The sequence below is a fragment of the Ruditapes philippinarum genome, unplaced genomic scaffold (genome assembly GCF_026571515.1).
Source record: "Ruditapes philippinarum isolate M1 unplaced genomic scaffold, ASM2657151v2 ctg1081_1_1_1_1, whole genome shotgun sequence".
Lineage (NCBI taxonomy): Eukaryota > Metazoa > Mollusca > Bivalvia > Venerida > Veneridae > Ruditapes > Ruditapes philippinarum.
Genome location: NW_026858454.1, coordinates 36,125 through 95,480, shown reverse-complemented (window position 1 = coordinate 95,480; position 59,356 = coordinate 36,125). Strand labels below are relative to the sequence as shown.

General features: G+C 31.3%; 2 protein-coding genes across 3 annotated transcripts; both read left to right on the top strand.

The window, feature by feature from the left end:
- Positions 1 to 6,626: 6,626 nt before the first annotated feature.
- Positions 6,627 to 12,956, top strand: LOC132753216 (uncharacterized). Of its 2 annotated transcripts, none has more exons than XM_060743660.1 (5): positions 6,627 to 7,137; positions 9,337 to 9,437; positions 10,740 to 10,856; positions 11,262 to 11,393; positions 12,333 to 12,956. In XM_060743660.1, the coding sequence occupies exons 1-5, from the start codon at positions 6,933 to 6,935 to the stop codon at positions 12,636 to 12,638; spliced, it is 861 nt and encodes a 286-aa protein (XP_060599643.1). In that variant the 5' UTR covers positions 6,627 to 6,932; the 3' UTR covers positions 12,639 to 12,956. The 2 variants fall into 2 exon arrangements, with proteins under 2 accessions (XP_060599643.1, XP_060599644.1); XM_060743661.1 differs by lacking the exon at positions 6,627 to 7,137 and adding an exon at positions 7,964 to 8,350.
- Positions 12,957 to 16,581: 3,625 nt separating this feature from the next.
- Positions 16,582 to 27,040, top strand: LOC132753215 (copine family protein 1-like). The gene is made up of 5 exons (XM_060743659.1): positions 16,582 to 16,976; positions 18,803 to 18,903; positions 24,508 to 24,624; positions 25,563 to 25,694; positions 26,327 to 27,040. Exons 1-5 carry the CDS (start codon positions 16,793 to 16,795, stop codon positions 26,630 to 26,632), a joined length of 840 nt encoding a protein of 279 aa, XP_060599642.1. The 5' UTR covers positions 16,582 to 16,792; the 3' UTR covers positions 26,633 to 27,040.
- Positions 27,041 to 59,356: the final 32,316 nt, after the last annotated feature.

The window sequence follows — 59,356 nt, the reverse complement described above, 5'->3', positions numbered from 1 at the left end:
CAGATTTTTTACATGTGGTGTAACCTAGTAGATCTATAAAGATCTATAACTAGTTTAAATTTAACTTATGACCCTAGAGGTAAAATTGTGCTCGGGACACAATATAAAGTGAAAACTTAGAATATGTCCTGGAGCTTTGACATTTTACATGAGGCATTACCTAGTCGGTTCATTAAATCGGATCATGGTACATACGATGCGATCAAATTTGCATAGCTCCTGGTTCAACATGTCAGACTTTCATTTCAATTTATGTACAAGCTGAAACCTTCGTGTTCGGACATATGATACAAATGCGGTGTTAATCAATATTTAGACGCAGGCAAGTTAAAGATCATGGCGGATAATATTGGTATTTGTTTGGTGATGCATGCAAGCAAATGGTCAACTTATGGTACCGTCTATAAATTAGTGCTATACCGTTCGGTTGCATTGCAGCTATCACATACAAACATGTAATATTGATTACTCTGAATATTTTAATTCGTTTTAGCTTGTAATGACTTTTCGAAAAATAAAAGGGTTATCCTACTCATCCGGGCGTCAGCGTTGCACTTTGGTTAAAGTATTGCATGCAACATCGTTTCTCACCAACCGCGAAAGACTTAAGATATTTCACGCTTATTTTGGAGCATAATAGGTTACTTAGTTCCAAAACTCAAACAGATTTTGACAGAATCATGTCCCTCTTTGATTTTTGGTAAAAGTTTTACATGTAACATCAATCTTCAAAACTGTGATAAAGGTTTTCTCTATTTTTCGGGATCATAATTGGAGGGTGACTATTTAAAGCTCAAGCTCTAATATGTATTCTGACTGAATTATGTCCCTTTTCGAACTTACAAAATTCTTAGTATATGTTTTTCGTGCAACACCTATCATTAAAACTAATAAAGGTTTTCACATTTATCTGATTGCATGTCTTTGGGAACATTACAGGGGGTCGCTATGAACGACCTATAATTCTGACATGAATTTTGGCCGGAATAAAACCTTTTGAACTAGAAAATTATTGGTGCAACACCAATCTTTTAAAATACTGAAGGTATACACATGAAACTTAATTGGACGTCCATTTCGAAGGCATGGAATTTGACTGAATTATAGCCCTTTTGAACTAATATATGCCTACAGGGTCATGTCTGAAGGTCACTATCCAAATCCCATAAGAACGGTTTTGATAATCTAAACTTAACTTTTAAATGTATTCACATGAAACTTAGTACATATTTTCGGGTCAAAATTGGAGGTCACTTTCCAAGGCCCATAACTCTGACATGAATTTAGGAACTGTTTGGTTTAGGTACTTCCTTTTAAAAAGTAATAATTGTATTCCTCTGAAGCTTTATTCATGCCATTAACAAACACTGAACTTTTCTACTGAAAAATCTTGTCTATTATTATTATTGTCGTTGTTTGAATAAAAATGAACCTTGTGCAAAGCACTGAGATAAAAATACGAATAAATGCAAGTAAAAAATTTATTTTTAGTATCTTTCCTTAAATCATTACTTACCCGATGGACAGATCCAGATGAAAAACGGACAGCAAAGGCAATCCCATCCGAGGCTTCTGGAATAACCACTTTCCCATCATGTTGTCGGCGTCGGGCGATGGACATGGGACACTATTTAACGGGGTTTGACGAATCAATTTTCCTGCAAGAAATTTTGATAACTTTCAGTTCGTAAACTTCCACGAAGTAATGGATGATCGAACAAATCCAGAGGCTGCTTTTGCGCTTCATGCTTTAATGGAAATACCAAAGCAGTATCAATATTTGAAAAGAGAAGGTCTTATTGAATAAACTGTTGTGAATTAATCTGCATACTTCTCAAGATACCTCCGACGTTTTAAAAACAATAATTTTTAGTTTCCCAAGGAGAATCTATTGTGCATTGATAACCCTCTAACAGGCTACAATCAAACATTTAAAGCAAAACATTATATACATTTTTGTGTTGAACAGAGTAAACACATAGGAGAAAGTGTAATTGATGTTGCAATGTATAATTGCCATTGAATGATTTTATCATTCATCGACTCTTGGACGACTTTGTACATGTATTTGTTTTCTATGAATCCGCTATGTTTAATTTTTTGGATGCATTAATAATAAATAATAGTAACTGATATATTCATACAATGCTCTTTTCATCTTTTTAATTATGATTATACAGTTATACTTATAGCGAACACGGTTATAGCGAACTTCCGGTTATAAGAAACAATTTATTTTTGCCCGAATTTTGTCCTTCTTTATTGAATATAAAAATATACGGTTAAAGCGAACTCGGTTATAACGAATTATCGCTTATAAGGAACTCATTTCGTAGTCCCAATTTAGTTAAAAGTACAGAAAAATTTTACTTTTATAACGCACTCCAAAATATCCCGTATTTTTAACTTTCGATTTCATTGGCACGGGTTAAATCTCGGCCGAAAACTGTGAAAATGAATTGGTTAGCAGTTCGTAAAGTTTTTATTTAGGATTGTTTTAGCATGAGTTCTTGTCACCAAGATAAAACGGTTATTTCTTTTATTCTATAATTTCTTTTCTTTAATAGTGTTGCTCGAGTAAATTAATTATGATCATATAGGTTTTCAACATAATCACGCATGCTTGCTAATCCATTGAAAAACAACAAAGTGCGCTTGATTGAAATGAAAAGAAATCTATATCTTTCATAAATAAAAGTCACCCTTAAAATTTAATAGAATAGGAAGAAAAAATCGGAAATCTTGTTTAAAAGAAAGCGAAAAGCACTGAGTTAAGAAACAAAATATGATATTTTATGTGAAATTTAGAAAGGGGGTAAAACAAAAACTGAAAAAGCAAAGGATTTTCAAATTCCAAAAAGTACGTTTTCGGGTATTGTGTCTAAAAAGAAATAAATGACTAATTTTTCTTAATCAAATGATCTTCAAAATGGCGGACGATGGTAAACAATCAGTTCGTTATATGTAAATCTGTTCGCTACAAAAACTCCTGATACAAGGAACAAATTCGCTATATGCTTACAAGGAACATCGAATATAAGGAGCAGATTTTGAATGTCCCAATTAGATCGTTATTAGCGGAGTTTACTGTAGATATAAAAAATATGCAGTATATATTTCAGTATAGTCTTTTGCTACGACAAGTGCAAAGTCAGAAGCCTTTGAAAGATAAACCGTGCATTATTATATAAGATATAAAAAATATATATTTATATTCTAACATGCTAATAAAAAGATAATTGATAAAATTATATTGCACTACATTGAGTTGAGAATTAACTTTCCTGGCGTCATATGGTTTATTGACGTCATATTTGATGTCATGTCACGTGTTAGCATTCCTTCTTGCATATATCTTGTAATAATGCATTTGATTTATAGGGGAAAAGTGTGAAGCGTGTGAGAAGCGTGTTAGTATCTTCGATAGATCTTCGGTTATGCCCGTTAGATGTACGGACATTAACGAGCAAATTATGATTTTGTAATTTCTGTGTTTTCAAAATAACGTATTGTAGGATCGTTACTGCGGAGCTCCTTGTACTTTTTATTTATTTCTTTTTTACATTTCTAACATTATTGAAGTATTTGACTATTCTGTAAGCTGTACGATGATGTTGTTTTTTTATTGTGACAGTTTCTATTTTTGAGTCTTATGCTCTTATGCTCTTAATTTTGGTAAAGTCTTTAATCTTTTTCAACAACATCGTTCAATTATTAATAAATATTTTAAATTTGAAACAAAGAGAAATCAATTTATCTTTGTTCAGATAAGTTTAATACAAAACAAAAAGACAAAATAGCGGATCGAAGTTGGATCGAATATTCAAACAAGTGCTTTAATGTAATCATTATTGACAATAAATTATAATGATAAAATCAAACACATCTAAGGGCAATGTTCGCAAATATTTTGACATTAAAGTTTATCAGGAGAAAACACAACTGTAAATAGTTTAACAAACATTGTTCTATCAATTTTACAAAAGTACAATAAAGAAGAGCAAGTTTATAGACCATAGAAAGAAATACACTAAATGCTCTTCCTTACATGAACATAAAAGGTAAATAAGAAGACATTATTAAGATTATTTTGGGTTATTCTTAATTCAATGAGAATGTCATTCTCGCAAATGCTTTATTTTACTTCAAAAAAATTGGAGCTAGATTAATCAGCCATTCCATGTTCCCTCCACTCATCTGTGCATTTCATAATTTTAACTAAACAAAATAAGAAATGGTTTGACAAAATATTTCTCAGTCTTTATTAAGATAAGAAATGACTATCTCTCTTGTTTATATCTGCTCTTTATATACATTTAATTTCTATGGTTTAATTTGATCGTATGAAATATAAGGTTTTTGAGTATCTAAGTATGGGCGACAGACATTTGAATAAGGCATGTCCCTATATGATCAAATATTGCAGTTCAATGCAGCATATACTTCCAAATTGGTAGGTAAATATTAGTCGCTGTATAGTTCAACAACAACAACAACAATTATAATAATAAGAATAACAACAATAAAATCCAGCCAAAATAAACGCACTAGAAGCGCAATTGATATAAATGTGAAAGAAAAAATTAATTTAACATTCCTCATGTGCTCAACTGCTAATCTAAAAAAACAATAAAAAACCAAATTTGTATGCGTCATTTTCAACAGTTTCTCGGAGTTTAAGAATATAAGATTTAAATAAAAAATAAGTACTACCTGTCCAAGTAAAAATTGTTTCAACCATTTGACTTATTTTTGTTTTTTCATTAAGAAACATATTAAAAATACATAACGGCCAGTATGACTTGATGTCAGGCATTTGTTTTAATTCTTTTATTTGCAGCCAACACTCCCATTCCAATGATGGCTTGAATATCTAAATTTAAACAAGAGATATATTCTAGAGGGCATAAACATTACTAAGATCAGTCCCCCCCCCTTTTTTTTTTAAAGATTTCCAATATTGTTCACTGTCAATTTAGATTAATGATTTCGTTTATGTTGGAGTTAAAAAAATTGCCTTTTATCAAAAAAAAATCAACTATTATGTTTATTCAATACAGGTACTATCTAAGCACTAGGTTATTACTATGTCTGTACAATAACAGACTTTATTCTTTACACGAATTTCTTAAATTTACAAAGAATATAATTCTTTAAAGAGAGTCCGATGGAATTTTCTTTGTAATACATTTTGTCTTCCACGCTTCGAAGTTATTTTGAAAAAGTCTTGTGATTTAATAGACCATAATATTTAAAATATCAATGCATTCAGATGTGAAATAGATTACGTGTACACTGCTGGGCAAATAGGTAATCTAACTGCGAACATATAGCATGTAACATGCCCGGTATTATACGTTAGCAAGTAACATGCCCGGTATCATACGTTAGCATGTTACATGCCCGGTATCATACGTTAGCATGTAACATGCCCGGTATTATACGTTAGCATGTAACATGCTAGGTATCATACGTTAGCATGTAACATGCCCGGTATTATACGTTAGCATGTAACATGCCCGGTATTATACGTTAGCATGTAACATGCCCGGTATCATACGTTAGCATGTAACATGCCCGGTATTATACGTTAGCATGTAACATGCCCGGTATCATACGTTAGCATGTAACATGCCCGGTATTATACGTTAGCATGTAACATGCCCGGTATCATACGTTAGCATGTAACATGCCCGGTATCATACATTAGCATGTAACATTCCCGGTATTATACGTTAGCATGTAACATTCCCGGTATCATACGTTAGCATGTAACATGCCCGGTATTATACGTTAGCATGTAACATGCCCGGTATTATACGTTAGCATGTAACATTCCCGGTATCATACGTTAGCATGTAACATTCCCGGTATTATACGTTAGCATGTAACATGCCCGGTATCATACGTTAGCATGTAACATGCCCGGTATCATACGTTAGCATGTAACATGCCCGGTATCATACGTTAGCATGTAACATGCCCGGTATTATACCTTATACTTTCCAAAATTATGTTGTATATCAACCGCGATCAAAAAAAGAAAATTCACCAAAAACGAAAGGTGAATAACCTTTCTTTCACTGCAGGTTGTTCATTCCGAAGAGGGTTAATCCCGACCTTTATTATTATATTATATTCAGAGGCCGATATTTGACGAATTCCCATGAAACTTGACACGTAAAAAGTAAGCGGTGTTTAACTTTAAAATACACAATACAAATAGGTTAGTAGTTGTTCCGCTTCCATGATTTAAATATACATGCATGCAAATACTATATATAGAACAAGATGGTATGGTGTTTTTTTATATATATTTAACTCGTTCTTAAAGTCACAACTATGATATATCGCTTACCTAGAGTTTAAATAGACTCTCTATCAGAATTAATAAAGCATAAAGATTGTGACCTTTATAAAAAATACCCCCAAAAACAAAAGGACAAAAATATCCTGTGTACTAATAAATATACAGTTTGCCTTTGTATAGATATGAAAGGATTTTATATAGGTTATAAGATCATTTTTATAAGATTTCATTGAAGCATTTAAGTGTTTTATAACTCCTGTCACCATTAATACTGATAATGTACATTCTTCTTTAAGCTTGTATACTACATTGAACAGTGATAACGTACGCATTCGAACAGCAATGGAACGTGAACCTGGTTTTCTTACGACCTGTATGTAAACACTTTGAAAACGGATATAACGTAAACATCGGTATACTTGCGAAACATTCTAACGTTTTTAGGGGATTAACTCGTCATTAAAGTATAGATTTTGTTTTATTGTGTCATACATAGTTTCAGTTTGACTCAATAGGTAAATGATCATCTGCATCAGAGAACAAGACTGCGGAAGTGAAATAAAGTTCATAATTAAAGTTTGTATACTTTGAACAGCACTTGTGAAGTATTTTAACAAATTTCATGGCGGAGTCAAGACATAGCGGAATGTCTGAGTCTGGCTTTATGTCAGTGGATGGTAGACGATCTATAGATACTGTGCATGTTTTCACATCACATGATCCTGTGGATAACCACGATAATGTAATACTGGATGAGTTTGATACACTGGAAGAAGTAAGAGAGGCAATCAGAAAGCAAGGTCTTGAAACATGCAACTTAATATTCGGTATGTTCATTAATTTTTTTCTAGCATCTATTGCTTAATCTACTGCTTAAATTGTTAAAGTAGCATCAAAACAAGAACACAGTTTCACATAGTGAAGGTCGATTCCTTTAAGTCACTTCCACTTTACAGATGTGCGTTGGAGCCCTGCTAGGCACTTTGGATTCTTAGATGTTAAGAAGCCTTGCGCACGGAAGGTCAGTGATATATACTGGAATTTCCGCTCATCTCTCATATATTGGAGGTAGGACGTTCTCCAGAACAGCTTTAATGCCTCAATTTGACCTTTATAGTGTTTGTGAGAGGAAAATCAAACAAACTATGTACGCTAATTGTTTTTAAAAGGAAGATATGCAACACTTGTATAAAACATCGTTTTGTAACTAACACTGTCAAAATGTAACAAAATAAGTAAATATCAAATAGTAATTGTACATTTTAATTTCATTACTGGATAATTGGGTGATACATGACCCTCACAACGTGATAATGTGGTTTAAACTGTTGATATAATTTTGCAGTCATATGCTTAAAATGTTTGAATTTTGATATACTTATATGATATAACACTATTTGAAAATGTAAGATACAAGAAATAAACCTTCACATTAAAACTGATTTTGAAATAATATATACAAAATACATTATTTTCAAAATCCCATTGATTGTAATTGAATTACAATGAAATTATAACAGGATAGATTAATGTTTATTTCAAAATACATGCATGTATCTAAACTCTTATTGAAAGGGCAGGTTTTTAAAAGTTGTAGATATTACAAAAAATTGTTTACAATATATAAACATAGCATGAGATAACACACGTTATCCTTTCCAATCAAGTCCGTGTAAATACATCTAGGTATATAATAGACGACAACGCAGGTATGTTATAAATACAAGTTTGTCAATACTCCGTGTGTCAGAGGGATTATTAGAACGTGAAGTTTTATATTTCATGCGTAGTGTTTAGTTTTGAAATAGTTTAATGATTTTAAAACGAGTCAAAAACCTTTAGAAACAATCATGGATGGACAGGTTGATGCGGGATATGCTTTAGGAAGTGATGACATTGAATCAGAACAAGAAATAGATCCGCGTCTAAAGGATAAATATGACAAATTTGACAAATTAAAACCAGAACTATATTCTTCCTTTGAGCAAATAAGGAAAGCGTTAAAAAAACAAGGATTAGAAACATGTAGTTTAATATTTGGTAAGATTTTTATTTCTTAAATTTATATGATTTAAGTCTGATCTCAATAAAAATGGTAGTAAAACCTTTCCATATATAAACACGGTATTAAAAAAACGCTACTCAATATAAACCTATAAACATTAAACACCTGTAATTGTTTAGTCAAGTAGAGAAAATGTGTACTTAATGTTCGACGTTCACTTCAAGTAAACAGTATTAAGTATTTTAATGACGAAACCTTGAATATATGCCGCAAAATTATTTTAAAAACCATATGTCGAAGAAATTTTGAATATTAAACTCAACAAATATATAAACATATATTATTTTCTACTTGCAACTTGTATAATCCTTATAAAGGAAGTTGTTTGAAGTTTGTAATACCACAACACTCATAAAGCTTGCCAAAATAAATCTATATATTCTTTAGAATAAGAAGATTTTAAAATGACTTATGTGCCCTTACTATTTGTTCGTGTCATCTTATACTAGTATTTTGATCACATGCTTGTCACTAAATAAATCTATTCTCTGTCCGTGCGATCATCAGTCGATCAATCGATGACATGTTACGACTTGATTTAAACATACATTATATTATTTTTGATCTTTTTTAATGCTAACATTTTGAGTTCTTCTAAAACCGGTGCTGGGGGGGGGGCTTGGTAGGTTGCTTACATTAACCACTGTCGTCGATATACATACTCTGTATAATCGAGCCTTTAATGTGTTTTATTTGCCGTATTGATTGGCCTTAATGGTTGCTTTTTTCAATATTTTAACCGATTTGTAAGGAAATTGGTTTCTCGACATAATATGTAAATGTCTCGATGTCCTGTATATGTAACGCACTCTCAATTTAACTGATAAGAAGGTATTACGTTCATGAGTATTTAATTATACGCCGCAGATAACATTTATAATGATACATGTATAGTTGGTTGATAAAATCTAGCTATATTAGTTTGGTTTTCAGATAAACGAATCATGTAGATTTATTGCAGGTATTGACTACACGATGAGTAATAAAAGCCAAGGTCAGAAAACCTTCGAGGGAAGAAATTTACATTCTATATCAGACTCTTTCCTGAATCCATACCAAAGAGTAAGTATATAAAACATGAAAATTATTAGAAATATGATATCTATTTAAGTTTGAGAATTGTTTAGAATTTTAAGAAGCATTATTACTGATAAGTGAGTCACTCTTGACAAGCTAAGTGTGTCAGTCTGACAATGAATTATTAACCATTTTAAAATTGATTTATAGCACTGTTTCATGTGATTTTGAACATTCAGCAAATATATTTTAGAAATTTGGTTTAAACATGTTTATTTCAGCTCGATTGCGAAACAAGTTCTTGCAACTTATATAAATCACTTTCGAGTCCGCATTCTGGAACGAACCAGTACTGGTATTATATGAAGAAACATGGTCGTGACCCGAGTAGGGCTCGCAACCATGATCTCTGGGTTGAGAGTCAGACACCTTAACCATTAGGCCACCCCTCCCCTTTTAGAAATTTATTGCCTAAAATATTGAAAGTTAATGATTTCAACGTAGATCTATTGAAAGATAAAGGCATAGTTTCTTCTCTAGTTTTTAAAGGAACTCAACTGAGGTTTATAAGCGTAAAAACATAAAATTTTAATTTCTCACATAGATCAACATTAGCACTTAAAACAGAAATATAAATAAAATATAATTAAGAAATATACAAGAAATACATTGAAAATCATAAGTTTGTGCTATTCTCAGTCCGATTTGTGTGAAAAGCGTTTAAACGCTTTTCAATTTTGGGTCATTTTTCACTATTATAATAATTAGTCTGGAAAAACAGAGCAAGCTAATAATATGAAGTTCTGCACATGAGTTATAAGTATAGATCTACATCAAATGGAGTAATAATCTCAAAAAATTATTTCCAGTCCCGTCATGTCAAAAAACCTCAGTGGAGTCCCTTTAAGCGAAAGATAAATGCGAAAAAGTTAAACTTGATTTACTGCTTTTCTGCCTGTTTTGTATTATAACTATAAAAGTTATACGTATTTAAAAACTTAAATATATATTTTGCTCACCATTGGGTAAAATACTTTTATTGCAGAAATTTATTGAAATCTAGTAAATTTTTCCTGAGTATGTCTATTTTAAATAAATGAATGTATAAACTATGTTTGGGAAGCTGCGTTTCCTATAACTTGTCGAATTAATTTGGTCTATACTTATAAAAACTTCTGTTTTTTTTAATCACACAGTGTAATATTACTATGATAACATATCTTCTCCCAGTGTTTACTAGTATTTTAGTTATAATCAGTTTTTTTTTCAAATATCAAATTTGAGCTTAAGATATGATCTTAAAAAAGTTAAATTTCCGTTGTATATGATAATTTAAAACTATTTCAGGTTATTTGTATATTAGGAGAGACATTAGAACCGTTTGATGAAGACGGGATTATCCCTGTATTCGGGTTCGGTGATTTCAAATGTAAAGACAAAACTATTTTTGAGCTCAGACCAGAGGTAAATACATGTAGTTATTAGATTGCTTTAAAATCAATAAGACATACCTTCAGATATAACCAATACTGTGTCAATTATTTAACACGTTTTTTTTGTATACAATATAACTGATTGATATCCATCTTTAAGTTAGATGAATGTCAGCGAAATGTATATGAATATAGATTAATATTAATGACATATATATTGTCATATTCGTAGATATCGGCAACCTTTTAAAGTCATACAAATGCTACTAAACACAGTGACTTCCGCCATATCAAGACAAAACACAATATCAAACATCGACTATTTTCTTTCCTCTTGTAGGTTCTCATGTTTTTTATATAAATGCTCTAATACCCTATTGTAACATGCAGAAACAATAAAGTAAATATACATATATTCTCTATGATTGTATCCTAGGAACATTGTGAAGGATTTAGTGATGTACTGGATGCCTATAACGAGGTCACACCAACAATTAAGCTAGGTGGACCAACAAACTTTGCACCGTTGATACACAAAGCCATTGAGATAGTGAAGGAGACAAATGAGGTAATTAAAAACACGGTTTTACACAAAGCTATTTAAATAAGACTGTAATGGCCATTTTGTCGTTCTTCTGCCAAAAATATATGTTAACCATTCATTTCATGTAATAATGGTTTGATTTACTTCTCCAACTATAGCAATGATTCAACTACGTTTAAAGGGAGACACAGGCAAAATTTTCATTTCTTCCTTTTGAATTTTTCATTCATTATTCTGTAATCGTCCTCAAAATGAATACACTAGGCAGTCACAGAAACAAAACTTTTCTCCTTATAAATAATAAAATGGTTGTTTCCTAAATTGACCCACGTGGGTCAGGTTACAGCGTTCGAATTTCACAATAGTTGTCACACTGATTACTCTGGAAACGTTAAAGAACATGTCAAATGAATTACTTAGACTTGTTTCAATAATATAATATCAACAATATCTGTTATTGTAACTTCCAGGGTTTGTTCAAGTCAAATGGCTTGTTTTAAAATTACTCGGTAATTCTATCGGTGTCTAAATTTCGTTCAACAATTATGGATATATTTAAGCTTCAAACCCAAAATATATAGAATTTATACAGAGTTTTATGCTGGGACTTTACAAAATGTCATTTTAGCGTGATTTGAGTACATAAGATAATTTTTATATCTTTGTCATTAATTTGCATATACTATTCTTATACTTTTGTTTCTTTATGATTATGAAGGAGGTAGAAAAAGTGGACTGCCTGACAGGCACTCGAACCTTTGATCTTGTGAAAAGCGATCTACGGCTGTTTATTGACTAAGTTACTCAGTCGCATATACACTTTCTACCAAATAAGTGAACAGTTTTGTTCCGTGATGTTCACTTGAAGTTCAGATATTTTAGAAAGCGTTTATTCAATAACATGACCATGCCTTTGAAATGAAGAAAACTAATATCTTATGTGTAATTTGTTGTCTATTCTAGTATCACATCCTGGTCATTGTTGCCGACGGTCAAGTTTCATCAGAAAATCCGACCAAAGAAGCACTTATAGAGGCATCACATTATCCATTATCTATAATTGTTGTTGGGGTTGGCGATGGACCATGGGGATCTATGAAAACTTTTGATGACGGACTCACGGACCGTCAGTTTGATAATTTTCAATTTGTTAACTTTCACGAGGTGACGAAAGACGCGGAAAATCCTGAAGCTGCTTTCGCACTTCATGCATTGATGGAAATACCAGAACAATATAGATACTTAAAACAGAAAGGCCTTGTTCGTTAGCATAGCTGTATTGTAACATTTTTCACGCGACTCATTCCCTTCACAATCAATATTGCATGGTACATTAATTCCAGTTATATCTATGCATATCATGAGATGTTTTCATAAGTTGTATATAGTGCAGACATTTTGTTTAGCATCAGAAAAAAGTGTTCCTATAGTTATATTATGCTAGTCGTAATCAGAATTAAAAATGCCTCCTCCATTTTATTTTTATATTTGATAACAATAACAAGGGTTTACACTAGACAAGTTCGAAAGATGTTTTCGAAAAGAAAAAAATGTTATTAACTTTGATTATTAAAAGTGTCATACACATTTGTCTTACAATTATTCTATTTATGTAAATTTCACCTTTGTTTGAAAATACAAAATACTCCACGAGCTTCTAAAAACGTTATACTTATATTTCATACGCCGTTGCTTTGAGTACATGCAAAGATCCAGCACGATATTATTTAATGCGATTTACACGGAACAACATTTACGTTATGCGACTTTGTGTCAATCTCACTCCTTTTCAAACAGTCAACTCTGTGCAGCATACACTTGAACCACCTACTTATACGAGACATACACAAATTTTCTGTGAAATTTTCAGCACACACAGGACTTTGCAGCCTAAAATTTCTGAGATATTGTAAACTGTCTGTCTTGTATTGTAATGTCTGTCTTTTATTAAAATGCTTTTAACTTTCTCAACTGGTTATGATAGATTGACTACAGATATTCCATTTGTATTTTTTACGTCAGCTGTTACATATTTCTTATAACGATTTATACAAAGGACCACAAATCATTCTGGTTCTTTTTCACGAGTTTAATTTTTTTTTCACAGGACAGTTCCGTGCTCGAGGGGTTAGAGTCGATGACTTCTAATCCAGTTACCTCTCTGGCATGGGTTCGATCACCGGGAGATGCTTTGGTAATTTAGCGCGGAGGAAGGTAGGTTACTGGTGTAACTCTCCAGGAACGATGGTTAGGAAACTACCGCCTTTATGACTGAAATACTGTCGGGAAAAGGCGTAAAATGAAGCGAACAAACAAATAGCTGTTACCATGCAGCATTTATTGTAGAAAGTGATAACGTTTGCTGGGGCGCGTCAGCGTTCAAACAACCATATTTTATTATGCTTATATGAGCACTGTATGAAGAATGAAGAAAAAGAAGCAATGTAAACACGCATGACTTGCGATGTCCTTGAAACTATGTCCAATAGCGTCAGTCATATGGTTAATATCAACGTCATAATATTAGGCAGATTTGGAACGCCATTGACAGCTAACTCTGTTTTGAAGATTATAGTTAGGATTGTAAAATGACGATGTTTGGCATGGGCCACATACGCACATCTTAGGTCTTATATTAAGTGTATGTACACATTCATGAAATAATGTTTATTATTTTTACTTCAATTTGATGATAATACAATTTTCTTAAGCTGTGTGTTAGGCTAGCGCGTTATATTTTGGTTTTACAGTGATTGTCCACGATTTTGTGGGACAGTTTTCGTTATGCATTACTTTTTACGATCATACATCGACAATGAGGATCTGTTTCACACTGTTTTTTATATAAAGAATAAAGAAAATGTAAATTATGTAAATTTTACATTTTTATTTTAATCGAAATATCATCTATGTAACACGCTGCTTAAGTTATTTATATGGCGCTGATAACCACTGGTTTATTAAGCTGAATGTTAGCGGTTTACTTAGCTCAATAGAGAGAAAGAGATCAAATGTCCCTCACCGTTGACAGGACGAATAGTCAATTGTGGAGAAATTAAAATCGACGTATACACCAGAAAAAAACAAAAACAACAACAACAACAACAAAACCCTTTGGTTACAGCGACTTAAAACAAATTTTCAGGATCAATTTAAAACAAGTAAACGAGTAAAACTTCATTAAAACATTAATAACACTTTGTAAACATTTTCATTCTGAGAGAAAAGTACATTATATAGTCTTACAGTTCCGCTTCAGACTTTTCATGTTAACGAGTCAAATCCCTTGTGAATGTCACGCTCCATGATACTGTTAATTAAATTGAAAGTAATACATTTATTGATGTCGGAAATGATATTGCTACATTATTTACATTCTAAATATACATGGTTACAAAGTAGTACGCTTAACAATTTATATACATGTGTACTTTTACTCTATCAAACGTTGTGTTTAGCATGTTAAATTTCAATAAATGCTTAAAAAATTTATTCATGAGAAATGATTTGAAATAGTATTATAACCATTTCGATTATGGACGAGAAAGTTAACATATTCAAATCAAGACAATTTATACCTTTCGCATCCATAACATATTAATAAAAATGACATGCCGGTATTGTTTTTGTCATTTCAAATGCAAGAGCTTCTTCGTTTGAAATTGGTTTTTACTAACAAGTACAGCTTGGCCGTAAATGTTTTCCCGTCATTGTGTTTTTGTCTATGCTATATAATGTTCAAAAACTTACAATATTACAACAGTTTTGTAACCTATGTATGTAAAAACATTCTACAGCCATAAAGAATATAGTAAAATAGAATAAAATAGAATAAATACATGTAAAAAGCGGACTCGATTTTACTGAGTCTGTTCATGACAGATTATGAAAAGGCAGACATTTCTAACATAACAGCACTGGCTAAAAGTATGAATAATTTTCCACATCAAAATATTGAAATCGATGCTCCCGAAGGAACAAAACGGTATTAATGTACCAGAAACATATATATTATTCATAAAATAACACTTTTCAAATGTATTCAAATGATAGATAAATACGTCCTGAAGTGAGTGTTCCATTGTGGAATAGATATTTTACACAGAATTGGAAAATTCATCTTCAACACATGATCAACAAACTTTTTTTTTCATCGTTATTGTATTGCAATATCAGTAAATGTCCGACCTTTGACGCTTTCGAATAGTCTTCTGTTTACATATATATCTATTTCTTTGAATCATTTGTCAGTTTCTCAACGAATCCATTATCAATGCATTATTACAAAATATACAAATTAATAGTTGAAGAAAAGAAAATACAGTCAATTTTATGTTTGTTATTTTTCCATTATATCTTTATAACGACTCATATCATTGTTGCACAGAAATACTGCAACGGACTATTAATTAATAAATTAAGTCGGGAACACCAAACATAAAAAGGCTTTTAACAGCATACATTTTAAGAGGTGATAGACAAAACTAGGAAATCTATCAAGACGAGGCAGATTTTATTAAACTTTTAAAATGGAGGAAAAATCCGAAACCGTTAAATAAGCTTAATACTATAGCACTCAATTAAATATTAAAAGGGAAACCAGAGACTAACATTGCTAGGAACGGATCAAACGATTTCACTAACGGAGCAAACTTGGACATCGTTCAAGGAACATTGTAATCTATCATTAGCTTTTAAAATGAATGATATTGTTGAGCGGGAAAGATGTTTTTTACCCCGATAATGACCTTAGTATAATTATCTTATTTACACTTATTTTTACGTTAAGGATGACTTTTCAGACACATATTTTACTAATATTGGTATCAGTCAAATTTACTTTTAACATTATTTGCCTAATCTAAGTTTTTTTTTAAAGTTTTTCAATGTATAGCGAATTCAATAATTATAAACTTACTTTCAAAATGATTTATGTTTAAATTATCAGGTAACATGTCGTTTTGAAATAACAATAAACTTGATATTTTTTATTTTGTGACTTTGTAACCTCTCAAACTATTGTACCATAATTAGTGTATTCATGTTCAGTCAAACTTTTGTATCCTCTCCAACTATTATACCTCAATTAGTGTTTTCAAATTCTGAACCAATGTGCAGTCAAACAAATGAAAGTCTTACATTTATAATGAAATACCTTTAAACTTATCTTGATCTAACCATTCTACCCATCAGTAAGTTTATGTAGCTCAGTTATTTCAAAATAAAATACCATCGTGAGTGTGGTGTGTTTATATATGTAAATAAACATTGTTGATGTTTTTTTTTGCGTTGTATAAAATATTTACTGAAGGGAGTGTGAGCTCTGAAGTCAAATTGTAAATGTGTTTATATATAAAGTTTGTTGTTGTTATTTTTTCTTAATATAAATTCATACTGGATGGTGTGTGAGTTTTGAAGTAAATATGAACGATGGATTTGAAATGTGTGATAGTGTAAGTGGTAAGAGAATTGACGGAGATGTGGTACATTTTGGTTCGGAATCAGAAGAGGAGAATGATAATATAATACGCGATGAGTTTCATACCTTGGATGAGGTACAAGAAGCAATAAGGAAACAAGGACTAGAAACTTGTAACCTGATTTTCGGTAAATATGCAATATTACGTTCACTTATATTTCAATACAGTATGAAGTTGATGTATACGCAAAAGCAACAATTCTTTACAAAGACTGAACTGTCATGTTGTTAAAACTATATATGTGCAGTACTAATCTGACACATAGTGAAACATTTTATATATAGTCATAATTTTACATTTAGGCGGATATACTTTCTTTTATATAATTACTCATACAATAAATGTAAAGGCTGGCCATACAAGTTAAGCAATTAAGCAATATCTATATGGAATTTCGCAATTTTAGGCAATACTACAAAAGAATACTGAAAAGAATGATAACGAAAGTAACTTAAATGAGGGGAAATTTGCGACAATAAATTCAGAACACCGATAATAGTTAGTAATATACTCTTGTTTTGGTATAGTCATGAAGGTGTGATTGTGTGAATAAACCATAGCCAACGGGTAAATATGTGGTAAAACTTCATGATTACACTCTTCAGTGAACACTGGTTGGCTAACGATGAAATGAGAGCCTGTTTGATATTTAAATTTGATACTTAATAACAATAAAGTGGAGCACATTTAAATAAAAAATGAATTACGAAGTGTTATATTACAAGAAGAACATCTTGATTACTTTAATACGGTTTCATAAAAGTTAACATGACTAGAAACATTACTCAAGTAATAGAAAGAGCACTGAAACACGAGGTTATCTGATTTGTACGAGGGGGCGTAGCCCCCCGAGTATTAATCAGATTACCGAGTGTTTTGGTGTTCTTTCTCTTTTGTATCATAGTCAAACATAAAAACACGTTCCCTGTTGTTACAATATGAAACCCCGGCAAAAATGAACCAATGAACGAGCATCTAAATATGACATTTCTGTCGATTTCACTTTCACTGCCGTCACAATATGTAAACCCCAGCAAAAATGAGCCAATCAATGGGCATGCTCTGGAGTGCGGGTAACTAATACCCGCACTCCAGTTACCGCACGGTGCATGTATATGTATACGATTTAACCCTGACACATTTTCAACAGAAAGGTCTCCAAACTATGATACAAAAATATATATTGCAGTTAGTAAACAAGAGTAATCCCCCTTTAAATCAATAACATGTCCATGTTAATGACGCACTATGATTATCGTCAGATTAACACGTGTATCTGTTGTCAATTTGATTTTACGTAATGAAATTATTCATTTCTTTTTTGTTCAGTTGTATTTACTTATGAATTTAAGAAAAAACACAAAATGACTATTCAAAGTGAATCTATTCTTCGACTTCCTTTCCATTAAAACAACAACAATAAAATAATAATAAAAATAATAATAAAAATAATAATAATAATAATAATAATAATAATAATAATAATAAAATCATCTATTCTTTGACTTCCTTTCTATTAAAACAACAACAACAACAACAACAACAACAACAACAACAAATAATTATAATGATGATGGTGATGATAATAATAATGATAACAATGGCAATTATAATAGCAATATTTGTTTAGATGTTTTGAACTAACATTTTGTGACAATCGATTTCAGCTAAATGTTTAATATTTTTACTTTTACTGAGACATAAATTATCAGTTTAACATCCAATAATTTATATTTTCATTAATTTATAAGTCGTGTTCAGTTTACCGTACAATATTTTTTATTTTGTCTTCTTATAGGCCCTTAAACAACTGTGTTTAAGGTACAAGTCTGACTAATATAAGGCAGGGTTTGGATTGAGTATATGATATGAGTGCATTAACTTTATTAAATTATTATGTTTTTTTTAGCATGAACATCTGAACTAGTACTTCTAATTTCATTTGACAAACAGGTATAGACTATACAATGAGTAATAAAAGTCAAGGTTTGAAGACATTTGAGGGTAGGAACTTACACTCCATATCCGACACATTGATAAACCCGTATCAAAAGGTTAGCTTGACCTTTATTATCTTTTTTATTTTACTTTTGCTATCTAGTAAAAGGTCGAACTTAAATCTTATAATATATCATTATCGGTACATATGTTTAGATGCGAACACACATTTATCGCTTGAATGAACAAATATCTGGAAGAAAGTGAACTCTAGGAAGCAATTAAAACAGCAAAATCACATGAACATTGCAGACTCGGTTTGATTGAGTCCGTACATGAAGGATAATAAATAAGTGCAACATCCTTCACGCCCCTTAGCACCGACTTCAGCGGTACTCAGTTCTCAACACTTAAAAGTGCTGGACTCAACAAAATAGTCTTTATTAACACACACAACAGCCATTCCAGCAATAAAAGAGCCATCGGTGATAATAAATAACAATTTTTGCAGGTTTGAAAAAATGATTTTTAGGTTTAGTTACGGTTAAAATAACATTTCACAAATTTAATTTTAAAATACTGTACATTAATTTTATACCGTCACTAACATATTGGCTGCTAAACTATATCACCGAATTCAGACGTAACAGAGGTTAAAACCGTATACTTGCTTTGTTTGAAGACACAATAAACTATTTCAGGATGAACTTTATGTAACACGCTCAGATTCTTTCATCATATACATATTTTGCCGCATTGCAAAATAGCTTGCGAAATAAATCCTTGTCAACAAACCCAAAATAGTAAGATTGAAAAATTATTGAAAAAAGGATCAATATTTTCCCAGGAATACATATTCCTTTTGTCTCTCATAAAATCCAGATATTGGCCAAAAACAATATACTTTTAGGGTTTCTATACACCTTTTGTGTTGAACATTTAATGCTTAATAGAATTTCATATTAACTTTTATCTGCTACCTTATACGTTATGCATTTTCAAATTGGTATAAAATAACGGAAGTTAAAAAGTTTGACACTGAACTTTTATTTATTTTAAAACAATCAAAAAGAAATACATCAAACTAAAATGTAATTATAACTGTCAGTAAACTTTGATATGATCATATTTATGATATCTCAGTGTCATAACAAGCAGTTGTTTTACGTTGATAAATATTTACAATATACAACAACAACACATGTAATAATTTTTTACAGTTTCCTTTGGCAAATTTCACCATTTAAATCATCTGGAATGTAATTTTGTTTCCACTGGATATGCTATATATATTTATATTCCATTTTGAAGCTTAAATTTAACAAAACAGTAAAACATTAACATTTTCAACAAATTTACATGTAACGGAAGTTACGTCACGGATGTTAAGCATTAAGACCCATCATTTATTTCTAAGAAAACGATAATTTTCTTTCACATAACTCTTCAATTAAGTCCGTGATTTCATTTCCAAGTTTGTAAAGTCGTTTTCTTGACCCCGACGAATGTGGTTCTGGTACTTTCATTAAAATATCTCCAGCAGGGATCCACGCTATGTCTGCTTTTGATGGCCACCGAAAACTGATTTCCCTTGTCCCCACCTCTTCCATAAAATTAATCTTAAATTGATCAGCTGATGCATTGCTCTCACTAACCAGACCAATATACCATTCTTGTTCAAAAACTGCAGCACAAAAATCACCTTCTTCAACATGAACACATTTCTTTTCAGTTTCATTTATTTTGGCATCTGTATTACCAATATCTTTACTTGTACTTTCACCTGTCGAGACATTTGACTCTAATGCCTTTCGGATGCCTTTGACTTTCAGTCCAGTTTTACTATTTGTTTTTGACAATTCATGAACCGTCCAACCGCCGCATTCAGACGTAATTACATCGGATTTACAGTTGTTACAAGAGCATGACAAGTCGCGGCTCGCTATTGATGTATGGCCAATAGGAACAACAGCATGCAGCTTAAAAGTCCCTTTTACTGCTTTGATGTTTTCATTTCTATTTTTCAGGTCATCGGCTGTTGCTTCGTACAATTCTTGAGATACATAATAATATGTCACAGATGTTTCAGTATCAGACTGCTTTCTTGCCCAAGAATAGAAATCATGTGCATTCTGAATAATAACCTTGCCTTGCTTTACAGCCATGTCTGCGGAACGTTTAACACTTCCTCCAAGCCCATCACAAGGGCCTTTCCCGTGGCCACTTTCGAGGTAATCCCAGCATCCCCTGACTCCAAAAAGTGCTTCATGTCTTGTTAAGAACTCAAATATACTCTTATTACGATATTGAGAGGTTGGAGAATCCGTAAGATAGTGTATGTACTTCAAGTCTGGGTATTCGGATTTGATTATTGGAATCAAAGTTGACACCATAGAAACAACCATTGCTGCATTGTGTATATTAAGATCTGATATGCCTACGACACTTTTATGTGTTTTATTATGTGTCTTTGGAAAATACGCAACGCTGGTGTGTAAAGTCACTTGTTCGCTTGTCCAATAAGCTGATTGGACTTCATCAAGTGCTGAGCATGTAAAGTTTTCAGCAAAGTCCATCCATATAAGAACATGGCCATCTTCTAGATTTTCACGGAGATGCCGCATTTGACTATACTGATTCTTTACTCGGTGAACATGAGCCCGGAATTCTTTCACATCCTTTGTAAAAATTTCAACAAACTCCGCCTTCGTAATATAAGTCTGGACCTGCTTCCATTTCATTTTTCCAGATTCGTCAACTCGTTTCCACTCTGTATATGTGACGTGGGATTTCTGTATTTGTCCAAGTTTTTCTTGTATATCACCATCGGTGTTATTTTGAATAAAATTGTCAGGATTCTTAGTTCCTGCTATATCTTGAATTGCCTTGATTTTTAATGCAATATTCTGATGCCGCGAACACAAACACGTATTTCTGCAACAAAAGTTCACCAATAAGACGTGTTTTGGTCTCATATTACTAAAGGTTGATCTTGAAATCTTGATTTGTGGATTTTCTAATATAAATTTAGCGTGAAGATTGTGCAAGTAGTCCGTCAATATTCGCTTTTGGTGCTTCTGCTTCTGATCTCTTTTTCCTGGCATAGTGATACAATTATCCTCACGTTGAAAAAAATCATGAACTTTTGTTTTAACAACCTGACTTCTACCTGAATTTTTCTTTTTGTAACTTGCATTCATTCGCTTTCTACTAATACCAAGCATTTTCCCAAATGCCCGCACACATCTATACTTCTTTGCAATTTTAAGTTTACAGTTCTTCAAAGCATTTGTTTCCTTGATTTCTGCGTTTAATACATGAAACTGTAGAAGTTTTTTCTTTAGTTGTGTGTGTTTTTTAGGGGTTAATCCCGAATCTCTTAAATCAATATTTGCCTTTGTGTTTGGTGTTAGCATGTCAGTTGTGTCATCGAATGGGGTATTTTTCCTCGGTGTTTCACTTGTATTAGGCCTTTGAATGTCATTTGTATCATTTGAACAATTTAGCCTTTCAGCATTACTTGACATCACTTGGCTGATTTCACTTGCAGCTATTTGCAGGTCTGTGTTGCATGTGTTCTGTCTTAATTCCGGTGTTTTGTTTTTAGTTTGCCGTGCTCTCTCTAACCGTTTCTGTATTCTTTTTTTCTCTTTCTTTAGTTGTGCATTCATTAATTCAAGGTCTTTGATCTGCTTTTCAGCTTTTCCTAATTCGTTACACAGCATACTTTTTCCAGTTCTAGAGCATCTGTTTTGCTTGAAATCGAGTTTTATTGTCAGACAACCATTATTGTTATTTCTTGTTTGCACTGTTTCTGTGTTTAAAATTGCATTTCTATCATTTTGTTTCTTTTCATAGTGTTTCTTTACTCTTTTCAGCGTTTCTTTACGTCGTTTTTTTACTTCTGTCTCACTTAGAAGAGCTACTGGTATATATGCTTTTCGTTTTCTCTCCCTTTCTTTCTTGGCATAGCTTCCAGATTCTTTTTTCTTTTTCTCCCTGTACTTTTTCTGGATTTCTGCCCTTGACAAAGGCATCCTGAAATATATAATAATAGAGGCTTAGTAAATTATGAAAATATCCAGCTCAATTTAATTGATACAAGGTTATAAACAATAATGTTATAAATTAACTTCCGTTACATTTTGCGTTATTATTTTGTGTTTAAAACCCATCAATTGCTATAATCTTATACTGAAATGAAATACTAAGCAAATATTTCAGAGCTTAATGTACATTTAAAATGATAAACTGAACTCAGAAAGAAGTATTATCATTCAATATGACCATGGTTTGTTTTTGTTTTAACTTCCGTTACATGCAGATATCATCAAGGTCCAAAGATGATTCCTCGTCACGTATACAGGTTTTCAATGAATTTGTATGGGTATAAACAAACATCGTACAGTAAAATGTATATATATTTAAAAAACTAAGCACAATATACTTCTTAAAATCAAATATTATCAATTGTACGTTTTTGATTAACTTCCGTTACATGTTTGTTTACCAATAATGTTTTTGTTTTTAAAGGCTAAATAATCATCAACGGGCTGATTTAGAATATAATTTTGTTGTACAATGTGTATTACGAAACATCATAATAATACAACAATAATATTTATCAATACAAACAAGATATAGAGTATAAATAATAAATGTTTACTGACCTTCAGACAAATCTGCCGAGTCGCTGAAAAACGATAACCTTTCAATGTCAAACCGCATTTACTACGACGTCATAATTTTGTTTGTGACGTAAGCAATGTACACGCAGTCAATTTGTAATGCTATCGGCTTAATTGCACAGTACAAATTATCGATTTTATAACGGAAGTTAATAATCACGGAAGTTAAAAAACAGAACAATTACCGTGCTTTTTCTTAAAAAAAACAAAGTGAAATAAAACAAGTATGTGTTTTTGTGAAGAAGGCAAGCTATCCGTTATTTAAACTTAGAATATCAACCGGTATGTATGATAAGTAAGAATTTTTTTTGTTGTCACGGCAGTTAATTGACTTTTCAACTGTTTTCACTCTCGCCTAAAAATAACGAAATGATATTCAATATATATTGATTATCATGTTTTTACCCGTTTTATATGTTTGATTGGTAGTTTAACGCAAAATTAAAGGTCTTATTTCGTCTATACGCGAATTAGCGCATATGCTCTAGACATCTTCTTTTTTGATAACGGAAGTTAAGAGCATTTTGGCGACATTACAAACTCGCTTTACACAAAGAGAATGGTGTGAATAATTTTATTTAATGTGATGAAAAATCAAGAAGGACTCTTCAGCCAAAGTTTAAAATATTTCTTTTTTGTTGAAAGCAATTTAATTATTCTTAAACTATTCTGTTGAGATGTAACCCATTCAAGCGACATGGGAAAATGTATAAATAGATGTACTATGTAGCTCTATTATTGACTTATTTCATCTGAACTGTTCAATAAAAATGATCTGCAATTTTGAGTAATAGGCCAAAGTTTGTATCAAACAAATTAAAGTTGCATTTTCGTGCATTTTTGTTGAAATCACACATAAAGACACACAGACGTACAAATGGCGCGTAATTTTCTGGAATGGCTGACTTGTATTTTAGCTGAAAGCTTCTTAAAGACGCAGTATGACATATATCCAATTCCCATAGTTTCTTTTAATCTCAGCGATGCGGCTTTATATTTTTTCTTTGGCAAATTTGGGAATTTTCATTTCAGGTAATGTGTATACTCGGTGAGACACTAGAACCTTTCGATGAAGACGGTATAATTCCTGTTTTTGGTTTTGGAGACAAAAAATGCCGGGACAAATATGTATTTGAACTAAAACCAGGTGTTAGTATTTTCAAACCAAATAGTTTCGACAAAATAGAACTATCTAAATGTTTAATAATCTATGAATTATACACGTTTAAAAATAATCGTCAAAAACTACTTTAAACGTACTGAGAAATAATCTGGCGTGTACCTTAAATTGCCTTTATTGGTTTAAATTATATATATGCACTGCGTATATAAACAATCAAAGGGGAATAACTCTCCTTGGGATTGCTGTTTAACATTGTTACAATGCCCTCCCTTTAATATGTCGTAAATGTAGAAAATAGTAAACAAAGTAGCATTTTGAATTCCATATGAAATACTTATTCACCACAATTACACCAATTGTCAACATAGAAATATGAGCAGAGATAAATCATCTTTATGACAAATGAGTATTTTTTGAAAACTGTTACAAGATATTAAATATTTAAAGTTTTTGTGAAAGAAAAATGATAGCATTTCTGAGGCATAGTGGGCCTTTAATCACAGCGTATAGAGAAGAAATATCCACTTTGTTGTTAAGTAAGATGATATAGAATACAAAGAGGATATTCAAGTTTTTTTCTCTCTATAAATACAGGATTTATTGTCATCGAGTGGTATGAAAATGAATATTTCATGAGTGGCGGTAGCTACAGGTGAATATGATAATTTCACACCACAAGACAATTAATCCCATATTATAGAATTTTTTTTGAGTTTTCTGTTTATACTTTTATATTAAATACTTTTTTCTTTATTGACCTTAATATCTGAAATACTCCCCTTTAATTTTGTCTATTGTCTGAATTTAGAGGCAAGACACCAATGAAAATACGGAAAATATGTTTCACTGAAATAAAAAATATTTTTACAGTTAAAATACGGAAAATGAAAATACAAGTACGCATTTTATTTCATCAATATTTTTCAATATTTAATTTATCAGTATATATTTAAACAAATAACAGACCAAGTGTGAAGGATTTAGCGATGTGTTAGATGTATACAATGAAGTTACACCTACAATTAAACTTGGCGGACCAACCAATTTTGCACCATTGATTGAGAAAGCTATTGAGATCGTTAGAGAGACAAATGAAGTAAGACCTTGATCTTTGCTTAATAAAAGTTGTGTGAACGAAAACCTTTATTTTCGGTTCTTTCCATCAAACTGAAGCAAAGGATATTACAGATGCAAAATCTAAATTAGTATATGCATATCAAGATTGTCATTCGCTACAGAATTACAAGAAACTATTTATTTGTTTTGTTAAAAGGCTTTTTATAGTATTTATGTTCATCAATCTTTATTTTACCGACATTCACATTACTTTTTTTCGTATGTCCAATAAAAGTCTATAATACCGTCTTTGCCATTTGAAGCTGATTAAAGCTGCTTCAAAGTCACGTGATAATACTGCTTCCCTCTCAGTTGATTGTGAGAATTTGATATTTGAATGATTGCACCAACGCAGTGTTTCGTTCAAGACATATTTAGTTCTGGTTCATTTTTTTTAATTGAAATAAAGTCCGTCTTTTGTTTATAAATTAATTATGTTTTTAATTATGGATTATGAGCATGTAAGATGCTTAACAGTTGAAAAAAGTAGCGCTGTAGTGTGTCGTAAAGGTGGCAAAATGTAAACAAAGTGATATTTTGACTTCCATATATTGAAATTTCGTTTATATTTATTTATTGGTATTTATCGTACGATTTCCTTTATCTTTTCAGTATCACATACTTGTAATTGTTGCCGACGGTCAGGTTTCCAGTGAAGAAGCGACAAAGAAAGCTTTAATAGAAGCATCGCATTATCCCATCTCTATAGTAGTTGTTGGTGTCGGCGATGGTCCTTGGGGATCAATGAAAACTTTTGACGATGGACTTACTGAAAGAAAGTTTGATAATTTCCAGTTTGTAAATTTTCACGAAGTAATGAACAAAGCAGAAAATCCAGAAGCTGCCTTCGCACTTAATGCATTGATGGAAATACCAGAACAATATAAGTACTTAAAACAGGCAGGCCTTATACAATAATCAAAGATGATTGTTGATCCTTTTCTTCATTTTGATGTATTAACCCGTAATCTGCTTAATTTTTATAATGAATTTGTCCAGCTTTAAATTTGGAACAATTCATTCAAAGAATAAGGGAATTAGATATCAAAATAGAAAAACTGAGCAACCAAAAGTATAGAACCCGGTCAAATTGCATGGATGTACAGACTGACCTTGCTCAATACTTGTGGTCAAGGCTAGTCACTTCCGGCAAAAGCAGGCTAAGGGTTAATGAAGCTGTTGTAAATATTATATAGTATATCAATAACAAAATAGAAACTTTATTTTTTTCTGCTTTAGTGCAGATTTAATTTTGTATTATGTAATTACATTCAGAAGGTCATTATGCCTCTCCCTTTTATAAGAGGTGTTAATACAGACAAATTATTTTTCAAAAATACAATCCATGAGCCTTGATACTGTAAATGGCATAAGTATTGATGCTGTTAATGGCACTAGCATTGGTGCTGTAAATGGCATAAGCCTTGATGCTATTCATTTATATGTGTTGTTGCTGTAAATTGTATGAAATTGATGCTGTAAATGGGTTATATCTTTAGGGATACACAACATTATTCGTGTACTTTAAGAAAGTTTGAAAAGTATAGGTTTTATATACACTAGACTAGTGTCTTAGTTTATAACTATTCATATTGAAAACTACACATATAAAATTTCTACGAAACAACAGAAGGTGGACAGTTACAGAGAAAGTATTTTTGTAATGTAATTTCTCCATAATTGATACAGGATGTTTAGATATGTGTATTCATTATTTATAAGTAAATTAAATAAACCAGAGCATATATTGCCTGATTGTTGTGTTTTTTTTCTCTCCACAATCAAGTTTTCACTTTTTAAACTCGGTTTTCCAACTAAGTAAAATAATTTAAAATGGTCAGTTGTTAGAGAAATTTTTATATAATGAACCTTTCATTTACCTTTTTGAGTATTTCTTTCTGCGTTTATAAAATCGTAACATGAAAGAGGTAATTGAGAGAATCCCAGTCTTTATACATTGACAGGAATTTAATACAAATTTTGAAAAAACAAAACAAAAAAAAAAACATTTTGTATCAGTTCTTTATGGTTTGAAATTTTGAAATTGCATTGTATTTCAGGAAACTTTTCACCAATCCCTTCTTTGAAATTTACAATATTTCATTAAATTTTGTAGATTATAATTACGATAACTACGAATTTCATCCTTTATCATATTTTTCATATTGGTTGAAAATATAAGGAAAATTCAATGATCGTACCGAAAAAATCACAACGGATGCATCATAGCAAAAAAATAAAAACGGCCTTACTGCTGATAAACAATAAACATTTCATATGTATTCACCACAGCAGCTCTGTCACTAATAAAAGGTATTGTATAATTAGTATAAGTAATAGTTCACAGTGTAATGGAAACCCGTTTAGTATCGGAAAATTTTGTTTGTTTGTTTGTTTTGGGTTTTACGTCACATCGACACAGTATAGGTCATATCGCGACGTTCCAGCTTTACTGGTGGAGGAAGACCTCAGGTGCCCTTCCGTGCATTATTTCAGGCACGAACGGGCACCTGAGTAGAACCACCGACGTTCCGTAAGCTAGCTGGATAGCTTCCTCACATGAAAGAATCCAAAGTCCCTGTCGGGATTCGAACCAACAGCGGTGAGGGGCAAGTGGTTTGAAGTCAGCGACCTTAATCACTCGGCCACGGACGCCCCTGTATCGGAAAATAAACGATTAGTAATATTTATCAAAGTTCACTGAAGGGACAAAGAAAAGATGAGATCATGGACATCTCAAGCTATACAGTTTGTCCCTTGAGTTTTTGGCAATAATTAATTAATATGGATTGAGTATAATGTGGAATGCTTATTATTGAAGCAGTATAGGATCACACGTGGCTCAGATCACATTTGTCACACCGGTGTGTGACAGTTGTACTCGTGTGTTTACACGAATTCACCAAAGTTTTACAATCACTTGCTACCATAGGAAAATATGAATTCATACCAATCATGGTTTTCAAAAGGGAGGTAATAGATTTTTTTGCAACTTATAGTTTCATTTTGATTGGTGTTTGGTGCTGGGATGTTATTGCGCATGCGTCAAAATGGTAGCACTTTTTTGAAAACGGTTAAAAAATTTGTGAAAAAATGGATTTAAAGTTGTTTTTCTAGTGATTTTGGATTTGATTTATAGTTGAAAATGGATATGATTAAGTAAAGTTTATATAGTATGGGAAATAAAAAACGGAAGAATAGAAATAGCAGTGGATATGACGTTGAAGAAATCAACAATAGAAAGGTATCTAAACAAAGAGGCCCGTCTGGTGATTTAGACATAAATATTTCTGTGAGCGACATACTTAACCAGACTAATTCCGTTCTATATGATGATGATGATAATAGTGTATTTGACATAAATTCAAAAGCAAAAGTTTCCGAGAAAATGGCGTCAAATGAAAAAGAACCAACAAACAAGGATATTATGAAATGTTTAAATGGAATAAGTGACAGATTATGTGCAGTGGAGAAAAAACTTAGTGCTTTTGACCAGATTGAGAAACAAATTTCTAGTTTTGAAAAAGAGCTTAAGTCAATATGGGTGGCTATTGATGATAGGGCAAAGAAGGTAGAAGAGCGAGTGGCCAAAATGGAGGATAACATTGAAAGCACAGACATAAGTTCAGCCATATTAGCGGGTAAAGTAGATGAACTTGAAAAGGCTCGGGACAGTATGAGAGAGGAGGTGTCTTATCTTAAATCTCAATCAATGAGGAATAACCTCATTTTCACTAATGTACCGGAAGACAACTCCAGTGGTAACAAAACGACGGAAATAACCGAGCGTAAACTACGGAAACACCTCCAGGACGCCTTGAAGGTTGCCAAGGAGACTATAGTTGCCAAATTTACTTTTTTCAAAGACCGCGAGCTTATTAGAAGACAGTGGAAAAATTTGAATGACACACCTTATAAAATGTATGAACAATTTCCACAGGAAGTGATCGAAAAGCGTAGGAGACTAGTGCCAAGAATGAAGGCCGCCAGGGAGAAGGGGCAAAGGTCATGGATTGCTTATGATACGCTGTTCATCGACGGTAAGCCTGTCCGGGAGTAGGGGTGCGCCGGAGGTGAGCTAGCTATCTTGTCATGGAACGTGCATGGGTTAACATCTGACAAAAAAGCTCATAAAGACTTTGTAGATATTATTTCAAGTCACGATATATGTTTTTTATATGAATCTTGGACAAATTCTAGTAGTAATGTTTCTTTGAATGGGTATATTTCATTCAATTTCTATAGAAAATTTCAAAATAGGGGTGCGCGAAGATGCAGTGGTGGGGTTATTTTGTATTTTAAAGAGCATTTAAAAGAAGGTATACAATTAATAAAAAATCACCATGATACAATCATTTGGCTTAAACTTGATCGTAATTTTTTCAATACTAAAGAAGATATTTATGTGTGTGGTGTATATATATGGGGTGCAGACTCACCTGCGTACAATACTTTAAATGTTGATTTGTTTGATTTATTAGAAAATGATATATTTTTATACGACAATTTAGGGGCTGTGTACATTCTTGGAGATTTCAATAGTAGAGTAGGAAATAAGCATGACTTTATTATACATGCTACTTTGAATAATGTTTTTGATGATATAGATTATGACCCCGATAATAGTTCATGCAGGGCCTCAATAGACTGTAAACATAACAGCCATGGTATAAGATTATTAGATCTTTGTAAATCATCATGTTCACGAATAGTTAACGGTCGTATCGGGGACACATATCATCATACCTTTATTTCACATAACGGGGCATCTGTTATAGACTATTTATTATGAAATGAACGCATTTTTCACTGATCAATAATTTTAGAATATAATTGTCATTCAATGAATGGAGCGATCATGCTCCCTTACAATTGAAAATATCATGCAACAATACACCTGATAAAGATATTATATTTACAGAAATGAAATACAAATGGAATGATGTATATAAACAACAGTTTAGATCAGGAGTCATTGCTAATTTACCATTATTTAATAATATTGTTAATGATTTAGACAATAACAGTCGACAGTCTGTCAATAATGCACTTAATAGTTTTACAGATGTATTGCGAAATGTTAGTGACCCATTATTTTCAAAAACATGTCAGTTTAAAAATGTTCATTGTTTTGAAGAAGAAAGTTGTATTAAGCATGCTGATTGGTTTGATGTAGAATGTAGGAATGCACGTAATAAGTATTTAGAATCTTTAAGGTTGTTTAATATCTCAAAGACAGATTATTTTAGAATAAGATTGTGTGAAAATAAGTCATTTTTATAAAAGTATTGTTAGAAAAAAGAAAAGCTTACATTACAGAAAGAAAATGTCTGAGATAGAAAATTTAAAGAAAGGTAAACCTAGAGATTTTTGGAAATATTTTAAAAAGAAATCGAACAATTTTGGAAAAAATATTACAATTGAACAATTTAAAGAATATTTTTCTAATATAAGTAACGACTTATTTGCTTGTTGCAATGAGGAGGCTAATCAGTTTTGTCATAATAATGATTTTATGAAGTCAAATGATATTTTTCCAGAATTAGACCAACCAATTACAGTTTGTGAAATTTTAACTGCTGTAAAATCACTAAAGCGTAACAAAGCGTATGGTAGCGACTGCTTATTAAACGAGTATTTTATTGAAAGTATAGATATTTTATCGGCTCATATTTGTGATTTATTTAATGGTATTTTAGATTCGGGTTATTTCCCCGAGAAATGGACAGAGGGTATTATAATCCCTTTGCATAAAAAAGGTTGTCACGATGACGTAAATAATTACAGAGGTATTACTCTTGTTAGTTGTATGTCAAAATTGTTTACTACTGTTATTAATAATCGAATTGAGAAATTTTGTAACGAACATAACACTATTTCGGATGCTCAATTCGGATTCCGTAAAGGAAGGTCTACTGTAGATGCTATGTTTGTACTTATGTCATTAGTTGAAAAATATTTAAATGAAAATAAAAGATTATATGTTATATTTGTTGATATGATGAAGTGTTTTGATTCCATTGATAGAAATGGTTTATGGTTAAAAATGTATAATTTTGGAATACAGGGTAAATTATTGAGAATTGTTCGTGATATGTACCAGAAAATTAAGTCTTGTGTTAAACTTTGTTCAAGTTATTCTGAATATTTCCAATATGCTGTTGGTTTTCGTCAAGGGGAGGTAATGTCCCCTCTACTATTTTCAATTTTTGTAGAAGACATCGAATTGTATCTTCAAAACAATCCCGACTCAGGTTTAATACTAGATGATATTGTTTTAATACTTTTACTTTTTGCAGATGATATGGCAATTATAGGCAAAAGCCCTGAGGAAATACAGGAACTATTAGATCTTTTGTATTTATATTGTAACAACTGTGGCCTTAAAGTAAATACAACAAAAACTAAAATAATGGTATTTAGAAAAAGAGGTCGTATTTTACCAACTGAGCAATGGAACTATAATGGCCTAAATATTGAAGTAGTTAATGATTTTAATTATCTTGGGACAGTTTTTAATTATACGGGCAATTTTACATTAAATCAGGAATATCTGAGTGGTAAAGCTTTGAAGGCAATGAATGTACTTCTTTGTAAATTGAAAGAATTTGACCTTTCTCCCAGAACATTATGTCAGTTATTTGACTCATTTGTTTCATCGATATTAAATTATTCATGTGAAATCTGGGGATATACTAAGTCTAAAGAGCTAGAAAGAATACATTAAAAATTTTGTAAAAGGTTATTAAGAGTTCAACCTAACACCTGTAATGCTAGTGTATACGGCGAGCTGGGAAGATATCCCTTATATATTCATAGGTTTGTAAGGATAATAAAATACTGGTTAAAAATTGTAGAAACTGATAACATAATCCTTAAGACAGTATATAATCAAGCTTTGTATGATAGCAAGAATGGTCATAAAAACTGGGTTTCAAATGTAAAAAAGCTTTTGAATGATTATGGATTTTCATATGTTTTTGATAATGTTAATATTATTGACAAAAAAATATTTTTATTTGAATTTAGAAGTCGCGTTATTGATTCTTTTAAACAGGAATGGTATGCTACCTTAGATAATAGTTCTGTATTGTATATGTACAAAAATGTTAAATGTAGTTTTGAGTATGAACTTTATTTGGATATCTTGCCAAGATGTTTTAGATTTTATTTCTGTAGATTAAGAATGAGTACTTTGTCTTTGAGAATACAAACTGGCAGATATTCTAGAAATAGAATTGTTAGAGAGGAAAGGTATTGTGTATGTTGTAATGCCTCAGACATTGAAGATGAATTTCATTTTGTTTGTATGTGTCGTTGTTATGCAGAGTTAAGAAAAAAATATTTGAAAATTAAATATACCAGAAATCCATCAGTTTATAAATTTTTACAATTATTGAACTCAAATAGTAAATATGAATTAATTCAGTTATCCAAATTTGTTAAAGAAGCACTTGCTTTGAGAAACACACTGTTAAATGTTGAGCGTTAAACATCATTATTGCTCATTCTCCTGTTTGTATGTCTTTACTTTTTTAATTTGTAGTATACATATTTATTATTTCATTTTCTTGTTACTAGATAAATTAAGATTAAGAATTTTGAAAATGTCATACTTGCTATTACCATTATATTGACGCTATGCTTGTAAATATTATTGTATTATAGATGATGTACAATGTACAAATCTTAATAAAGTATCTGTTCTGTTCTGTTCTGTTCTGCTGTTATTGTCTACTGGAATAAGTGTTATTATTAAGTGAGAGAAGTTTAAAAAAATACAAGTCCTAAACTCGAATTTGCACAATGAGTATGAACAGAGCACGCAATTTTGAAATAATTTTGTTATAGCGATAACTAATTGTTTGAAAAATGTTCGTATTTCTGTGTTTTATAGAGCTCCAGTTAGGGCCAAAATCTTAATATATAAAGATTGATTTTTTTTACATATTAATATCAATTGTTCAAGAAACTCTTTATTTTTCACGTCTGCAATTTTTGTAAGCACGGAATATATTTTGAATTGTTTTTTATCAATAAATCAATGGTAACAATCTTGGTATGACGCAGAAAATATAAATAAAAGATAATTTAAAATGCATTATACCAAAACTTTGTTGGCATTCTTGACATGTCCTAAATAAAGAATTACTATTGTAAGTAAATAATTACCTTTGTATGTCTACCACTGCTTCTATATAAATATTTTATATTGTTCTGCGTTCATCAAAATGTTATGCTAATTATATGACAAAATAGAATGATAATAACTTTATTGTGCTTCGAGGAAACTAGTTATTTCGTAACAATAAATATTAAAACCATTTCTTTTTGAATTGTAGGCTTAGGCCATAATTGATGAGAACAAAACGCATTAAATTTCCACGTCTTTTGACGATTTGAATATAATAAACGCAATAACCAATATCAAATATTCACACAAAAATCGACCAAATGCTTTGGTAAATACAGCATTTTTTATTTTATCTTACATTATGTCTTTATAGTAATTTGCGATGCCAATATTTTAATTGCAGGCCATTATTTCTTGCAACAAGGTAATCGTAGAATTTATTACATGGATCATAAAATATCAATATATTATGGTAAATTTTTCCTGCAAGTATTATTCAGTCTGATACATTCTATAAACGTATTTTTACTAATTTACATCTGCTTTAAAATAGTTTGAATAATAAAATGCTCAAAAAATGACATTGTGTTGACCTCTAGTTAGAGACTACCTAACGATATAATATTTTATTTATTTAAAGTAACATATATATAGAACATCTTCACTTTTTCAACTTGTAAAACTACGTGTTCAGACAAATTAGCGTCTGTCCCAACAAACAGTTGTTTTCTTTACCGTGTACATTTGTTATCTGTTAAACTATTTGTTAAATGCAATGCAATGTAAAACACCAAAGCAAGAACAAAAAACATTACATGAGGTTTGTGTCATCAAAGAGGTGGTACTGTAAAATAATAAACTGATCAAATCATATCTATCTACACGTTGTTCAAATTTTTAATTGTTTAAAATGTTGTAAATTTGAACTTTATTGATAAAATTATTGTTCCAAGAACTAAACCGTATTGAACAAATGCAAAACTTGATTTTATGTAGGGATTTAGTTGATAAATTGGTACGAACTTGTTATCGAACACACTGTGAGTAACATGGACCTTATTTAGTATTTTACTGGTTTATTTGAAATGAAATACAACATCAATTTGAAAACATTTCATATCATAATATGATAGTACCATATATCTAGTTACTTTATAATATAATTTTTAACACTATTTTTTATCTATTTTCGTTGAAACATTATTACATAAATGCATGAGATATCTTTAAATATCAATAGAAAATTATGTTGAAATTCGTGTGTACAGGCTAAAATTTGTGCCAGTCAATTATTGAAATAATAAATACTTGTTGATAAGGTAATCAATATATCAAATAATCACCGAGAAGTACTTGAACTGGTGAACAAAATGGCTCGAGCATCGTGTGATTATCTCTCCCGGGTCTCATATAGGGTAAACATGTATCATCACTGTTATCGGTGCGTTTTAAAGGAAATTTGAAAAGCGCAAAAACTTAAATATCTCATGTTTGTATATGTTAAATGTTTTTTTTTATATATTGATTATATGCATAAACTATATCAGCCTGTAAGATTGGCTATGAACATCAATGAACATATAAAGGAATCAAAATCAGCCGTATCAGTGATATTTTCAAAACAATTAACTAAATATTCTACATGTACAATGTTTCATGCTTTACTCTTCTTTCATATTACCAAAATACTATAATATATATATATCAGTACCATATTCGAGTCATACAATAGAGAAAAACAGAATCCCTAAATAAAGCCCAAAATCGGCAATATTGAAAATGTTGCAGACTCGGTGTGATTGAGCTTTTTTTCATGGACGGTACTGGAAAGTTACCGTCATCGCCACCCTAGCACCGGCTTAAGCAGAATTCAACATTTAAACACAAAAATGGTGAAATTTTGAATTTAGAAACATCTGCAGATATGTTTATGCGGCGGTCATCATGGCACTTTCAATGTGACACCGTAGTGCCATTCCATGAAAAGCGGCATATGGTCCCCAAGTAATAGAATGCGTGTATTATATTATAATGGGTGAACAATTTGTTCTAATCATCCTCAGTGGCATTTGATATTAATTTTATTGTACCGAAATATATTCAAGAAAGACATCTCAAACATTTATGATAACTAATCGCTAAAACCCAGGACCTAATAGTATGCATGTGAACGCCGTTTGGTAATGCCAGGGCAATGCCATGTGGCATTACGAATTGTTACCGTTTGACGACGGGTATATACTAAATATATAACGTGAGGTTAGATTAATCATTTTAAAACTTTCTAAAGATATTTGTGTTTAAAAATGTCAAATTGCGTCTTTTCTTTAAAACATTACAGTAGCAATGCCTGGTTGTTTCAATATGCTGATATATTCAAAATTTCAGTAACAAATAATAATGTACAGTATTTCACTTATTATTCTTAAATCATGTTTCGCAAACAGTTATTGTCATAAATCAAATATATGCAGAAATATTTAAAAAGAAAACTAACTCTTACTTGAATTGTAATTTAATGAATTGTAAGGGTTTAACATTGCTTAGATAATAATGTGAAACCCTTACTCTACTAAATATCTTTCTGGAACTACACTGAGGTCAAAACCCGTGAAGCATAAATTTAAAGTTCTGATTGATACATAATATTACATTAACTGGGGCACATAAAATATACTCAAAAATAAATTAAAATTGTTCTTAAAGTTTATCAACATATTTTGTAAATACAATCTTATTTGTTTATTGCAGCTTGTTATGAATGATTTGGTAAATACTTAAAAAATACAGAGAACACGAAGATTTGACAAGAAAATGTACGAGATAACGTTTTTCTTATTAACCAATTTATCGATATGAAACTTTTTTTCTCATAAAACTTATCAGATAATTTCAGATATTAACTGACAAGCACCGTCTGTAAAAAACCATTAAGATTCACGCGTGTTCGAATCATGGAAGGTATATATATATATAATTATGTGTGCGTGTGTGCACGCGCGCGCGCGTGCGTGTTCGTGCGTGCGTGTGTGTGTTTTTTTTTATAAATTATAACTATTTTATCACCTAATAAGCTAGTATTTAGTGCTATAATGATATCATTTTTGTGTTGGTATAATGGAAAGACTTACTGTCAATTGCAATTGGTTCTTGAAGGGAGGAATGTAGTCCCATTTATAATCATGATAAAATTAAGTATCATATGTGTGACAGAATTACATATGTGTGGTTTTTTATAAATGCGAGATACATTATTTGATATGACATAATTATCATTATAAACCTGGTTGTTATTTGTTCTAGAACAAAAATATAACCATTCATCATATAATTGTTTATATTTAAATCACATGAATCATTTCAACATCTTTGTCAAAGAAATATTCTATAATAATATCTAAAATGAAACATTTACTCGTATCTTGCTTTTATCATTTGTATTTGAGATACTTATGGAAATTTTGTCCAGTGTAAACATATGTTACTCTCCTGTTCAAAAAAATTGTCTACGGTTATTTAAGTTCACTGTCAACGTTTATTATTATTATCTAAAATATATGCGGTCTCATTGGTTTAAAAAAATGTAGAATGAACAAATAATGAATCTTATTCACTGGCAATGTTGTATGTATACATACAGACTTTATTTATTAAAACATTTAAAACATGAGTTAAAGTTAAAATTTAGTAATATAACTAACGTATGTTACTTTTATACGAAATACTCAAGTGAATTAATCTTTCTGCATATATTGTCCTAAATTGTACCAGAAGTTATTTGGAATGTGTAACACCAACAGGGCCACTAATATAAAAGTAAAAAAATCGGTTATTCTAATGATTATGTGATTAGATTTAATACGTAAACCACATACAGTGGATGCAATAGTTTTATGATATATTCGGTCACTTAATCATAATAAATACATGTATATGAAAATTATGCCACATAATTGATCAAACTTAAAGCAGAAATAATACGTATTTCATTCAAAAAATATGTAAAGATACATTAATGCTTTAAAAAGTTACGCTGCCAAAAAAAAATTGTAATTGTTCTAAATTTTAAATGCATGTACATTTCGTTCCCCCTAGCAATGATAACTACACAAGACATAGCGAAAGCATAAACATACGATCAAGTGACCACTTTTATACTCGATAAAATTGATGATAAAGATGTTTGACGTAATCCTTCAACTAGTGATTGATACATACAGTATTCATGTGATGAAATAGTATGCTAGTGCAAATATATGTTAATAACATTTTACACTAGAATCAGTGTTATTGACATGCCATTTGATAAAAACTGTGCATCATATTATATTGAAATCATCTCATGTTATTGTAGAAAATAAACACAATAGAATGTATTCATAAAATATAAATCCCATAACCATTAAATATATACTTAATTTAGATATAGATATATAATATCTTACATGGCAAATATGATCAACATGCCGTATTAAGCTATGCTTTCTATTATTAAATAGAGCATATCAATTATAATTTTAATTGTCCTGCGAAGTTCTGTCGAATATGTTATTTTACGAACGATTCAGATTTAACATTGACTTAATCTCTTGTTTTAGCTCGACTATTCGAAAAATAGGGAGAGCTTTTGTTATTGTGAATTTTGACAGAACTATGGCCCTTTTTGAACTTAGTAAACTTTACGAGGGGCATTTATAAAGTATTTATCAGTGTGGCGCTTTAGTCGTAGACGTAATATTTCTACGGAAATTGTTAGACCAGCCCTTTAAAGTATTCCCCTTCGACTTGGATGCTTCTAAGCGCCAACTCCAATCGGAAGACCTCTTTTGGTATAGTGTTTAGATACTGGAAAAGTGCGCTGCAGACGGCGTGCCGAGATTCAAAACGGCACCTTCTCATGTAGTTCTTGATGTAAGGATTCAACCAAAAATCGCATGGAGCAAGATCTGGGCTGTATGCAGGGTGTGGTAAAGTCTTAATGCTATTGTCGCTAAGATACGACTTAACCACCACTGACTTGTGGGCAGGTGCGTTGTCATGCAGGTATTTGATTCCGCGTACGCCGGTACGAGGACGGGCTGTAGTATAATGACTAACAACAGCAGAGAAAGAACTGAATATCGATAAAAGATTCCGGTAACACTCCTGCCTTCTGGTATAGGAATTCGAGCCACCATTCCCTGGCAATAAAAAAATAATGCATACATAATCCGCTTTGAGGTGCGAGCTCTACGGGCAATTTGGGGCCGTTCGTCATTTTCACCGAACCACACCTTATTTTTTTTCTTTACCATCAGGCTCATAAAAATAGACCCATGTTTCATCACCAGTCACAATTTTATTCATATGGTTTTGGTCAGCATTTTTGTACCTATCGAGCAGCTGTGACGCAATTCGCACGCGCTTCCGTTTTTGGTCCTCAGTGAGAAGGTGGGGTGTCCAACGGCGCAAACCTTGCGTAACTTTAACACGCGAGTCAATATTTGAAAAAACCGATGACGAATTAATGCATCAAAAATTAACTATCTCCTCCACTGTACAGCGGGCATCATTTTCAACAACTTTTTTAACAGTAGCAATATTTTCGTCAGTCATTGTTGTGACTGGACGACCAGGACGGGCCACATCTTTTGTAGTCTCTCTACCGTAGGTTAAAAGTCAAACCCATCTAATACGATAGGGCACTATCCCCATAAAATATGAAAAACAAGACCAACAAGGAAAAGCGGCGTTCAATGAACGCAACCCCCATATGACCCAGCAACAAGAACCAATGGCAAGGAGCCCAGGCGGACCCCAAACATAAAAAGGACAGGGCAACGACACGTTAATCATAAAATGATAAATAATTTAAGTCTGATTTAATATAAGGTGCAGCAACACCAAGCAATGCGCGAATTTTACAATACACTCTTTGCTCGTCTTCAAAATTGTTCTCTTTTTCTGCCATTTTCAACTGCAGTGTACCTGCCCGTAGTCGATACATGTGAAGATTTCGCTCACTGCGTAGGTATTTCACGGTTTCCTCGTGCATATAATTGTAGAGGACAGTCTTACCTTTCAATACATGTATAATATGTAATTACGCTCAAATTAACGGTAAATTTCACACTGATTAATACTTTATAAAAGCTCTCGTACATTATTCAGATTCTTGTTTTACTATCAAGAGAATAGTCGACTATAGTATTTATTATTCAATATTTTTTATTAATTAAATTTTATTGACGTGTTGAAATTATTCAGCACAACAATAATTACTTATTATGATCGTCACAATAGAATTAATTAATGTTTTCGGTTTGCTTTTTTTCATATTACGTAAATAAATTGTGGGCTAAAGCTTTTATTACAATGTGTTACTATAAATGAATAACATAAATACGTAATAACATTAAATGTTTATAAGAAAATGTGCATTTAAAATCTATAGGATTATTGCAGTAATTTACAAAAACAAACATTAACATCTTTAAAATGTATTATTGAATATTTCTAAAAGAAAATAATTGAATACAACATTTCTTAAAATGAATTTAATGAGATGTATGGATATTTACCCATTACAAGTGATTATCAATTTGAAACGAACATTTCAATAAAAAGCGCTTTCAGGATTCGTGCCTTCCGCTATTGTAGACCCGCCTATTGGCTTAACTTCTGTATAAAATGATTGTGTTCGATTCAAAAGGAAAACTATTATATTAAAAGATGACATAGTCTTATATTTATATATTTTCAGATAAAACAAAACATTCAGTTCTTGCTGTAACATATTTTCAAATAACTTTGGTCATTTGATTGCGCATTACTATACATTGTACTTCACATTATTCAAAATCAACCTAGTCATTACGCAATTAATAAAGGGTACAAAGCTCGAGACAAATAAGATTCTAGTACATAGTTTCATTCTACTGGAGTCAATAAGAAGAACATTATGGTGAATATAAACACAACATTTATTGTGTTTATCGCAGTGCTCACTGAAGGGACATCGCTCGATTTTAATATGTTTCACAAGGATGAAACATTGCTTGATGTTTTGTGTCCAACAGAAGAAGCCAGTTTAGAGTTTGGTTCATCTAGGACAGTACAGGAGTGTGCAAACAAATGTCATCTAGATACAAATTGTGGAGGTTTCTTCTATAGCAAGCAACAGAAAGACTGTAAAGGTGTACCAGGGATTCTGTCAGCTAACGTAACATGTAATAATACGCTGGGGTTTGCATATTACAGAAAAACAGGTAATACATTTTATCTCAAAATTTGCGCTTTTTTATGTTATTAAAAAAACAAAACACACACGCACACGCACACGCAAAACTATTTATAATTGAGTCCTGTTTCTTAATTTATAGCATAGACGATCATACATGTCTAATGGGTGAAGTTTTGATGACACCAAGGAAAGAGTATGTTCGTCATAATTTAGTTAAGGTCAGACTAGGATAAAGAAAGAAATATTTAATGCGACGTAATATAAAAATCTTTTATTACTAGTAACTATGGGGTACGTTTAGTCCGATAAAAATGTTACATATTTCTAAATATTATTACACACGCCTTGCCCCCTTGCATGGTAATAATGTGACTAAAGGTCCATGTCGTTTAGACCTATTCATCATTGTTCTAATATATTTGTCTTAAATATTTTCTTCAATAAATGTTTACAGCTTTGAAACAAGGCTATGGTGCTCAGTGCAATTCTACAGTCGAATGTACGATGAATGCAAGCCTGTGTAATCAAGGAGTATGTTCTTGCAAGGCCGGTTACAGTTATAACTATTCAACTGGAGCGTGTGTCACAGGTATATTTATTATTAAAAACAGTGATTCTAAAAATCAAATTACAATGTATGAAGGTGCATTGTAATTTACAAAAAAATGCATGTGTATTATTAAAAATGTAAACATGTACTGCTACCGCCAATATATATGCGCGTCCGTGGCCGAGTCGTAAGGTCAGCGAATACAAACTACTTAATATCCGCGGCTTTGGGTTCAAATACAGTCAAAGAACAAATCCAAGTCATGTACAGTCTATTGATTGTTCGTGTGAGGAAGCTGTCAAGCTACCTTACGGAACGTCAAAGGTTTTACACATTTGCCCATTCATGCTGAGGTTTTCCTCTATCAAAAGAGCTAAAAAAGCGACATATTATCTCTACTGTGTTTGTGCGATGTAAACCCAACAAACAAACACAAACGCACAAAACAATCGCTTGCTATATAATAAATCGTAACATGACAATATCACAGTATGATAAAGTTGTATCTTATTTCATCATAACACGTACTAAACGACACAAACATTAGATTTATTCGGATTTTAATTAAAATTCAAATTAAAAACATTTGTACTTTTCTACAGAATGTGGCAGCTATGGGTCGACCTATACCAAGCACGAACACAAAGTGCTAATTGACCCATATATCTTTTTAGACGAACCTGTTTCCATTGAATATTGCAAATCAGTTTGCTCAAACAACACAGTTTGCAGAGGATTCTATTATAATGGTGGAGACGGACGATGTAAAACACTGGCAATTACTCCTTTGACGCACCCGGATATGTATTACAGCATCTCATCGGTAGATTATTATCAAAGAAATTGTTCTGAATAAAACAAATCAGAGCTTACGAACAATCAAAATTGGTAATGTTATGTTTACACATTTTTGTTATTGTGCACTCTATATTGCTCACAAATTTTATTCTTCAATGTTTTAAAATCAGATCAGTAGTATATTGTCATTTTTCTGCTTTAACCTTTTGAAGCGGTAATGATTCTCAATTGCATTGAATGTAAAAACAAAGATAATGCTTGTGCATTAATAGTAGATTTCAATTTGTCTTTTTTTATAAGAAAGGGATATGCTTATAATTTATGGAATGGCATGGATTTTGTTTGTGATCGGACAGATTATAAGAATCTTACACTGGCCGTCGGTACAGACCGGAATATCTAGCTCGAAGGTAACTGTTTACGGCGGTAACAAGGCTTTGTCGAGTTTCTGATAAACAGTTTCTTGCATATTACATGCCAAATATTTTCGGAACAGAAATTACGAGGTCTGACATTTTCATTACGCACTTTTTTCTTACAGTAGCGTACAAACTTACAACTTCATTCAAAACGGTAAAATGACGTCATCCTTAGACCACAATTCATTCATAAAATGCGCGCGTCAATGACGTCTTTTTAAGCTCGTGACCTGTCTTACATGGGATTGTAAGAGTTTTTTTACACCGATGTAAACAGTGGATAATCCTGGCTGATATGCAAGACATTTTCATAACTACTTAATTATTATATGCATCATCATAATCGGTTGTTATTATCTAAACAACTTGATAACTAATCAATTCATTTCAGTATTTCGTAGCATAATTTTAGCTTTTTAATTCGTTACTTTTGAAGTTTCTTTCTTTTTTCCTTCCTTCTTTTTGTGTGTTATATAATCAGATTTATCAAATGAAATCGCAGTGTCATTAATAAGTTCAAAAGAACAAGCAAATGTTCATTATTACTTTTGATTAACTGATAAATACTTTATTTAAATTTTGTTATTGAATAATTCTAATGTACTTTTAGTTGTTAAAGTTAACTCTATTTTGGTCCCAACTAACAATTTAACATTATTGTTAACCTTGTGTGTTCGTCAATTAAAAGATTCAGTTCGGTATTTTCTTAAAATACTAATTTCTTTATATAAATGAAGACTAAGGTATTTTAATTGTTAAACATGCTTAATAATAATAATTTGAAATGTATCATTGTAATACACATTTTTTCAACCGGTAACCTGGCGTTACGTGACAAACCGAATGACTGAAAACGCAACGCTAGATATTTTATGTAATCAGTTACATTTATTTCGAAGTCATGTAGTAAAATGTAACCAAAAGTAAAGATACTCTTGACTAACCCTGTTAAAGTATAATTACTTGAATAAAACAGACAAGGTGTTAATAAAGTATTCTTTGGTAATTCAATGTACGCAATTGAGCGTTATGGGTTACTGTTAGAAACTATTGCCAAGACAAACATGGAACGTCGTAAGCAGTAGTTGTCTGGTGAAGATGTTATTGTATAATTTCAAACACAATCTTTGTCAATTACATAAAACCAGACTTTTGTTTCCAAAAACGTTAAGGTCATATCTGATTGAATCATTGAATCTCAATGTCAGTTCTGGTCCAAAATGATATTTTGTCCGAAGATAAACCGAATTTAGATTTGAAATAAATTTAACTTAATCATGGCTACTTAAATAATGAAAGCAATGTAAGATAAGATATCACTCAATATGAATGGAAGCAAAAGAAATGCAACTATGTGAAAATCATCCACTTTATTTGGTTGGATCAATTCATAACGCAATTGTCACTTTTAAACTTTGTATTCATCAATCTCAAAAGTGCAAGACTCAATTATTTTCATGGACTAAATATTTATTAAATTAATGGTATGCCATGTTATCAATGGTTACAACAAATTGCTACAGTTACAATAGAATATTGAAATTTGAACTTGTTTCCTTCTTGTTTTCTATTATATGATGTTTGCCCATTATCCAGGCGTCGTCTTTTTTATATTTAGCTTGTTAAAAACCTCATTTCCATTACAGTATGAGTCATACCATTTCCATAATACATCTATACGTATATACAAGTATATACAAAGTGTTTTACAAAACGATGTTGTATTGCCTTTAGGTGCACAGACTTCCCCCAGCTTGCGCCCTTATGGCAAATACCATGAGGCTACTAGGTAATAATAAACGTTCAATTATTATAACATCGTGGTATGCGCTATACCAAGTATCATACTCAAGTTTAAATTACGGCACATTAAAGCACCCAGATGAGTAGTTTGGCTGTAGTAAATTCTCATTTTATGCTAATAAACCAACGATTGAAATAAAATAAAACGTACAACGCTTGTTTTCTTCGTTCTTTATATCTTTGTAAAATGCGCTCAACTGATGAAAGCTGATAATGTTTATATATGTTGCACCATTGCGTTAATGTCTGGCTAATTTTAATACAAAAACATAGATCTATGACAAATCTTGATTAAATATGACATTACTTAAAATTAAATGTAGTAAAAATGGTTTATTTATCATTAAGACATTTCAATATTTATGGCATTAAAAATTATTCCTTATACAGAAACCAAGTTCCTTTTCTTTGCAAGGTCACATGATATGTTCGCTTTTGCCAACTCAATTAGGTCTTTTATTATTGTTCTACGGATATATTATTTTACAAATTTTAAAATGAATTTGACTCATTAGCAGAGGTATAAAGTCTATTAACGACTTTTGCCTTTGAAAATGTAGGAGAATGTCGATATTCAAATAATTACAAACAGACATTATATTGTTTATATCAATTGAAATTAGAACCGGATGAATAACTAAAGATGCACATCTAATAATGTTGTGGTAATAATAAGTATCGACAATATGAATTCCATGTTCAAATTTATCAAACAATTATTTACGTGTTGACGTCTGTACAACACCGTTTTATTATTCTTATGATTATTAAACACGACACCCGTGTTTATTCATGTGAAGTGTCAACATCACTTTCATTTAATTAACGGGAACAATTTCATTGGCTAGAAAATATTGAATTAAATTAATATCAACAAAGAATATCGTTAATTAATAGGTGTTCAGATATAATGTGGTATTATTTATTTGAATGATAACTGATGTTTTCATCTTCAAGTTGGTGCAAACATATAAATTAATTGTGGATATGCAATAATTCTTTTAAGAAAAATAAATTTGGCCAAGTCATCTTTTTTTTAGATCGATCGATATCATAAGTAGAAATACTGTCATTACCCTTTGTAGAAAAACATTGGGAAAACAGAGGTAAACGAAAGTTTTAAATTCAATATATTTCTTGCAAATATTGACACTTATATCAAGCAAACTTGTTTTGTATTTATTAAATTAAAGTGTTTTAGTTAGCTTAAATAATTCTTTCAAAATTTACGAACAACATTGATTGTAAAGACCCTAAGGCTTAGAAATATCATGAAATATATATTAATGTCGTACACGTAGCAGGAAATGATGCTTTTTACTTCTAATGAGAAAACGGTATGAAATTGAACAGTCTGAAAAAAAGAAAGAAAAAAGTTAACATATTTAAAAATATTTCCTCATAAATACTTGGAATCATCACCTAACAAAATGAGATGCCTGCATAAAGCTCTGTCTTATAAATCAACATCTAAAAGTGTGCCTTAGAACGTTTCCCTTTAAGGATTTTTTATGTTTGGGTCGTTAGACCAATCAAATAATGGTAGCGAAATTTCAGAACCTGATGTGCTTATTTGCAAAACCGAAAGTAGTCCAAACTCCTCGAAGCGGTTACTTCCCTTAATATGAACACTAACGCCGAAAATTAATGGGAGATCACTGCGTAAAGATTGTCAAATGACAGGCGCATTAATTTTCATGCCTTCTCGGGGAAGTAAAAATAGTTCCCAATTGGTCGAAGATTTCTTATATTGTGTTGTTCTTTATAGATATACATGTTCATATTAAGCTCCATGATTATTTAAACAGGTTTACCGTGAACAAATATATCGAAATTAATAAGAAATACAAACCCTAATTTAGAATAATGTGGTTTTCTATATCTCCATGGTCGAGGGGTTTACACGATCGCTTAGGAAGACAAAGGACTGGAATTCAAAATCCAGTTATTTTTTTAAATTGTGTAAGCCAAATAAATATTGAATTGAATATCAGTGTTGCAATTAGTCTTATAGCCAATTTACTACAGTTATAACACTGGAGACAACATTGGTGGCACTATACAAATATAAATTGGTTTATAATCTCACAACCTTCACCTTTCTGACATTCTGAGACCCAAACAAATTCAGCGCCTTCTGTGCTTTGATTAATATTTGCAAAAGAAAATAGAATGTTTGAAAACACTTGCAGAGTTCAACAATTTGTTCATCACAATTATTATAATATATTAAATAGTAATACAGTTCATAAAATCAAAAAACTGTACAAATGTTTTATATTACATGTATTATAAATTGATTATTATGGAACATTCCGGATAGCTTACTGATTGTCCAGAGTGATGTAAAAAGGGGTTATACCAGAAAATATTGCACGTATTGAATATCCATAAATCCTGCGTATATGCAATTCTTTGATTTGTGTAAAACAATATGAAATAATAAATTACGTTTATGGAATTTCATTGAATAATTATACAGATGTAGCTCACAATGTATCTGCTAAGATTTCAATTAAATAATATGATATTCTTTTATAAGATCTCTATGTGACAGTGTTCATTTCACATTCATTTTTGTTTATACAGCATAAACTATAAAATTCGATCTTTCAAGACAGTATATAATTATAGGGATATACAAACATAAACACCAAATTTGCTTGCAAGTTGTATGTGAACATAGAAAGGGTACATAGTTACACTGTTAGGGTAATTATCAACATTTATAATGAAAGAGATGGCCTAAATGCTTTTGCAAATAACCATCAACTGTTGTAAATTCATGGCAGTCTTCAAAACAGTTTAACATAGAATAAAACGATATATTGTAACCGCAGCAGGATGTTTAGCTCGGTTCCATCTGTGTGCACTGTTGGTATGGCTTGTCTGCGTCGGGGCTGTAATCTGTCAACACCGCCTTTCCTTCTTAATCTGTATTCTCATTTTTCTTTTCTTTTTTCTTTTTTTTTTATGTTGTTATGTGAGTGAATGATCCTTGTGGCATACATTTAGATACATATAGGTTTCATTAAACGTCAAAATGTTGAATTATATAGGATTTGATTATATCCCATTTGTCTAAATAAATAAAAAAGCAAAAACAGAATGCACATTGGATTGGAACCTTCTGTTTTATTTCAAGATATTCTAACATTTATTGTACGTTATGTAGAGAGGCAGCAATGTTATGAAACCCTCGTTTACTTCGATGGAATTGTATATATGGTTTGCTGTTCTACTTGTAAATAATATTCCTTTTAGGAGCATTCTAGAATGAGTAATTAACAAGGTTGCCTCTTACCTGTATTTTAATCCCGTTCCTCAAAGTATCTTATTTCAGGAAGCTATCTATTTAGCTGACGGAATGTTGGTAGTTCTGGGAACATGAGTAGGTGTCACGATCGCGCATGAAATGATGCATGAACGGGCATGGATTACATTTGAGATCTTCTCCCACCAGTAAAGCTGGCAAGTCGCGGAACGTATAAATAATTAAATTTAATGTAGTTTACTCGTGTATCTATATGATAAAAACTGCTACGTGTATTTGTAATACATATTACCGAAACAGCTCAGTTTCATCGAGAACACGAAGAGCTAAATAACATTAGATTTTTTTAAAGCAAATGTGCTAAATAACTCAGACATTTTACTCCCTTTAAACCAAAATGATTTAAAATGTCAAAATATAACTTCATCTAGTAAATCAGCTAAGACACCATCTGTCAAAAAAGAATCGCCGAAATGTAATCATGCAAATAAATGCTTTGAATGTCATAAATAATAAGACCTTCATGTTTCAGAATTAATATTGATCTTAACAAATAACAAACATTTTTTACAAAAAAAAATGTTAGAAGCAAAAAATAAAATTAATGTTATTGTGAATCATGTTTGCTTTTACCCTTTAATTTCCATAACGTTGAAGCCGGTTTAAATGGTGGCAGATGAATTTTGTTTGTTTGTTTGTTTCATATTACGACTTTTCCCAACAGTATTTCAGTCATATAGGCGTGTTGTTTCCTAACCATCGTTCCTGGAGAGTTACACCAGTACTAGACTACCTTCCTCCGCGCTCAATTGAAATAATAAACGACTAAGAAGAAAGGTCCATTTTATCATCACATGTCATTAATATCATATACGAGGAACAGACATAAAAGATGAAACGAAAATGATTGCTGCTGCAAAGGAGTTCGTCATAATCTTTAATGACACAAGAACAAAAAGTATTTAATCGATGTTCCCGATGCATCAATAATTTGTAGAATATAATTATAGAACATAAATGTATATTATTCACGATAGGTTTTATAAATTTTACGATGCAAGGATATAATAGTTTGGAGACCAATTGTATACTGCGTTAAATGGAGTCCAGGTCTTAGTTACCCGCACTCTTCAGTTACCGCACTGTCTTCCGCGGATACAAATAGAGCATGCCCGTTGATTGGCTACATTTTCAGTCAATGTGCAAATAAATTGAAACAAATCTATTTGATAAACAATGTTCTATGCTTATTAGGTAAACCTACTGCAATTCGTTTGAAAAAGGGCTAAACTGGGCAATTCGCATAATAAACTAATGAATAAGACGTTTTGCACAGAACTTCGCAACATGTCAAGAAACAAAGTAATAAAAACAAATTTGAAATCAAATAAAATGTTGCAACCCTACAGCTTTAGGTTATTTACTCAGGAAAATGGCCCAAAACAAGCAAACACTAAACACTAACTTGCAGGGGCAGGTTACTCAAAAAGTAGGACTGTTACCCTCGACATTTTCTTCCCAAAAAAAGCACTATTTTATAACAATTCTCCTAAATAATACAATATTTAGGAAGCTCACGAGTTTAAATCTTCCTCAAGAAAGACTAGAAAATGTTTTAAAAGACATCATAATGTAAAATAACATAAACTACATTTTATGTTTACATGAAGTTATATAATGTTATAATTGGTTTGTTAAAATTATCAAGCACAAAGTAATTACTAATCATAAACGTTGCAATGCATAATAACTCATGTTAACTTTCATTCATTTAACTTACAAAAAATGTGGGAACAATATGCAATGGTAAATAAGGATGACATCTTGCGGAGAATAAAAATTATACAGATTACCTTATTAGAATTTGAGCTTTTAAAATCTATTAGGTCATCTAGTACTGTCAATATCAAATTTCATGAAAGCAAACACATATATTCTTTTAAAAATCAACCTCTGATAGAATATATGTTATAATTGCAATGTCTATTGAAAAAAGTATAAATTGGCATCATAAAAATCGAGTACAAAATGTGTTTAAATGTATTAATTTTGGCTTGTGGTGGTTTCATCGATGCAAATAATTTTTAATTTGCAACAAAAATTGCAATTAGAAAATAAACACCGGATTCGCTACTTATTATTGTAACTCCGCCTGCATACGAAATCCCACATAAAAATGTTAACATTTCAATTTGATGTTATAAAGAAATTATGTATGGAATCTGTTGTTTTTATAACTTGACAAAACTGTTGATACACGTTTTTGGATTTTTGAACGTACATTTAAAACAATAGTTACTTTACTTTCTTAAGACAAATAACCCAGCAAAACCATATTGATGGTAATTTCATTATCATTAAATCTCTACTGAATTTGTCTTATTTAAGTAAACGATGTAATACTCCTTACAAACCAGATTCTCGGACAGTGTTAAATTAGACAGGAATTATATTTGTTTGGCAAAAATATCTCTTTAAGATCAATGATGAATTTAAAAGCCATATTAGAGATATTCGTAGTAGTGCTAGCTGCAGGGACATCTCTTGATATTAACATATATCATAAGGATGAAACATTGCTTGATGTTTTGTGTCCAACAGAAGCCAGTTTAGAGTTTGGTTCATCGAGGACAGTACAAGAATGTGCAAACAAATGTCATCTCGTTACAAACTGCGGAGGTTTCTTCTATAGCAAACAACAGAAATACTGTAACGGTGTACTGGGAATTCTATCATCTAACGTCACATGTAATACTACGATGGGGTTTGCTTATTACAAGAAAACTGGTAATGCATAAGAGATATTTTTTTGCGTTGAAATATTTCTGATTTCGACATACTAATGAAGATGAATATAAAGATTTAGTATGTTTTCATTCTTTGCAAGTAAGCAATAGATTATTTTGAAATTGTTGACTCTGTTTTCAAATACGCATTGTTTTATTTTAGAATTAATTAGAGGTTTACAGATCAAAAATGATTTAAGAAAACCATTTATTGTTTTATTGGCTATCATTTGCAATTATACCGCTTTAAAAGGCTCATGATGCCTAATTAAAATGCTTCTTTTTTCGATTTTTGTTTTGTTATTATTTTAAAGTTTGTTTTTGATGTCCCGTTACAGATTCCAAACAGTTATACCTTGGTCATATTGCTTGCCCATATTTAATATTATCTTTTGTGTATGTGTGTGTTTTTACAGTTTCAGCTTTAGTTATAATGTATTTTGTATGAAAGTCAAAATACCAATTTGATTATATTTTTTCTTTCTTTACCACAAATTATATCACGTTCAAATAAGAAGTTCATACGTTATAAATCCACTATTACTTCAAAATTAATACACGTTTGTCAATTCTACAGAAATACAATACATTTCATTTCTTAGGCATAGGAACTGTGGTAAGATTATTTGACAATTGCCGCCGGTCAAGCTTCGTGTTGGGCTAGGGTTCGTTATGGGAACGTTTTTCATCGTGAAAATGAATAACTTTGTAAAAGTATATAAGTATTAGATTTAAACATAATTCGTGAATAATACAAGAATATGAAATTCAGTCTACATCTTGTACTGCAAACGAGATATCTATTTTTGATTCAGACAACATATATACTTACCTACATAATAATAGAGAAGAGGTATAGTGTAAAGTAAGTGATGGTTAGTAAAATGTTACGACCTACGACTGTATATATAAAATATCTCACATAGCATACTTTATACTTGGATTTTATTGGAATTTATAAAGGAACATACGATTAAAAACACTTTCTTAACAAAAAAGTTTTGTTTAATATTGGTTATATTAAACACCTTTGACACAATGATGATAGAAATCAAACTATGAGTGCTCGATTATTATTGTCATTAATATACCTTGGCAACTATATAAGGTAGGTTTGGTAGGTCTGTATGATAAAACACGTGACCTCACAATAATACAATGACATCTAAATCAATCGAAGATCAGAGAGCATTCAAAAAATGTTATTCTTAAAGTTGATAATTAAATTCCGCATGCCATTTTAATTATTTGCAGAATGTGTCAACTACGGATCAACATATAACAAGTACGCAAACAAAGTGCTTCAGGATACTTCTCCGATAATGGAACAAACGGCGTTCAAAACATGTGAAACATTTTGCTCTAACAAGATAAGTTGTCGAGGCTTCAACTATAAAAACGATAGCGAACTGTGTCAGAGAGTGGAAATTACTCCTATGTCACATCCAGAGGCATATCTGAATTCCCCGCATATAGACTATTATCAACGGAATTGTGCGGGATGAAAAAAAAAATGAATCAAAATTGATAAACTGTAGTTATGTCTTATTTGTTATTGTGTGTTCTAATCAATTGTTTCTTCTTTGTTACGATTTAATCACAAATAAGGGGATGATACATATTTTTATATAACTAAAACGGTTTTAAAGTATTTATTGTTATGTATGTGCTTTCACATAGCCAATAGAAAGTTTTAATGCCATTGTTTTATAGTTTGGTTTACTGATGTTTTCCAAAATAAGGTAGGGTCGGCGGTGGGAAAAAAAAGGTTTTCATATCTTAACCCATTACGTCATATACACGCCTTTTAACGCCCTTTTCACCCCCCCCTTTTAGTTGTCTCAAATGATGAAAAAATGCCTTATTAAGGCCCCAAACACTTGTTTTTGTTTGAGAAATGTTGTTAAAAAGTGACCTCTTTTTCGGCGCGGCCCCCAACCAAAAGATACATCAGGGGGTTGCCAGAAGGGGGATGTGCCCCCTTCTGTTTGGGGGGTTTGAAGGGGGGCGGAGTCCCCCTCATCGCCAAGAAAATTTTGGACTTGTAAGAGGCTATAAATGACCCCAGATTGATCATAAGGTAACGTGTAACCAACGCTGAAAAGCATTTGACTCTATCTCAATCCATTGAGAAGTTGCAGAAAAGTTGGAAAAAATCAACGCAAAATAGTGATTTTTGGCAATTTTGAGATGTCCCCTCGTTGCCATGGTAACAGAAAATTTAAGCCTGAGCATGTTGTTGCAAGGGCAATGGTCCAGTCAACATTTGTGCCAAGTTTGATTAGTGTTGAAGCAGTTTTTATAGTATTATAGCAATTTGAAGTTGTAACGGGAGACTTTTCAATGAAAACAGCCATTTTTCACAAAATGCTCATGAAGAAATGGGTTAATGCATTGAACGTAAGATATTTCGTAAGCATATCTTCTTTTCCGGACTGTGGTAAATGTGGTGCGTACATATACATAGTACTTACTAGAGAAATGAAATGAAATACATCGCCTATTGTCTATTCCACAGATTGTCTAAATACACAAAAAAACTTATGCTAACATTGCCATTGTTTAAAAACACACATGAGATCTACACTCGATGAATTCTGACAAGTGGCAAGCCAGCCCTTCAAAAGAATCTGTACATCTTTGATGTTTACACACTGCTGTGTAATTTGAATCATCAAAGTTGCCGAAACTCAGCTGACTTGCACCCATTTCTTTATAGATCAGAAGTTAAAACAAACTGTCAAGAAAACATTACACATGTTCAATTATTGCCCAATGTGAAAATATTTTTATCGGATAATTAGCGGGTCAATTATTGACATAAAAAACTATTAATATTAAGTGCATTTTTTATTTTGTTTGTTTGAAAACCTGTATTCAATTGGCAGACTAATTCTTTTTGTTAAATCTGATAATACTGATCTTGTCAATTGCATAAGATTTCTCTCGTTCTGTCCTTGAATGTAATTGCTTACGTAATTTGGCGTGTTCTTTGTTTGTTTGTCTTTTTGTATGTTTTTTGTAGTTGTTTTCTTTGACATTTTTACGCATTTGGACCTTAAAATGATTTTTACACACATATATATGTATAGATGAAATATGATCAAAGCCAAATTATAATTCGGTGAGAATGTCTTGGCCCATTATCAGAATTATTTTATATTACCGTGAAAACTTTTCTCGACGTTTCTTTCACAAGTCGTATAGGTGAGATATATAAATCCCGATAGAATATTAACATCTTAACTTTATTAGCGGCGTATTTCAAGACAACACAGAATTTTTTTTTGTGGGGGGGGGGGGGGTAATTTTCTTTTCTTCATTTTCCCAAAATACGGAGTCGGCGGGTCAGTAAACCGAAATATAAAAAAATAATGGCCTAAATAACAAAAATATTATGTTCATGTTGGTTGTTAAAAAACAATTAACACATTTTCATACATTATAACAACAGGTGTTAGATGTCGTTAAGTTGTGCCGTTCTCTTTGTCAGTAATTATGCTTTTCAGGTCTACTGGGGCACAATAAGTGCTGAAGATTGAATATCGCTAAGGGGTAGCGTTCTTTACAATTTGGGAACAGATTCAATCAAACCGTCTGATGTTTTCCAGATTTCTTTTCCCATGCATTCATGCACAAAAATAGGTTATGCATTAATCATGTAAACTTTTATTCAGTAGACGGGAGATGCTAGTCACAGGTCTTACACTGCAATAACAATAACATTGCAAGATAACTATTATAATTGTCCATTAGCGACACTGAAAGATATTATTTGAATTGGATTTGAAGGGTTCACTTTACACTACTTTTGAATATATTCTTGTAATTTTTACTAAACTTTCTTTAAAAACATTTACATGAATATTTCAATATTATATCTAATACAAATATGATGTCATTAAATATTACACAAGGTCACGTGATTTAGAGTTACCTGACAAACTCTATCTTTACGATAAGCAGTATTCAGCCGGGCCATTATTGTACGAAATATGACGTGTTTTGCTGTTGTTTTGAATTATCAGGACAGTTTGTGTTGTCTAAGCTTTTCTTTTTAGTCATTCATTTTTGTTTTAAATCATCATTTTACATTTTTAGTTATAGATAGCATAGAATCATAGAATGATAATTCACTCCAAACCCATGTTCAATTTTAAATTGACGCATAAAAACCTTAAGTTAACAATTATATGAAAGACATGGGACACAATATAAAACATATTGTCAGCATGTCATCTTTCAAAGTTACCATAGCGCTTGGTTATCAAGAGCACCACATGCGGTGTTAATACTTGTTGTATAGGACAGTGACTGTCAATAACCAATTGTTTTAAGTATTTTAAATTAAAAGTCGCTTTTCTTCTAGTGACACTTATGTCCACTGGTACAAATAACATATTTGTTACAGCATTGTTACAAAAGTAACACAACAAATTATAATACTCAGCCAATTTAGTATTTTTTGTGTGACATAGTTATTCAAACGTTATCATGTACTACTTGTTTTGATTATCAACTGGGAGGAAATAAAGCTTCTTCATTTATTTGCATTTACTTTTCAACAGTGAAGATACATCCAGGAATAGTGTAAATGACTATGTCATCTATAATTATTATTGGTGATACCAGAAGAAAGAATGTCGTTCCCGTATATCATATCATATCATATAATACCATACCATATCATATACCATACCATACCATACCATACCATACCATATCATATCATATCATATCAAAACATATTATATTATATTATACTATATCAATTTGTTACATTTAACAGAGACAAATACACTTGAACGATATCAGATATCTGTCAGCTCCCAGATAGACGAATCTTGCTGACTGATGAAGAGAATGAAAATGTTAAAATGCTTGACGTGAACTACATTGTAAAAGACAGCTGCGAACTATATTCCGCACCAACTGGAATATGTTGTGTCAGTAGGAATGAAATTGCTGTTAAAACAGTTAACAACAAAGTCCAGTTTATATCTGTTGTAACATATCTGTCAAAAACAAGATGTATTTCAATAACAGGCAGAGGATTTTACGGTATGGCGTGATTTAATGGAGGACTCCGGTTATCAAGAGGTACTGGCATAAATATATATAATACTAGGGGAGCTTTAGTCAAATCTATTGACAGTAACCAAAATGGCAAGAACTTATTTAAATATGGCTGTGACTGGTGAAACAGTGATTATTGCTGACAATTCTGATGGAGTAATCTGTCTTAACCAGGACGGTCAAGTCCTGTGGGAAGTGAGGGAGAATAGATTGAAGAACTCCCGTGGTGTATTTATATCTGAAGACGGTACCGTGTTTATATGTGAATTCATCTCTAACATCATTCTAATGTTCAACAAGGATGGGCAACTTATCGGAAAGTTACATGGTGAAACGCTTGTTTTGAGGAATCCTTTCACTTTGCAATATGATAGAAAAAAAGCTCTTATAGTTGTATCGAACCGATCAAATACTAGTGTACTTAGTTTTATTGATAAGATAACTAATATATCATAAATACAGATGACATTATTTATCAAAGTGATATTAAGCCTTAAACAAGAAGTATTTTTTTTCTAAAAAAAGATTCTAGGCCAAGGTAAATCTGATTTTCTTGCAAATACTATTTCCGATTTCTGTATTTATGAAGAAATGTTCGCAGTGTCTGTTTGATGATGTAATAATGACAGCTAATGCTTCTTAAATTCAAAGTTATGCAAGGCTCTCAGTCGGGTTAATTCAACAAACTGTACTACGAGTTGGTGTATTGTGCTTATTTCTATCGGCAATATCTTCCCTCTACAACTTAGAAGCGATTGTTTGACCCAGAACAAAACGTACCTTAGAACTAGCTGTTGGCGTTGAAAATTTTTGACAAATCACTCTTTTAACACAATTTTATAACAAATCACCAATGTTTGAATCAGTCAAACACTTTCTTTTCATCATGAATGCATCGATGTCAATCGTCACCGTTTTTTGTTACATTGTAATATTTTATTTTTGAAAGTGATATATAATTGTTAAGAACGATAAGTAGCTATAATTGTATTTTGAACCTATATTGACTTGTCCAAAATAATTTTTAGAATAATTCCATACACATCCTCTATGAAATACATAGCAAATATCGAAGACGCCAAAACATACAAAAACTAAATGATTCTAAAAACATGTATTTCGTACTAAAACATATTTGTTCAATTCGTCCCCGGGAGATGCTTTGGTAGTTAAGCGCGGAGGAAGGTAGTCTAGTACTGGTGTTACCAATAGTTAGGAAACTACCCACCTATATGACTGAAATACTGTTGGGAAAATGCGTAAAATGAAACAAACAAACAAAGTAAGATTCAATTCGTTTTTATCATTGTGTATTATGAATGTTTGTTTCGACTGAAACAGGATTTATTAGGCCATGTATAATTTTGGATGTTATTTTTAGATTTAAATCAAACAACTGAAGTTATCGTAATTCTAAATTTCCCCGAACATACCAAAAGACACTTAATAATCCGAATAAACGTTAGTAACATACCTGTGTAATCTCTCAAAGTATATCATACCTGTGTAATCTCTCAAAGTATATTTGAAAACTAATACAATTGACAAACCGTAGTCGGCGGTAATATATATATATATATATATATATATATATATATATATATATATATATATATATATATATATATATAATATATATATATATGCATAAATAGATGAAAATCATTAACTAACTCAATTGAACAATCCAATCACGTATTTGCAATAAGTCATTGAGAGCCGGATAAATTCGTCACCATAATGGGTAGTCTCGTTATTTTGGGCAAACAATAACTCGATAATAAGATTACAAAAGCAGTACAAAATAATTTGTTAGAGGAAATATGGTTTAATATAAATCAAATCTTTATTACATATGATTAAAAACATTTTAATTTTGTTATCTCTAACAATATCGTTTTGATCATCCATATCCGAAATCATATCCACCTATATGTACTAATAGGATGTGCATAAACTTGTACTGCCACAATCCACTTAATTGCACGAGTAAATAAATATAATTGTGTGTTTTGGACACAAGAGATTATGTGAAGAACTCGAGTATCACTTGAAGAAAAAAACTCATAAAAAAAAGCATAACATTGTGTTTTGTGAAAGAGAAAACACAATCTGGTGTTTATTAAACACCACATATATATATGTTTTACCATGACGCTACCTATGTCTAGACCTACATATTATTAAATTTAAACATGTTAAAGATGAATTGAAAAATGACACCTTTACCGTTGAAAAAATGCATGAATCATCTTAACAGCTTATGTATATATACTCTTCAATACTCTAATAGTATAATAACATTTACCAACACTGGTGTTTGTAAATGTAGCGGATTGGAATTAAATATCAAATAAACTTTACATGCACATTAATTGAGAAACAAATCACACCCAGTTGACAAAATTAAACCACAAGAAATTCACGTTATTCAAACAGAATAAATCCTACTCGAATTTCAATGCACTACGTAACGTATGTGTCTGCCGCTTATTGACTTAATGTGAATTATACAAGTAAGAATTTTCACACCGACACCGGCCAGTTAAATCGAAAGAAGAAGACGCCTACAGGTAAAATGTTGTTATGAAATAATTGTTAAAGGTTGTCACAAGATTAATATTAAATAGGGTACTTTAATACTCTCATAAAATGAGATTATTTGGAAACTGTAAAAAATGCTCTTAACCTAGTACTGTTAACGATAGTAATATCCATTTTAAATATTCATAAATGCAGAAAATATTAAGATCTATATTGAGCATAAGATGGTTATAAATATTACATAAATATCTATATTTAGTATCCTTACTATTTACTAAATATTTAACTCTTTCCGCTGACATGAAATGGAAATATTTCAATTAAACAATACAATTAGAATAGAAAATTGACAGATAACAAAATATAAATGACCTTGAATGACATGGGCGGTATCATGTGTCATGATATAAACTGATGATTATTGAAGGATATCAGATATCTTAAGTTGATACCACTGCTTTGGTTAGGTGATACTATGGCAATCAATGAGTTAATAGGAGTGTTCAGGTAAAGTAATAACAAAAACTACATTTTGTTATATATGTTAACAATTTTATAACAAATGTCACCACATAGTAAGTAATCGGAATAGTGGCGACCCACATAAATATCTATAAATATCCTTCAGAATGTGTTCATTTTTTTCTTAAAAATAGGAGGGACGTCTTTTCTTATTTTAGGGAGTTGTGATATTTTAATCTAAACTTTTGTTATTATAGTTCAATCGCCATAAAAAAGTCAATTATTTTTAAGAATTTTCTTTTAAGAATTACATATATATTATAACTTAAGCATACGTAGATATTATTTTAAAATAATAAAATACATGTTTGTCATTGTAAGTACGGGATAGACAATGGTAAGATACTACGTCATTGCGTTCCTGCAAATGATCCCAAATCGGACTTGTTTTTTTGTCGTTGTTTTTTTTATTGACTCAAAGATAAAATATATTTTTTTATCTAATATCAAAAAATAATGAAGCACACCAAAGATTGACTTAAGTACTTGATACAATTCTTAAAACACGTGTCTG

Bases quoted from the DNA above. Each gene is read 5' to 3' on its own strand.
- LOC132753216 (XM_060743660.1), top strand. From the start codon at position 6,933: ATGGCGGAGTCAAGACATAGCGGAATGTCTGAGTCTGGCTTTATGTCA. The intron at 9,438-10,739 runs GTAAGTATATAA...AAACTATTTCAG, and splicing joins TCCTGAATCCATACCAAAGA to GTTATTTGTATATTAGGAGA. The intron at 10,857-11,261 runs GTAAATACATGT...ATTGTATCCTAG, and splicing joins TTTTTGAGCTCAGACCAGAG to GAACATTGTGAAGGATTTAG.
- LOC132753215 (XM_060743659.1), top strand. From the start codon at position 16,793: ATGAACGATGGATTTGAAATGTGTGATAGTGTAAGTGGTAAGAGAATT. The intron at 24,625-25,562 runs GTTAGTATTTTC...AACAAATAACAG, and splicing joins TATTTGAACTAAAACCAGGT to ACCAAGTGTGAAGGATTTAG. The intron at 25,695-26,326 runs GTAAGACCTTGA...TTATCTTTTCAG, and splicing joins TCGTTAGAGAGACAAATGAA to TATCACATACTTGTAATTGT.